This window comes from Aplidium turbinatum, chromosome 3 (assembly GCF_918807975.1).
Source record: "Aplidium turbinatum chromosome 3, kaAplTurb1.1, whole genome shotgun sequence".
Lineage (NCBI taxonomy): Eukaryota > Metazoa > Chordata > Ascidiacea > Aplousobranchia > Polyclinidae > Aplidium > Aplidium turbinatum.
The window spans coordinates 41,571,977-41,644,065 of NC_137474.1; the positions used below are offsets into that span (position 1 = coordinate 41,571,977).

General features: G+C 37.7%; 2 protein-coding genes across 2 annotated transcripts; one reads left to right on the forward strand and one right to left on the reverse strand.

Moving 5' to 3' along the window:
* Positions 1-1,793: 1,793 nt before the first annotated feature.
* On the forward strand, positions 1,794-6,956 carry LOC145767186 (uncharacterized). The gene is made up of 10 exons (XM_082578960.1): positions 1,794-1,931; positions 2,092-2,206; positions 2,467-2,650; positions 2,807-2,976; positions 3,377-3,769; positions 3,991-4,113; positions 4,287-4,382; positions 4,763-5,008; positions 5,152-5,401; positions 6,034-6,956. The coding sequence occupies exons 1-10, from the start codon at positions 1,831-1,833 to the stop codon at positions 6,321-6,323; spliced, it is 1,968 nt and encodes a 655-aa protein (XP_082435086.1). The 5' UTR covers positions 1,794-1,830; the 3' UTR covers positions 6,324-6,956.
* A 14,856-nt stretch (positions 6,957-21,812) lies between these two features.
* Positions 21,813-51,140, reverse strand: LOC145767383 (clathrin heavy chain 1-like). Its single transcript, XM_082579193.1, has 33 exons — positions 50,999-51,140; positions 50,032-50,239; positions 49,465-49,614; positions 49,233-49,305; positions 48,234-48,393; positions 47,306-47,470; positions 46,357-46,530; positions 45,767-45,964; positions 43,361-43,468; positions 42,750-42,938; positions 42,054-42,236; positions 39,860-39,997; positions 38,884-39,105; positions 38,278-38,401; positions 37,790-37,935; positions 37,164-37,307; positions 36,214-36,356; positions 35,726-35,960; positions 34,835-34,957; positions 33,914-34,059; positions 32,098-32,281; positions 30,478-30,670; positions 29,612-29,769; positions 28,631-28,795; positions 28,180-28,287; positions 27,539-27,706; positions 27,104-27,253; positions 26,445-26,636; positions 25,991-26,098; positions 24,983-25,096; positions 24,323-24,544; positions 23,485-23,560; positions 21,813-22,769 (listed from the first exon to the last, which is right to left on the reverse strand). Exons 1-33 carry the CDS (start codon positions 51,038-51,040, stop codon positions 22,606-22,608), a joined length of 5,073 nt encoding a protein of 1,690 aa, XP_082435319.1. The 5' UTR covers positions 51,041-51,140; the 3' UTR covers positions 21,813-22,605.
* Positions 51,141-72,089: the final 20,949 nt, after the last annotated feature.

The following is a 72,089-nucleotide window of genomic DNA, read 5'->3' on the forward strand; positions in this document are numbered from 1 at the left end:
GAATTAATGCGACTTGAAAATTGTAACTCTGCGATCACAATGTGACGAAATTAGAAGCAATTTCTAAGATTTCACGAAAACGTGTAACAATTCGAATCTCCAGTCTCAGTCACGACTTTTCGCTTTTGCAACTCTTTTCAATCGAGCTTTCATCACAATGACCAATCTTTGATGCCTTTTTCTTTTTCCTACTACTCTTTCACTCAACCAAAGCTCAGCCGATCGCTCAAATCAATTCTCTTTGACACATAATGCGCAGAAGACGTATTGGCAAGTGACATGAAATATATGCAGTATGTATAGGAAAAGGACAGACAAAAGTTTGTTGACTATTATTTTTATTTTACAATGGTGACCTACAGTTGTTTCAGAAGCAGGATGCTTGAGTATTTTTAACCGTACAATCGATTAGCAGTTTTCGTTTTTTTGATGATTTAAAAACGTTACTCGATATCAGATTTGCGTGCAACTGCAAAGAATTAGTACAAGAAAAATTGCGATGACTTTTCTATGCAATCTGCAATTTAATGCTTGAAAGGAAATTGTAGTTTGTCTTACAACATAGCGCGCAATGTTTTCAATATGTTTTACAAGTTATGTCCAAATGGTTAGCGGATGGTAGTGCTCAATAACAGTTTTTGACATATTAGAAAGACTGATCTGCTATTCAATGCAAGGATCTGTCGGTTATTCGATTTATTGCTCAAACAATTGACATGAGGATGTGGTTTGTGTTCTGATGAGAAGGCCATGAATCAAGAAAGGTGTTTATCATTCAAACTTGAATACAATCAGAAGCTCCAATCAAATATTAAGGTTATAGAGAAATTAAATTCAGATTGTATGTCGTATGTGTTCTTAGTAAAACATGGCCGCGTTCCTTTGAAATCGAGGAAACTTCAATGGGTCCACCATTGGCTTACATAATACTGAACGAACAAAGGCATGCAAGGAAAAATGTCATTTCTTTTTTCATGGAAACTCGGTCTATATAAGACAGTTGCAAGACATACAGCCAGTTCAACTGAGGCAAGACAATCAAACAGCACAGATCTAGCACCTTACTGTTAAATGATATGATCTTTTTTTGTTTCGGTTTAAAAGCTTCATAAAAACACGCTAGATATTTTAACCGGAAAAAGATTAAGTAAATTTGAAATTGAATCTGTCTCTGTATAGTTTCCTTCTGCACGAGCTTATGTCTTTATGAGGGGCGATTAGCGGTTTAGAACTTAAAATATTTTCGTTTTTGACTTCAGGTAAATATAAAAGCAGTGTTGGCAATGAGGTAGTTGTGTAGAACATAAAAAAGTTATTTTAGAAATTAGGGAGCCTGTGAAATTCTTGTCAGATTTACAGTATTGTGTTTAGAGTGTAAGCAAGCTTTACCGGATATTTCTACCTTGTAGCCAAGTGGTCACATTCTTAAATTGAAATTGCTATATTTATTTTCCAAGAAAATGGCAGAAGCTTTCCTGTCGTAACCAGCGTTAATATCTACAATTAATGTCACGCCCAAGTTAATTGAAAATTTTAAAGTCAAATATAGGCAGGGTTATGGCAGATTTTTCAAACCTTATATCTACATCACCAAGCATATAAAACCAATTAAATATTGCCGTCATACAATGGCCTGACTGCTGATATTAAAAGTATGTTGCATATTCTGTTATAATTGCAGCAAAAACTTTATTTCATGTAAGTCTAAGATAACTTTTAATAGTTTGTGAGGAAAAAATAAAACTTTTATTTCTTTTTGCGACATCTAACAACATACGATTTCCACAGAGCTGTTGTTTTAAATGAGAAATAAATATATTAAACTTCATAATGGAAAATTCAAGCGAAGACACAAATTCAGTTGAACAAGAAAACTTTGCTCCTGAATATCGAGACAGACTCAGAACTTGGCTCATCAAGATGATTAACAGGTACCTTAAACATGTCTAGTCATGGTTGTTTTAAAACGTGACAATGCAGATTTTTTTATTATCATGTTTGAAGTTTTAAAACTATGTGCTAAGATTCGTTTTTGATGATCACTTTTGATTTAAAATTTGTTTATAAACATCTTCCTCATGTTTATTAAAGTGGGAAAATTCCTGGATTATTTTGGGAAAATGATGAAAAGACTATTTTCCGGATGCCTTGGAAACATGCTGGAAGACAGGATTACAATTTGGAAGAAGACTCATTAATTTTTATGGTAGGAACTTGCTTTAAATGAGCACTAAAGAAATGTATGTCTCATTACAATAACCAAAATAGTTGCAAATTGCCCAAATTGAGATTTTGTTCATTGAAACGCTTCATTTTCATAATCAAAAATAGAGTTTTATTATTACTCATTGCTTTTATTATTATTATTTTTCATTTTATATTTTGTTTGGTTTTTCAACTTTTACTTATTTGTTACAAAAAATACCTTAAGTTAAAAATATGTTAAATATTTTTATTCTTCTAAAGGCATGGGCCAAGCACAGTGGGAGATACAGACAAGGAATTGACAAGCCAGAACCAATCGTTTGGAAGACCAGGCTGCGATGCGCTCTCAACAAGATGCCAGATATCAGAGAACTCCCCGACCGAAGCCGGCTCGACATCAGCGAACCATACAGAGTTTACCATCTGCTGCCTCCAGTGCATAAAGGTAAATCGGGCTTTCTTTTTGAAGACGATTTTTAAATGCTCAAATCCAAATAATAAAAACTGCCCCAATAATAACAAATAACTTAACTTTTTTCTTAATAGCAAAAAAAATAACCCTGTAGTCTATTTGTTTTTAAACAAACTTTTAACTTTCTAGCTTCCCAAATACGGCGGCGACTTTACAAACGAAGCCAAAGCCAAGACACAGACCATGCGAGGTCTTATTCTGACCAATCACAGCACTTGTCACTTTTAAACTCAACCAACCGTGACGCTGATACGTGGCAAGAAAGTTCTACTGGTCCCAAAAGAAGCAATTCCATGGAGGTAGGCTAATTCATGAATTTTTATGGATACAGGGGTAACAAAAGCTACTGTTCTTCAAAAAGTAGCTTTTTAAACTATAGCTTTGTTTGCTTGGCCTTGGACGTGTGACAATTAGCTAGTCATTCCAATTCCTTGGCCTTTAAATATCGCATTAAGAAATACTGCGTTAAAAATATTTGAAAGACCGATTTGCTTTTCCATTAATTTTGGTTTTATTGTATTTTTTGTTTAATTTGAACTTTGATACTCAAAGTTTACAGCAATTAACTGCAATTTAGTATGAAAATAATATTTAAAAGCGTTTATCCGTATAAGAGCAGTGATAGTTTAATACTCTGTATTTATTTAAATGTTTTTGATATTTTTATTTTTTCTCATTCTTTACCTTTATATTTTGCAGACTGCGCAGTCAAACGTGTCGCCTCAGACATCTCCCACTATTTCAACAGCCTCCCCAGCGTACTGGTTTGCCCCTTCAGTTAACATTCCTTTGAAGAGCACAGCTGCTCTTCCTGCTGGTCTTCCAATGCCACAAACCACCCCTTTCTCTTTGGATGCAATCAATCCCTTGTGGAAGCAGTTAGCTCAGACACGGTACCCTTTAGTGCCTTCTTTGCAAGCCCCTTTTGCGCCCCTATCTACATCCTCAATGACCTCTATTTTTCCCAACACTTCAGCCAATTTCGTTGCCTTGAAGCAATTTGGTTTAACCTCACCCCCATTAGTGGCCGATCAGGCCAAATTCACGGAGACTGCCATCACATCCGAGCATCAATATCGAGACCGGTTGGAGGTAAGTCGCATCAGCGTTATGTGGAGTTTGCATTTAATTAAAGTAAAAAAATGTAACTTTTAATGAAGCACACCATTTATTGATGAAGTTAAAAGCTATCTTTGCTTCAGTTTTTTGTCTGAAGTTTTGCTGAGAAATGAAAGACAATTAATAGTTTCACCACTTTTCAACTGCAGCATCTTTCTTGTAAAATGTTAAAAAAAAATTATTTATGTTTTTAGGCTTTGGCAAGAAAGATGACTGAAACCAGCAAGTATAATTTCTCTGATGAAAAGGCCTTGTGTCAGCGCTTAGCAAACATGGAAAAAATATCCTCTCAAGAATACACTCACATCCGAAGAAATGTAAGTTTCCATTTTGGTTACTAGTGTTCAGTTAAATTCAAGTCTAACAGTATTTCTTTGGATAAAATATAAATTATTATCTTACCCTTGCCTCTGTTTAATTTGGATTACAGCAATTTTGAAATTAAATTGTTGTTTGGTCAAAAGTTTGACAGTTTTCATTTACGTTTCAGTCTGCTGAACTGCAGCACAAAATGACAGAAAGCGACGCCAAAATCCGAAGCACCCAGCCTTTCATTGGCAGCAGCGCAGCAGACTACCTGTCAAAGGTAAGTTTTCCTTCTCATGAGATAATTTTAAATAGAAAGTCTGTTTTACATTAATTCTATCGAAAAAAAAGACCTTACAACCCATACAACGCAGTCGTAAACTGTACGTCATTGCACATTGATTTGCAGAGGTTGAATTAATGTAAAAATGAACATTTAGCAGCTGAAGGAAAGCTAGGATTGTAAAAAGATAATGGTAAAGCCTACCGATTAATTAGTTATTCTGATTGACCATTTGAAAACACAATACATAAAAAAGTAATAGGTTTGTCTGGTTTTGCATTTTGGATGGCCTCATAGCATATTTAGGTTGCAGCCAGTCGATACAAAATGTTGTTAAATCACGAATGTTAATCTAACTTATAACTTTTTTATTGTAGTTAAATCCTTTTGGGATCCAATTTTACGAATTTCAAAAGAAGATTGAAAACTTAGAGAAACATCTCGAAGAGTCCAGAACTGCGCATGCGCAAGAAAGAGAAGCTCGGCAAAAAATTGAAGCAGAATGCCAGAAAATCAAAATTATCTTGCAGCATTCTGAAGCTGATCTTCAAGATCGAGAAGTTTTTTGTCAACCTCAAGAAAATCTTCTTTGGAGAAAATTCAACAATGTTCACAATGAGAAGGTAAAGATGTCGATGTATGTTTGTAAAGTTGTTTGTTACGTGCTGAAAACATCACTTTTTTTAACTAATTTGATTGAGTAGGATTTATGATCCGTTAGCGCTAGTTAGTTGACATCATATTAAATTGTCTGTTTTTTTGTTAGGTATTAAAAAACGACAAATCTCAAGTGCTGGAAGTAAGGGAAGATCTTAGAAGTCGGAGAGGATCGGAGAAGAACACGAACAGTAGCGGACTACTACGCGTCCCCTCATACGACCCTTTCACACCACCTAGCGCTTTTGTATCCATGCGAAAGTCATCAGTTCAAATCCCAGACGAGGTGGTTGTCAAACGAGAAAAAAGAAGTGAAACGTTCCATCGAAAACGTTCTTCTTTGCCTCTAGATTTAACAGGTAAGCAGAAATATCTTATTTGAAATTTTTTAAAGATTTTAGTACAGTAAATAAAAAAAAGGTTTCCTTTTTGCTTATTGACCAGAATAGAATAACTAAAAGCATTTTTTGAAGTTTTGAATTGATCATTTTTGGATTAATTCTACCCGTGGCTTCAAGTTATTACCCACAACTAGCTGAAAACTACATATTTTGGCTTTCGAGATTTTCTACAAAATGGCGACGAACATTGAAATGAGGCAGCGATAATTTAAACTTATCTTGCAACGTGGTAGTTATTCACTCAGTTGAATGCTAATAAGCAAACGCTTAAGGACAAATGAGAAATAGTCACAAAGGTTAAGCAGATACATGATTTCATCTTCGTATAAACAATTCAAATAAATTTTTATCTACAACAACAATTGCTTGAGGTTATTCAGAAACGGCTATATATTTGAATGCAAGAATTGTTCGAATTAGGCTACGTATCGTAAACATGCTTTGAAGCAACACAAAATTGCTTGGTCGCGTTTTTTTTTTTTGTCTAAATTAAGTTTTTCAGAGAAGTTATTGATCTCGAACTTTTCCATTACCTGCTATTGAAGAGAATAATGAAAACAAAACTTTAATTATCTTATTTACCATTTCAGTATATTCCCCGCCAAAGCTGCAACGTCTCTCCGCTGACGATGACAGTGACGTTCCTTCTTTGCCGCCACATTGCGCGAGCTCCAGCTTCGTGAGGTCATCATCGCCGAACCTGACGTCATGCGACGAAAAGCGCGTCATCGCGTCTCCGCACTCAGCATCCAGTGAGTCTTCCGGCTCTTCGTCTCCTCAGAACAGCGGCGATTTTCAAAGAAGATCTGTGTCTCCTCCGCAGAGGACGAGCTCTCTCCTGCAGTCTCACCAGCATCAGGGTACCATCAAAGTCACGTGACTAAGCCAAAATGGTTTTGAGAACTGATCGTCAACTCATCCAGCATTGAGAACGTGCAAAAATTTTTAGTCTCAAATTTTTATCTTGTTACTTTTCGCGAAACACCATTTAAACCTGAACTTCAGTGCCTTGTTTTATTTTGCAAACAATAACAAACGACCCGATGCTTTTGCTAAAAACGACACTAAACAATGGTGAAAACTGCGCATTTGTTCATGTTCTGTTCTTGTTTGTTGGTGCAATTGTTAGCGTTGTTTTGATGTTTAATATTTTTTCGTTTGCTTTTTGTTCCAAATGTACATGCTTGACTTTACTAACTTTAAAATTCACTGCGTTTTTTTTGAAATATTAAATTTGAGGATGTTTGAACAAGTTGAAGTCACTTATGATTGTTTTGTTATAACGAAAAAAAAAAAAGAAAACGCATGCCGTTTTGGCAAAACAAACATAATTGTCTATAGTTACAATGATCCTAATTCTTACTTGCAATCGCTAAGAAAAAGTTAACAGAGCCGTTGCACTACATTTTCCTGGAAGTATTTGAAGTGCTTTGTCGTGGTGGATTGAGTCGTATTGTTGTTTTGCTTTGTGGGAAAACGCATAGATCAATTGTAAAGTAGCAAATAAAAATAAATCCACAATTTTGCTTCTGGGATTGTATTAAGCTGATCACGGTCTATTTAGCCTGTAAGTAGAAAAAAGGTTTGAAATCAATTTTGTTAGCAGAAGGAGGACTGCCGGCAAACCGCTCTATGTCAGAGGCACTTTCGTAAAGTTCATTTTGTGTTAAAACTTTAAAAAATGACCAAAAACCAATCAGTGCACCTCTTTATTGTCTTTTCGACCACAGCACCAGCCAAATATCGTTTCCAGCAAGAAACGAGTTACAATATTGTATGCACATCACATAGGCCTACTTAGTATGCCTACTAACTCTGACTTTAAAACCGATTAAATAGTTTGTGAAAATTATGATCTTTCACAATGCAGCAGATAATAATAATGTTATAGTTTTATCTATTGTCGCTCAACAACAGCTAAGGTTCTTTGGCGACAGGGTTCATTTTTAATTTTATATCCGATCTTACGATGTCATAACATTTTTACCCAACTTATTCTCACTGTGTTATGCAAGAGAGAACACAATCAGTACCGTTTTTAAAGTTTTCGGTTTGACCCGACCTGGAATCGATCTCAGATCCACCAGAGCCGAAGGCGAAACTACTCGGCCACTGAGCTGGCACTGCAGTAGATCGAGGACAAGATGAACAAATAGATGTTCAGCAGTTATTGTGATGTTTTTTTTATTTAAAATTTGTGGATGAGAAACTCTGAGTCCAGCGACTGATTTGTTATGTCTTCAGGCAACCGCTACTCACTAATTGAAACGTAACAATAACAACCAAGTCGATCGCCGCCTTGTCAAGTCCGCCGAGTGCACAAAACTCTTTTACATTGATTTAAGTTATGCAAACGTTGAATCAATGTAAGAAAGGGCAAAATTTGCCAGCTAAGTTGATTTGGTTCTTCAATTTTAACAGCAAGACAATATCACTTACTGCTGAACACCGGACAATGCTAGTACCCTCTCAAACAGCAAAATCCACCATTGTTACATTGACTCAACGTCTGCAGACGTTTAATAAATGTAAAAATGATGGATTTTGCTGTTTGAGTTTTGTACGTTTGATTGGTTTTGAGGTAGATTCAGATTTGTCAGTCGAGCCATAGCTTACAAGTTAAAATGGTAGATAAGGATTATGCAGTTCATTGGCCACAGCACTGAGTGTAAGTCCAGATAAGAAAGGTCTGGCATCACTGGTGTCGCCTCGACAACGATGAAAAAGTGAAAACGTTGATTGACTAAAATACTTTTACTGTTACAGAGCGCTAGTAAGTTACAATAGCATTACGATTATTATCAACCTCTCAGTACAAACTAGGAAAGTTTGAAGATACAAACCTTTAATCTCAAGAAGCACACATTAAGAATTCTACAAACAGCCTAGCTATTATGTTTTTTCAGTCATTTCTGGAGTAGTCTGGCACAATGTATCCTATCTGCTGCCCGGTAAGTTTCGAGTGTAGGGGTGTGTTGCTACATGATTCGAAAGCAGAGGTCTCCAACCATGAGTCTTTGGATCCTTTGAGGTCAGTAGAAAAAATTTAATGGGGTACACAAATGCATTGATTTTGAGTAAAAGTACTAAAATTTTAGCACTGACACCCACACTTTAGAATAATTTTGCAAACTCGACACCGAAAATCGCTTTTAAAAGTTTAAACAGACTTCGTAACATTTTTTAAAAGAGGGCTAGTGCAAAAAGTTTTGGAACTGCAGTTTAAAGTGAAGCATAATACCCCAATAATGCTGATATTTTGAGGTCTAACGCAGATATTTGCTCACTATGCCCTGTTTGACCATATTGTGGTTATTGGTCCAGTCCTTTCCGAAGCACATAGCCTCGTTATAACTTTTGTGTGTTGGCAGTGCATCGGAAAGACGTGGACCATTCATTTACTGTAGGTTTATGGCTCAATAACTGTACCGAGATTACAAAATCTGAAGAAAATGGAAACTTAATAATCCTTAAAGCTTTCTATGCCTTTCAGCATCACTATTACACTAAATATGCTGCTGCCTCATTGGAGTGCAGTCTACTGGACATCACATATACTTTATTTTTCCGTATTTTAGGTCAAGTCAGTGGCCAGAAAAGAATTGTTGAAGTCAATTTTGTTCAAGCGAAACGAAAGATTTTGAAGAAAAAATAGCTACAAATCAAAAAAGAATATAATCAACAAAAACTTAACATGGTCAATACCCAAGTAGTCTACTGGTTGATTAATTTAAACAAAAAAGCGGATTTTAAACATAAAACATTGACCATTTTATTTGCTTTAAATTGTAAAGTTTATCTTTAAAAACTTCGACTCGTTTCTATAACTCGAATGAGAGCCTTGACATTAGTTCCTTAGCGCACTCTAGGGCTCGTTTTGCATTCAATTTGAGCTTTTCTGAAAACACATCGAGTGAATATTTAAATCTTGTCACATTATCAGTACAGCACACTCACTTTACTCATATACGCTGAGACGGAACAAAAAGATTGTGTTTTATTAGGTTAAGTGGAATCTACTCTTCAAAAAATTGAGCCCTAATTTTATGGTTTCAACATAGGCCGATACTTGTTTCAAATTCTGATTTGTAGCCTACTCATGCTGTAAAAGACGAGCGCTTAAATCTAAGATTCACGGAATCGCTGAGCGCAGAGTGTGAAAATAGACATGATTAAATAATTCAACATTATTCTGCAAATTTTGTTTTGATGAAATGAGACGTAATCTTGGTTTCAATATTTTAAAAACAGTTTTTATTTGAATGCTAAAAAGAGCTCAAACTCTGAAAACAAAGCAATGATTTAGCAAAATTTTCAGCAGAATTCTACTGACTGTTGTCTTGCTTGTCATCGTACAAAAGTCTGAAACATACAGAAAAGAATGAAACAAAAATTTAATTTTAGAAAAGCGGTTGGAGATGAACTGAAAAAAGAACTTTCAGTAAAACAAAATTTTGTTTTAAAATATTTTTAAACATCCCTTGGCTTCTGCAAAAACATTTTACAAAAATGTCAAAAATGATAAGAAATTGACAAAATTCTCCAGTGTTGCATTACGCAACTGGTAGGGCACCACGAGTTTCTAGTTCGGTATTTGTTTTTGAAAAATGCGTCATTACAAATTGTCAAAAACAGGCAAACCTATGCAATACTATTTTTTTATTTTTTAAACAACACCTGGTACAGAAAGTTAATTTAAAATCTATTTCCAGCACCAAAGTACTATTGATTGACCCTGCAAAGCATTGAATGTAAAATTCTTTGACAGTTTCCTATCTGCATACAAAACCATGTCCAAGTCCGAGACATCTCCTTGCCACCTCAGCCTGGCTTAATTTGGTATTAAAAAATAATTAAGCATTTTTGTTGTGATCTCTAACTTTGCTGCCCGGACAGAAGAATTTTTACACGCGTACCAGCACATCTCATTAGCATCTAAGAAAAAATAAAAAATTTATTTGTAAATTTTGATGTGGAAAAGTTTGATAAAAATGCCGAAATCATAAATTTTAATTTTTTTCAACTAATTTCACCTGTGTCGCTGCTTTCATACAAATATTTACATTTAGGTACGAAGAGTTAACTATGTAATGTCAATCTAAAGAAGAAATTCAACGTTTTTAATTTGACTTTAATTTCAATCGAAATGAAATGTACAATTTGCTGCGAAATTCACATAAGCGACAATTTTGTCAAAACTGTTTAACCGGTACTCCATATTTGACATCCAAGAACCTTATCCTTCAAAAACATTACTACTGCTTCAACAAATAACAGACTGGTGCTCTCTTGAGACAAACTTTTCACTCAGTAACAGCTAGATGACATGCATGAGTGATTTCATATCTTTTGACCATACCTATCTGCTAATAAATCAGCTTAATTATCTGGACAGCGAAGAACAGTTTCAGAATATTGTATACTTTACGAGAAATTAAGATTACCAGAGATACTTTGCTGTTTTAGTCTTTGCATCAGATTTTATTATAGTATTGTTTTCAGGTTTAAAATTTCTATTATTTGACATAAATATCGTAACATTTCTGCAATAAAATGCTTGCAAAATTAAAAACGACTTGAAACTAAATTTGAACGTGATACAACTGCGAAGACAACGACTGGTAGTTTAAAACGACAAGCTGCTGCTTGGTCAGGCTAGAGAAATTTGCTTGCTTGCTGTATGAGGAAGGAGGGCTATGAAGATATTTGCTGACTGCGTAGTAATTTTGAAAGTGAAGGGTTTAAGCAAAAATCAATGCGCTATGCACCGACGCCAAAACATTTCCAATGACGAAAATTAAATTTGTTTGTTGTTATATCTTGTTAAACTACTTTTTATGAAATTATGAAATTGATTAGCTGTAGCCTAATGGAAATGATTGTTTGTCTGTAGTATCAGATGTAAAACACAATGACCGAAATATTACATTCGTAACCACTGAAAGAGTTGACACTTTTTGTGATTAAAATTAACGAGTTAATATTTAAACATCATACAGTAATTCGATTTAGTTTCATTGTATTGCAAAAAAAAAAAAATTTGATTGCAAAAATCTTAACCATTGTTATTTAAAAAACAATTTAAACAGAAAATAACCCAAATCTTGTACAGTAGATAACTTTGTGTTATTTTGAATTAACTTGAGGCATGAAATTCGTTGCACAGTGTTTCAAAAAAAAATTCTAACATGATTTTGATTTCGTTTGCAATGAACTTCTTTTTTCGAAATAACTCATTGAGGAACAATACTATTTCTTGTTCTCAGATTTAAATGGAAATTTAACCTGTAGCTAAGTTTAAAGAAGCAAATATATAACATTTCTTTTGGGTGCAAATTGATGAAGAAAATGAAGTGATAAAAGTTGCCTCAAATATGGGCCATAGGTGGCATATCAGTGACACCAAGATGTGGAGTGAAATAAGTTGAAAGTCACCTCTGCTCTTGTTCACTAAAAGGACTAAAATAATATAAAACTTAAGAAACAAAACTTGGTTTTCGAGCGTTAAAATGATATCATACTTTGTTTAAATATGTGTCTATTATTATACAGTACATAACCTAAAACTATTAATGATCAACGTCTACATTACCAGATCATGCTAACTCTTCCACATTGCTTATTTATTATGTTAGCACAGGGGTGACGAACCTTTTTGCGGTCGCGGGCCACTTTGTCAATTAGACAAGAGTTATCAGGCCACACAACTTTTTAATCGTGACGTCATAAATTGGAATCGACCAAAAATACAAGATGAAGTTGGTGAATAGTGTTTTCACAACTTTACCTTATAGCTTTCCTATTTTCTAACTTTAAACCTTGAAAGTTTGTGTTTAGGGCAAGAAAATAGCAAAGGAAAGGTGTGCCAGTGAATGCATAAAACAGCTTTGAGATGTCTTTTGTCTTTAAAATACATGAGCGTTTGTCAAATTGTTTTGCGGGCCGCACAAAATTTTTTGATGGGCCGCAGGTTCATCACCTCTGTGTTAGACCAATGGGCTACTTACATTCTTTATCAAAGATGAAACTGATATGCCACGAGTAAAGAATAGAGGAAAGGCTAATTTTGTTGCAGCTTCCCAGAGTATTGCATCAAGTATTTGTTCATCAGTATTTAAGTTTTCATGCAACAGTGATGAACACTTTTGTCATTGCAATGCATAAACTTGATTTTTGCTCCAAAAGTGTATTCGTAAACAGACTACCAGAAACGTATTAAATGATTACAAGTATTGTGGGCTGGTTGGTTTACTGGATCCTAAAGTTAATTTTAAATTTGTTTCAGCGCTTTGACATTGATCTCGTTTTCGATTTAGCTTGATGTTATTTTGCATCTTGAATTATACCAATGAAGTGATTTATCGAAAATGACAGGACGTAGCCGTGCTTTTTGTTATTCTTTTTTCAACGATTTTCGCTAATGTGGAGTGGCATTTTTTACTTTTTTATTTGACAAGAAAATAAAAGGAGTTGCTTGCAGTGATAAGTTTATTCCTGTTTTTTTCATAAACTCAAATCGGAGTTACTAGATCACGGTTTTACAATTGTTTTCCAGTCTAGTGTAATCAGTAAGGGCAACTCAAACGTCCTACAGCCTACAAGTTAAAAATTATTGAATAGAAACAGGTTATCAGTGCTTTGTATCATGTTTAAGTTGAATAACATTTTCGACTGCTTTAACAATCCTTTTAAGAGCATCGCAGAACTTTGACTTCCCCCTTATTAAATGTAAGAACAACTTTTTTATTGTTCCTGCTCTCTGGTCTCTTCATTGTAATACTGTAGGTGATAACAAACGGTTTGATTTTACCAAACACTGATGCTTTTGAAATCATCAATTTTATCAGTAGCTATAGCCTACTCTTGTGGTACCATTTGAACTTGTAAAACTACAAATTCTGCTTAGAAGTCATCACTCGCAATTAAGTTTATTAACATTTCCACAAAGCTTTGGTTCAAATGCAGTGAAGATGTAGGCTACGGACTATCCGATAAGGAACATCACAGAAAGCAACATATTCTGTAATTGACAAGATCTTGTTACCGTGTGTGACCGATTACATTATTTTTATTTACTGAGAATACCTCAACAATATTCACCTTAAACAAAACAAAGTTTTATGCGTTTGGTAAATGGGGTAAAATAGTTTGATCTAGTTACATTCCTGAGAGTAGTGGTAGATAAGTGATTAAGAAAGAGGAGTGCCAGAGCTGATGTTTTCATTTCGAATCTCTCCACGTCTATTTCATGATTGTGATGCGATATTGTGTAAGGGCAAGCTTGCTAGCAGCAGCAACACAAAATCAGTCTATCCTTGAGACAAAGTAAATCGTTTGTACCATCAATGTTTTGTTGTAAGCTACTGCGTTATCAATGTCATTCAAGTCCAAACCACGTCATCAAATGTTTTGATTTAAATATTAAAATTTACAAAAAGTGATATTACTTCAATTAGCCTATGAGAATATTTGCTAAGAAACAGCCTTTTTTAATCCTTATTTTAGACAGGTTTGTATGCATTTGCATGTTCAGCAGTGATTCTTACCCTTTATTGTTGTTGGTACCACTTTAAAATGACCAACCATTTGTCGATGTTCTTCTTGACTGGCTTAAAAGGGATAATCGGTTCACAAATGATGTGTAGCAGTTTCAGTAAACATTGTAGGCTGCTACAGGTCTACTGGGACAGCAGCTATTCAACCCCACAACACGGGTTGGATCTTGTGCCTACGACTTACAAAGAGAACACAAAAAGTTTTCCTCAATATAGCTTTCAACGAATCGAAAGTGTCGTGGCTAGATATCGCGATTAAATAACTGTCAAATGATGATGTCGTTTAAAAATGGTGATGCTTACCAACGTTTTTCCACATTCTGGATGATTATATTTTTAGCTATTCTAGAAGTGGGTGCAAAAACAGTTGATAATTTCAAAGCGGCGCTATCAAGCAAAAGCTTGAGAACTTGTTATATACTGTACAGTTGGCCGAAACGGTTTGAACCGAAGCAGTTCAATCGTTTCAAAATGGCAGCAATTTTGCTTTATTATATTTTTGCTTTATGTTTTGTTTTTAGGTTTGAAGAAGTAATTGTTTGCAAAATACAGTACACTATGAAAACAATGAAATTACGTTTTTGCATTTTGATTATGATATTCGGTTGTGACAAGCTGACTTAAAAAGAAATAACATTCAGACCAAAATAATCTGTATATTTATGCAACAGATCCATTAGAGGACTCAAAAGATTCGGAAAGCAATCCACTTTACAACAAATTTTTATGCTGAAAGTTTATATTTGCAACCTTTTCGTAAAGCGACTATTTTTGTTGTTGTTGTTGTTGTACATTTGCAAATATAAAAAAACAAAAGGGTTTAATAGTCATAAATAATTCAACATGTTGTTAATGATTACAGAAAAACTTAATGGTGCTTGGCTTGTCATATGAAATCAAGTATTAAGTCAATAAAATTAACCATTAAGTCATATAAAATTAAGTATTAACTGTCTGCTAATTTCTGTGTTTATGTTTTGATTTGCATGTTATAGAAAATGGGCTGAGACAATGAGCTGAACAAGAAAAGCTGAAAAAAGATTGGACTTCAACGGTGAGTAAAATCAGTCAATTGAATTGCCACTGAACCACAGACATTATGAAATAATTGATTAATCAGTAAAAATGTAGTTAAAATGATAATGCAATTCTGCCTATAAACTGTTTCATTTGCAATAAGTATCCATAAATCATGACTTTTGTATAAGCTAAAGTCATTGCTACTGATGAAATTACAATTTTTAATTCTGTATAGCAAGTTTTGAAGAACATGTTGCATTTTAACAGTTTTCCTTATAAACACCTGCCGAAAAGTATTTTAATTTCCTATCTCAATTTTCTAACTGTTTCTCATACTGGATATGCCAAATTGTATTTTGTGATCAACATTAAACGTTTTATGAAAAATTCAATTCAAAACTTAAAGTAGAGAACATTTCAAACTGATAAGTGACAAGTTAATTGACCCACTAAAGGATTTTTATGTACAAAGTTACTTGTTTCTAAAAGACTATTTAAAAAGTTTCATGTGTTCTAATTGAAGAAAACTAAAACTCAATGTTTGATTTCAGAACTGTCCGAGAACGAGCAGTGAAGGCCTTTCAAACAATTATTCAACAGTCGCCAGTCAAGACGAAGAACTGAAAAAAAACATGGGAGTTGTTCTTGTACAAAAATGTAAGGTAGCCTACATACATCATTGCAACAATACGGGTGTTAATGTTACTTTTCCTGGTGCTTGCTAATAACGCTACTTCATTGCCGTGATAAACTTTAATATTTTTAATGACAGAAAAAGTTTAAAAAGTTTATTCGTAATAAAGGAAGAGCAACATTTTAAAAGAGTTAACATAAATTACTGGGGCACTGGAATAGGTTTTGCTCTGATCAAAAAGTTTGGCTATAATCCTTTAAAGGTTTATGAATTCAAAGTGTATACCATGTTTTTAAAAAATAAACGTATTCTCATACAACTTTTGATAGGCATGAAGATTACAACTTGGTGTGATATGAACCCATATAGCAAATCAACTTCACATTGATTCAACGTCTGCAGACGTTGAATCAATGTAAAATATGTTTGATTTACTGTCTAGAAAGCTTGTGAGATTTTATATTGGTTTACAAAATTTCGAAAAAGAAACCAAATCAGGAAAAATATTTTGTTGTAAAAAAAAAGTAACAAAAGTAATTAAACTAAGGCAAGTAAAAAAGACCATATGAAAGATTGAAATGCATTTAAAGAATTCCCAATTTTACGTATTTGTTAATTTCGTTAAAACTGTTTTTCAAAAAGATATCATGAAAATCACTATGAATAATTAAAACTGTTTAAATTATTTGGTAGGCTACTGATTGTTATTACTGTCGAAAAATCAAACCCTGTATGAAAACTTTAAAAGAAAAAATTATATTCTTTACAGAAATTGTATATTTAATAAACTGAAACATATGCAGTATTATTTTTAAATGCGATAGATAGATTTACATCCTAGTTTTGAGGCTATTTCGTGTGTAACTAGATTCTACAACTCAGCCGACTAATTCTGTTTCAAAATGGCGACATAACTCGGTTTAGCTCGGTTAGCTGTTGGTTTTGTTATCCCATAAGCTTGAGATGGTAACCAGTAAATTGTCTCGCTCAGTTCAAAGAAAATTTGTATGTAAATGAGGGATTCACAAAACAAGTCAATTTTCGGACTGACTCGTAAAAAATTTCCGTGCATATTCATGAGATCTAGTGCCAAGCCATAAACACCTCACAGTTTGTTCTGTTTAGAGTTTCATGAACCAATATTTCGGCACTTAAATTGAATTTAACGATTCAGCAAAATTACCACTAATTATGTAGCTGTGTTAGTTGATGCCCTTGCTAACGAATGAATTAGCATAATTGACCAGGTAGATCAATCATCGGTTGTGCAGTGAGAATTACGAATTGAACGTATAGGCCGTTTGTGGTTATGAAACAGAATATTTAATTAAACTTAAAAAAGGAAATGATTAAAGAGCTACTTTAGAAGTTTTAATGTTCTGTCTTCTCAACAGTTGATGGACTTTATTGTCTTAATCATTTTCACAGGACGATATTTAATATAAATATATTGCAATACCACTATATCTTTAACCATCTAGGTAAAGGTAAAGGGGGGTCCCATACTTGATTCAAGTGTCGGGTATGAGAAGATAAGGTTCTCATTGTACTGAGCCTTCGGCACTAAGGAGAGTAGGGTGGCCAGTTCCTTTCTCTCGGCCGCCTTTACTTCAGCAACTACGCCCACCCAATTTATTACACCCTGGGTAGAGGTGAGCGGTGTTTTTCAACAACCAGCTGAAGCCGGGAGTCGAACCAGGTTTGCATAATTGGAAAGCCAACGCCTTATCCGTTGCGCCATCCCACCACGTTAACCATCTAAGGAAGATAAAACTATTTAGACTTTAGAGACTGATGTCACATTCGAATAAAGTTATAAAAAGTATAATTATTCTTTAGTTCTAAAAATTAAAGATAGAAATATTCCTTCCTCCTGGCACAGTAAAGTGTTTGTAGACTCAATTGCTATTGACGGTTATTTCGAAAATTTTCTTTTTACACTGAAGATGAGCAAGTTCAGGATTTGAAACATTTCCTGAAAATGAATTCAATTTCTTCATTTTCGATTGTGTACTTTCAAAAAAGGCGATTTGTTATCGAAGTACGGCAGCTGTTATTGCTTTCGTTCAACGGGAACGTTCAGCACTTCAGCATTAATGGACCCACAACAAAGAGGAGTTTTGATGAAAGTTCCACATACTTCAACATAAATATGGAATACTGAGTAAATATTAAATAGTTATTGTTCACCCTAACTTACTATATAAGTATGCATACAGCTTATTGCTTATCACACACTTCCCAAGATCACCTTATTTGAAAAGCTTTCCACCGGCCACCGCAATGTTGGTGCCCCCAGAAAGCGCTTCTAAGACACCCTAAAAAAGTCAATGAAATTATGCAACTTAGACACTCGACATTGGATTAACTTTGCAGAAGATAAAGATGCGTGGAAGCTCACTGTGCATGAGACCGTCTCCAAGTGTGAAGAAACGAGTATCACCACCCAAGAGGAAAAGCGTCGCAATAGACAAAACCTTCCGAATTTTCGATCATCACCTGTGGCAGGCTTTACATGTTATCGTTGCGGTTGCGCTTGTCTGTCACGCATTGGACGTTTCAGCCATAAGAGAGCTTACAAATGACGTGATTTTTAAGCTGCTATCTTCGTTCCGAAGTACTGCCATATATACACTAGATTACTTGATAAATAACTAACAAACTTTCACAAGTGTAGATTAAACGATCTGTTTCAACCTAATGCTGCCGATCCCTTATAATCTTTCCACAGATTAAAAAGAAAGAACTAATTTAGACTCATAGCCTAGCCTAAGCTAAGTCTCATTGGTAGTCATGGGTTTTAATATGTGAGTTTCAGATGGAAGTGCTTGAACAAAAACTGATAAACGTGGCTTTCTTAAGATAGAAATCAGTTAAAAATTAATGAAATTGGTTTGGTTTTGAATCTTCATCCTCGGACTGACAAAGCCTTAAAAAGTTATTCCTGATAGTTTCGCATGCTTGTAGAGGCTGTTGACGCAGGGCCGGTTACCGAGATTGACAGAGTAAAGTTTCCGATTGTTGAAGTGCTGTTGCCAGGAAATTATTCCATCCATTAGGTGCCGCTGAATGCCATCAGACGGAAAGCAGTCCTTGGAATGCGTTGCTTACGTGCACACCCTGATAGTCGAACCAGCGCCGATTGATCAAAGCTTCTTCGTTCACGAAGCCACGCGCTAACCAACTGAGCTATCGTGGCGGACAAAATCAGAACAGTAGCGGAATTTTTTTTTATATATACAGGGTGGTCGCTAGAAAAGCAGAAAATTTGTCAAACTGTTATTTATTTTTACAAAGAATAACTTTTACAAAGTTTTTTGAAGGCATATGGTATATTACACTTATAGATGTTCAAAATGTCGTCCTTGTACTTCAGAGCATTGTCTTAACCTAGAAATCCAAGCTTAAAAAAACAACGTAAAAGAACCTAGAACCTAAAAGAAATAAAAACATGTTAAAATAGAAATGAGTGAGCACACATTTTATTCATCATTTAATTTGATCTTCAAATTTTCTGCTTTTCTAGTGACCACCCTGTATAAGCTCAACAAGTGTGTTTGAGCTACAGGCTGGAAAGGCAATGACGCAAACATTTATATTTCGAAAAGCTCTAGCGTGTTCGATTGACGTCAAGAACCGCAAATATCGAAGTTTAAACAAAAGTTTTTTTTTGTGCAAAATTTAAGCGAATTTGTTCTAAGAGTAAATGATCTCGACTAGTTTGAACTGGTGAAGCTGGTTTGAACCAGATCTCACAATGCCAGCTAAATGAGTTTTCGTTTCAGGCTAAGCCTAGCTTGTTCCAAAAGATTAATTTACGATTTCAGACTGATATAGAAGATGTTTATGAAAACTCATCATATACCATTGAATAACGGGGATGTTGCGTTACTGTCTATTTTGTCACTAAAAAAAAGCTTTAAAACACTGGTTTGGGTTATTGGGTTGCATCTCTAAATGTGGCTACAACAGAAGGCTATTAAATCAAAATTGTTTAGTGCAATTTGTCGGCGTAAAAAAATTCTGCTACTGCCAGTGCAGTGGTGGAGTCAGGGGGGGGGGGGGGAGATTGGGGTGGTCACCACACTTAAAACACAGAAAAGTAACTTTATTTACAGAGTATTTGCAAGATCGGATTAATATAGACCTACCTACACATCATTGTGTTTTGCTGAAATTCCCCCCTCTCCCCTACGCCTACTTACTGGATCCGCCCCTGTGCCAATGTTCACATCATGTGCTCTATTTTTATAGGGGTGTGACTTTTTGGCCTGAGATAACGATCAACCTAACAACGCTTTATTTAAGCTGATGTCATTTTTTTTTCGAGGAACTGGCTGTGTTTTAGAAGGTCTAATATTTACATGCAACTTATTTACAAGAAAGCTAATATTTTTCACCTTTTTATTTTTTATCTTCGTACTTTCGCGGATAGGCTTTAATTCAGCTTTAGAAATTAGTAAACAAGCACTGCATGTTTGTGGGCAGTTCTTGTTGTATGCATATAAGTTTCATAATCTCTTTCCCTCGCCATATCTGTTGAATCTGTTTGTGAAAGTCTTGTATTTCTTTTAAAAGCTGCGGCTTTGTCAACCGTCTTTTGAAAAAGTCCCAGAAATTATATTATAAAATTTGAAGAACCACACACCGATGACTTTCCTTCAGTTCCGTAACGTGGACTGATGCGGTGTTTCTGACAATTTAAATATTTCTTGCCAACAAGTCACCTTGTTTTTCTGCGTGATTTAAGTTGACTGACAAAGCTAATAACATTTTACGTGATAAAAACGAATCTATTTTTTTTAAGAAACTTAGAGTAGGGTATATGAGAGATAAAAGAATTATAAAACAAGCTGCGTTAGTTACAAGCTATTTATAATCTAATCTGCGCCCGGCTTTACGAATTTATCAAAAGTAGGCTATTCATAACAAGTTAAACCCACTCACAAAGCCAACCCATGATGTTTTTTTTATGTATACAGGTTATGGAAGACCCAGCCAGAATACAGTCTTTTTTACATTGATTCAACGTCGCAGCAGGACAAATGCAAGTCTTGAGAATTGGTTGTCCAATGACTCATTAGCGCCACCTGCTGGTAAGTTGAAATTACGCGTGAAGCTGACCAGATGTTCCTTGAGAGGTAGCCTATTCAACAACTAAGTTTACTCTTTTCATCAAAGTGTTAGAAACTGTTCAAACAAACAGCACTCTCGAAGAGTGCTTGTATCATTATTATATCTGACGTCACAAAAAACTGGTGATGCTTGCCAGCAAGTTGTATAAAAAAAAACAAGCAACTCACCAGGTTGGAGTTTTTTTTTATTCTTTTATAGGTCGGTGGAAGTCTATAATGTGCAATAGACGGACGGAGCACAAAGCCAGTCAAGAGTCGTACGATACCTGCACCATCTTGAATGAATTTATATACAGTAGCCTACAACTTATCACAATAGAAAATGTTGTTGCGGTGACACTGACAAAGCCTGCGTCAGTGGTTCAAAGCCTTTTAGCTTGTCAAGATTTTCTCATGTCTAAAGAAAAATTCCAAATACCACAATCTTGCGTAACAGCAATTTTTACTTGATTATGATTTTCGTTTGGGCTGTAATCACAGGTAGGAGCAAAGCCCCTAAAATGTGTAGCCTATTGTCTAACTCTTGCTAAGGTGTTGCGACCGTGCCATATTTTAAACTGATAGTCCTGTTTTGGTATCATGCACGTTATAACGTCCGCGTTTTGTCGCTTCTACCTTTTCTTGACCTCTGCTACGTGTGATATATATTGTTTTTTCGTTGTGATGGTCAGAAATAAAAAAAAACTGAACTGAAATGCTATCACACTTGCGAGTGTTCTGCCCTAGCCTGACAACGGCCCTTATTTCCGTTTGAAGTTGCGTGTGCAAAACTACTGTTTGCCGCTTCATTGCTGACACTGACAGTGTTTCCTGTGTCATTTTTGTGAAAAACATTGCAGCAGAGCGGTGATACTTTTGAGACAGATCAGCCACATTACCAACCTTGGTATCCGGACCTTTATGACGCCATTTCCTACGTCATCGGAGGAACTGATATCTGAAACACCCTCAAGCTTTCGATTTTGATTCAAAAGAAGCTTTTCCCTTAAACCATGTGCGGAAAACAAATACACTGCGGGTCAATACACGATGGAATAGTTTATGATCACTGAAATATACTTAATTTCCAACTTGAAAAAGCAGCTATTTTTACGTCGATTCGACATCTCGAAATCAATTTAAAAAAACACTTTTACAAGACGGGTCGACGTTGTGTAATAATTCCATCCAGTATATTTACAAACGCTCCCCTCGCGGTCGGCGAAAGATTATATGATTTATAAACATAACATGACATTAGATGGAGATACAGAGCAACAAATTACACAAAAATTCAAATGGCAACACTGCCAATTAAGTCTCAGCAAAACAGATCTTTTACTTGATAAGGTAAAAATGTGAACATCTCATTGTTAGCTCATAGTAGGTTGCATGGTGATACAGCATAATGAAAACGTAAACCTTCTAAAATAAATTAAGCCAAATTTTTTTGAGCAACATAAATACCGGACACAAAAGCAAACTAACTTTATTGTTATACAGGCTGCAATTCATATGCATACGATTGAAATAGGTTTACAGAAACCCAGATAGCAAAATCGGTCATTTTTACGTTGATTCAACGTCTGAAGACGCTAAACCAATATAAAAATGACCGATTTTGCTGTCTGAGAACACACCACGTCAATTTATGTGGTGGTTTTGGCAAAATTTTCTTGAATCAGTTCAAATATATGCCAATTGTGTCTTCATAATAAATTGATCTACAACAACGATAGTATAAAGAAAAGCAAATATATTTACACAATCTTGCACTTTCGAGTCGTTTGCACGACGTAACTTAACGTTAATTCGATGATACACTGGTTGTAAACTTGATCACATCCCCATGTATCCCTGGCCTGGCATCATGCCGGGGGCCGCGCCTGGCATCCCCATTTGCTGAGGGGGCATTTGTGGGGGCATTTGCGGAGCCATTCCAGGGGCCACAAAACCTGGTTGAGGGTAGCTAGGTCCGGCGGTAATCATCAATTGAGGATTATCTGCAAACAATCAGTTGCCATGAGAACAAATCAACAGTTCACAATAAAGTTGAACGAACTTTTGCAAACAAATTCTATTACCAGCCGACCGAGAAAATGTTTAATTCTGGAAACGTAAGAATATATTTCTCAGCCAACAAAACTTTCAACTTTCTTAACACCGCTTCAAAGTCAGAAGAGGCTACATTGAAACGATGTAAAAAGGGCAACTTTAGGTTGTGCAACTGTGCAACCACGGGCCTACATGTATCTGATCCATGCGAACATGTGAGTGACATCTGGTGCAATCCTCCTAACAGGGGCGGATCTAGCAAGTAGTCATAGGGGTGGGGTTTTAACAAAACACAATGATGTGCAGTTCCACATTAATATGTCCTTGCAAATGCATCATGAATTGAATACAGTTGCTTTTCTGTGATTTAGGGGGGTGCGATCACCCCCGTGGATCCGCCACTGCCCTAACTTAAACTAGAATTTAACGAATGATCGCTTTAATGATTGACAGTTGACGGTTTTAAATGTGCTTGCTGGCTGCACCACATCAGGAAACATGAGCGCAGGTATAACGGAATCAATGGTTTGGGATTGCCTCATAACAATTTTTATGTCATAATAATCGTACTACAAACGATGTGTAGCAAACAAATTTGTTGATAGTTGGGCATACCTTGCTAGGGAAGATTAAGCAATGAACTGTAAGAGAGACATGACTCACCATAGACAATGGGATTGTTTTCTGTTTGTTCTTCCTCCTGCTTGCGGACGTTCTCCGACGTCTCCAACTTGTCCAACTGGAACGTAACAAACAATTATAACGTAACAATTAAACAACTGGAACGTAACAAACAATTATAACGTAACAATTAAACAACTGGAACGTAACAAACAATTATAACGTAACAATTAAACAACTGAAACGTAACAAACAATTATAACGTAACAATTAAACAACTGGAACGTAACAAACAATTATAACGTAACAATTAAACAACTGGAACGTAACAAACAATTATAACGTAACAATTAAACAACTGAAACGTAACAAACAATTATAACGTAACAATTAAACAACTGGAACGTAACAAACAATTATAACGTAACAATTAAACAACTGGAACGTAACAAACAATTATAACGTAACAATTAAACAACTGGAACGTAACAAACAATTATAACGTAACAATTAAACAACTGGAACGTAACAAACAATTATAACGTAACAATTAAACAACTGGAACGTAACAAACAATTATAACGTAACAATTAAACAACTGGAACGTAACAAACAATTGAAATTAAGTCAGTTGATGTCAGTCTATCAAAAATCGCCCGCTATAGGTGTATTGTTTGGGCTCATCGATTATTTTCAACTTTAAACGTTCCATTGATACAATTTTAAACTATGTTAGGCCACTGAGTGCAGCGTAGCATTTGGCAAAACTACTAAATACCTTGTATAGAATACATTATACAGCAGTTGTCTGGTACACGAGATGCAAATGTTGGGCTTTCAGTTAACTTTAATTGACAAAACGAATAAGGTCTTGGCTTACCCTCGTTACATATTCCCGCATGGTCTGTATAAGGAAAGGCATAGCATAGTCTACGATGCCGTAACGCCAAGCTTGCTCCAGCACTACGTCCGGCCGTAAAAGGTCGTAGCACGTGTACAGACATGCACTGAAGCATTCGAATCTCTTCCGGTCCAAAAACCACTCAAGCAAATCTTCTGCCAACTCCGTGTCACGTGACTCGCCGGCGTACGTCATAGCATCCTGGAAAAAGATGCACGATTAAATATTTTTCAGACCAATAAGCAGCCAGGCTATTACCCAGATGCCACAAGTCGCCGTTTTGCATCAATTTAACGTCATCATACGTTGGTACAACGTTTTCAAACCTAAAAAACTTTACTTTTATTTTACATAGATGTATGGAACCTTAATCCTTAACCCTCTGTTATACCGTAATTGCCATACATCAAAGTGGCGGGTGATAATGTTCTAATGATGTTTCTACATCCATCCAGTCAAAACGATGACCGGCATACTGAAGCTGTCATATAACTTCAACGTGAAGACCCCACTCAGTCAACGCATCAGTTATTTTTAGCTGTCACAGAACTGATTTTCTGACGGAGTAAAGACAAGAGTGGCACAGAATGCTTGGTCGTGCACTAGCTTCAGAAAAGAACATCTGAAATTGCCACACACCTTGTAAAGAAGGTCTTTCTTGCATAGTTCAACGGATTGTCGCCATCGATTGTTCCCCTTGTACAGGTAGGCGGCTATACGACGGAACTCAATCAATTCGTGTTTCTCCAACCTCTGCGGTGATAAAACAAGATTTTAATTCATCCAAAACTGAATGAATAACCTTTGCTTATGGTGGCGGAAATAACGAGTTTCAAACTTGCATTGATTTCAAAGTTATTCTCAGTAGACGTTGTAGTTTTGTTAATGTGCATTGTAATTACTTTGGTTGGTCAGCATTACTTTCAGTTCACATATAGATTTGATGCGTTTATGCACGATCCAAAATCCAATTGTTTAAAACCAATAAGTTACTATAGTAATAAGTTTTGAATAATAATGAAGCGACAGTTGATCAAACAACAGTCTACGAAACTTTGGGAGATGATCCCCAATAATCAAAACAACCCCCATTGGTATTTCTCTTGAAATGCTCCTTGATGAAAGTGAGTGGCATGAAAGTGAGTGGCGGTTTACACCCTACCATCACCGGGTATCAACCCAGATCACCGGGTATCAACCCAGATTACCAGGTATCAACCCAGATCACCGGGTATCAACCCAGATCACCGGGTATCAACCCAGATCAACAAGTATCAACCCAAATCACCGGGTATCAACCCAGATCACCGGGTATCAACCCAGATCAACGGGTATCAACCCAGATCCCCGGGTATCAACCAGATCACCGAGTATCAACCCAGATCAACGAGTATCAACCCAAATCAACGAGTATCAACCCAAATCACCGGGTATCAACCCAGATCCCCGAGTATCAACCAGATTACCGGGTATCAACCCAGATCCACGGGTATCAACCAGATCACCGGGTATCAACCCAGATCACCGGGTATCAACCAGATCACCGAGTATCAACCCAGATTCCCGGGTATCAACCCAGGGTGCAGGATAGGAAGCTGATGACCCACCCACTACATTGCATAGCCGGAGGAACTAGTCGGGACATACCTGAGCAAGGACGATAGTGTCAAAGTTGTCATAAGCATCAATGGATGTCCTCAGTCCGGCGTAATCCTCTTCTTCAATCAGGAGATCATTCAGAGCTTCATTAATGGCCTGAAGAAGCGAAGGTTTAAATGATTTTTGTCTCGGAATATTTTGTCAGGAAAATAAACCCGTATTTTTCTGCTTCGTCAAATTGGCAGAGAACGTTATTATTTTCTTGCTAGAACAGCAATCAGCATTACCATAATATTGCTTTGAATGGACTTTATGAGTTATTGTTTTACATCAAAACCTTAAAGCAACATAATAGCAAGTACAAGACATGCTACGGCTACAAACTATATTCCATTTTGTGTAATTTATCATTCTCAAGACACAGATCCCGGACAGCAAATCTGTGTCTGGGATACAATTGAGCCTTAACAAGCAGCCACGAAACTTCACGTCCACAAACTACCTTGTTATTGTGGCTCTGCACTGAACGGAGGTATGGCTTCACCAGTGGCAGCCGATAGACCTTGCGGAAGAAAGCAACCGCTCTGGTGTGGTCCATGCGCGGAGTCAAGATGTTGAGCAAATCGTTGATCAGCATCGGTTTGTAGTCCAAGTAGAATTGCAGGGATTTGTAATACAGCTCAATGTTGGCGACCTGCAGTTGATAAAAGGTTCAGCGTGATGTGTAAAAATCGCAATAGAAACACCGGCTATATGTCTTCCTGTGTATTTTATGATCTTTTGTTCACCCTGGCAATCAAACAGCCTCGGTAAACAGATGTTAGTTACGATACAAGGTAGGTCGTATTTACGGGGTTTTAATGTTATTATCTATCGAATGTCTAAAAAATAACCTTTTAAGTTCAAAACTTTTGTTGCCTCACAACTGAAAGCGACAAAGACTTTGGGCTTGTTCAAACATCACATAGCAGCATTTTCGTGGTTTCCCCAACCCAAGGTATAACGTACGGTAACCCTGAGAGCCTCGTGTAATACTTGAACACACTTTCTAAGCATGAAAGAGGAATCGAGATTCACTTAAAATGGACCGCTCCGAAATAACACATCAATACAATATTGACATTGTGACGAAAGCAATGATCATATACAAGCACAATTGACCTTTGTGATGATGTCCTTGTATTGGCTTTCTTTCCAAGCGTCAGTAGGATGAGCCATCATTGTTACGATCGCATTGTCATACTCCTCGTATTTGTCGTACAAGAAGACCAGCTCCGCCCACAGATGGGCCTGCTCTGCCGCTCGAAGCACCTGGACAGGAAAAGGAATGTCTACACTTATCGGTGTCGTGAAAATTAGTGCAAAATGGACCTTATTCTAGATTCATGAAGAAGTCAATCACACTGGCGGATGAAACGTTAGAAATAAACTTGCTATCGGTTTCTAAATTTTGTGTAGAGCACCTGTTCACCAAACGTCTGCTTAGTCTATACTCTAACTTAAAAAGACACTGAATAGAATCTTCTTACATATAGAAGGGCAGAGGTCTTCAAGTTTAAATTAAATGCTCGGCAAGTGACCTGGAATTTCTCTCACCTTTGGAATGTTGACGCGAGACCAAAAAAGTTCCAGATGTTCTCTCATCTTCTGTGGCTTGTATTTTGAATAGAGGATCGCCAACTCTGTGAACATTCCCATGTGGGCTCGCTCCAGTCCAAGAGCTGCCTCCAACATGGTGATCAACTCCTCAAAGTATCCACGATCCTTAAAACAAACACAAAAATAATTCAATAACAATTTGAATCATTAACAATCTCCTAGATGATAGAATGAAGTCTTAAAAGTGGAAGATTCCTCACGGAAGAATATAATCAAAGATAAATTTGATCACAGGTGAATATTTTCTTATATGCATATTTTCACAGGTCTACATCTTCAAAAAATACATCATAACACGTGGATCTCCTCACAGGAGAATCCTCAGATGTGTGTTCTTATAGGAGGATGTTATCAGAGGTGTCCTTGTCGGAGGATATCATCAGAAGTGTATTCTTGTAGGAGGAAATCACCAAAGAAGTGTCCTTTTAGAACGACATTATCTTTTATATCCTTTTAGAACGACATTATCAGAGGTAAATCTAAGACAGCAGTCTTCAACCCACAAACAACATGTGACGAAAGAGAAACACTATTCTTCAGCATGATTTAAATAAGTTGTTATCGTAGAAACGTCATACCTGGTAGTAGTTGATAAGTTCCTCCAGTTCATCCGCATGGACCACAATGTGGAGGCCACATATCTGCGCTAGCCTGAACTCCTCGCCGTCAACGCAAGCGAAGCAAACCTGTATGCAAGAGATGGACGGATTGAAATCTACAACAAAATAACCGACTATATTTGCTCACACAAACAGCGCTCGAAATTTCTGCACCACAAAATGCTTATGACAAAAAATGACAGTGATAATAACCACGTCAGCTTCCTCAAGCCAATTCCTTATCTTTTATACGCATGTTGTTGCCAAACATCAATCCCAGGTAGCAGCATCCAATTTACATTGATTCTATCTACAAATGTTAAATCAATGTAAAAGGATGGATTTTATTACATAAAGTAGACTATCTCTGTTAATGTCCACTTGACGTTTTCTAACAACAAATTCATGCAAACAAAATGCAACCGGTCACCTCTTTCCATGTCCGAGTTGAGTTTGCCTTCCTAGCCGAGTCCACGGCAGTCTGGTACTCCCCAAGATGCACCACGGTGGAGGCGAGCCTTGCGAAGTTGGAGATGTTGTTGAAGAGAACCTTAGCCGCTTCGTACATTTGCTGATCGAAGCAACGATCTCCGACCTGAAACAAGTGAAGTTTGATCTTGAAACGAATGTGAAAGCGCAACGGCATATATTTGTAACAAAAAGTAATTCTCAACCATTCGATTTTCGTATGCGTTCTTTTCAGAATTCTAAGAGCAAACAGAGACTTATTTCATAAATTTTTTGAACTACACGAACATTCGCTACTTTTTGTCGTATCCAGGTTTACGCCGCTGACTGAAGATTTAGAATGAACGGGAAAGCAAGAAAACCAATTTTCGTGTCCAACTTCAGGCATGCCTTTAAGTGTTTGTATCGCCAGTAGCCTATGCAGCCGACACTTCGCTGGTGTTGTACAGAGAATCGCTTTCATGGCGAAAATGAACCCAATTTAAAGACTGCCTCATGATATCTCACCGGCTCGGTGGCCGCCTCTGAATTGTTTGGCGTGGGTTCAACACCCTGTCGAGTCACACAAAAAAAACTTTTAAAAATGGCAATGAATTTATTTCGGCTGGGTATTCAACAGAGCAGTGGGTTTATCTCCTCCAGTGATGTCCTGAACACTTATACGATGCTCAATACTTATATCTCGTCTATACATTATAATCGAAGTGCTTAAAATAAACTTGTTTTGAAGAAAAGATCAGCTTGTTTTAGCACAACTGGTTTAGCAAAAGTATTTTTCAATGAAGATCAATGAACGGTTTTTTGAGCGTAATAATTTCCATCACAAAAACATCCTGTCTTCCCAACAAAAGATTAACTCACGTTTCGCAATTGTAACTAAATACCTCCTCAGTCCTTATTGCTGATACAATTAATGACATTAAAGCAAACTAAGCATCCTCACCTGTTGGATGTTGGCGTTGTTCGGTCCACTGATGAATTCCTCCATGTCTGCCAACCTGTTCGTCTTTGCAAAGGCGTACACAAGCTCCGTCTCCACGTAGGACTCTCTGGCCTTCTTCCTGGCCATGAGGAGGTAACGAACCAAGTCCTCCCAGTTTCCTTCGGTTATAGAGGAATTGTTAGTACTGAAAAGTCGACAGTCATAGCCGGAAAAATTGCCATTTCTAACCCATTTCAAAGTCCAGTAATGTTAAGATAAGAGAGGTAAGTTTTGCTGCAAAATAAATGAATTTGCATGATGGAACGGAAAATTACCTAGTACCTAAACATTAAATAAACGTCTATCCACGCTGAAACAACATGGAAAAGAATTAATTTTCTGAGTGGGTATAAACGGCTGCATAATCGAGTGGGAGGACGTCTGATTTACGCTCGTAAGGACCTCGACCCGACACCACACGGGAGCACTGAGCCGTGTCTTGGCAAGATATTTAATGGCAAGACAGTTGAGGATAATTTGGGCCCGGTAGCAATGAGATCTTTCGGACCCCAAATCAATACACTTCTAAGAAAAACGCAATAAATTCAAAGAATACGAGGTTTTTTAAGTTTCTGGGTTCCTTAAAAAGGTGACGGGCCCCTAATATCATCTCGGATCCCAGCCCAAAAGTACCCCCTGCCGAAATCCCCCTGTCAATGCAAGATACTTAATGGCGTATCATAAATGGCAATGCTTAATGCTACAAAACCTATGCTCTCGTCAACTTGAACTAAATCTTTATTTAAACCTTGACAAGTCAAAAGCACTAAGTTAGATGCGTGGTATCAACATTGGATAAAAGTTGCATCATTTCATAATGAACCCACCTGATTTGTTGGAGGCCTCAACAACCTCCATGTATGAGCTTGGATCATCTGCTTTGATGTAGGAGTCGATAGCCTCCTTCACCATCCCAGCATTGAGCTGAGCACGCGCCAGTTGGGACCAGACTGTTGGCTCATTGCATCTCTCGGCAAACTCGTAAGCCCGGTCTAAGTTATTAACATGCTCGATCAAGACCTGGAATGAATGGGGATAATGAACATTATGATGAGAAAATGAAATATCTTCTGACTGACTGTTTACTTTCAGCTTAACTGAAGATGATCTAGCTGTTAGCTAATCGAAATCGATTTTTAGCTGTTTATGATGAACTGACTCGTGCGAAAATAAATTCGTTTGGATTATGATCAGTTTGCCAACTGGATAATTTTGGTCGAAAATTTTCCTCAGACTAAGAAAGCCTGTAGCGAAGGTTAGTCGCCGACCAGTTTTTCGTACTTGACTCTGATTTCATTAACCAGTCTTCAATAAAAAAACACCATTTCAAATTCACAGATGCTGCAGAGTTACATTAGTTGGCCGTATTGGCTACGTCTTCGTACGTTAAATCAAAGTAAAACATCAAGCTCATCGAGCGCCCAGCCAGATGATTCAACAAAAAAGGCCTGAGTTGCTGGATGGAGAGAAGTTGCTCGGGATAAACCGATTAAAAATTATCGTTTTCTTGCTTGATATTGAGATTACGTTTTGTTTAAAGGTCAATTTTTATGCAAAGTTGAACAGCAACCCTGTTTCCCGCTTAAATCGGACACGTGTTAAAAACAGTTGTTTTGCTGATAGAGGAAACAGTCTTTGCAACCGTGAAAACAGCTGCTATAGTCAGACGACAGCTTTCCGTTTCTCGATTTGTACCCTGCAGCCATCAAATTCAGTAAATCGCACATTGTTTCTGCATTCAACAAAATTTAACATCGAAACAATGACAATCTAAAAATTTCACCGGCAGGATACTACTTCAGTGCGGCTACTTGGAAGCCAACCAACCGTGAACAAGATTGCGCAAGGAACGGAAGTTCAACCACTCAACCGTGACAACAGCACACGTCATAACCCACCTGCTTCAGGAACTGAAAACTTCTGAGTTGATTTGAAATAAATTGCGAATCGAGACAGATATAATTTGCTCGTTTTTGCTTCGTGCCTATTATAAAAACTTTTCCTTTCTTTCGTTGATAATAATGATTAATTTGAGAAATACCGGCATAATTAATATGTCTACTTTTGTTCAGCATAAATCATTGAAATGTTTCGGACAAACAAAAATAGAATAATAAAGCTTTTTAGACAGACAATAGACTTTGTTTTGCCTGTCTATGGTTTTACAAAATAGAAGCTGAACAACAAAAAACGGGAAAAAAATGATAAAACTTGAAGTTAAACAATCGCATTACTTGGTGGGTCTACAACTACATTTTGGGTCCACACTTAGAATGTTGTGCAGGTTGAAAAGGCGTAAGAGATACTAGAAGCAAATGCAGCACATATAGGTGGTGAAACAAGCACGAAGCACATGTCCAGGTAACAAATTCAGTCCGTTTTAGATTTTGCAGACGTTGAATCAATGCAAAAATGACGAATTTTGCAGTCTGGGAAACCCAACCCACCGAAATGGCTGACGTGTTGACATCGAACTTGTTGAAAATGGCGAACGCTTCTTCGAACAGTTCGTTCTGGATAGCGATGTTGGCGATGTCTGGAGCGTCGTAATTGTCAAGCTGGTTGATGTAGTCCATCACCCGGGTGCTGTCCGCCTTGATGGCAGTCAGGATGAGGAGGTTCTGGAGGTTTCTGTGCGACATCAGGAGTTACAACCCAGAGAACAAAAGTTGTCTTCTTTGCATTAGATGAAAATAGACGTTGAAGCGATGTAAAAAAAGCAACTTTAGTTTTGCTGAATGGGGTAGAAACGACACGAAATACGACTCAAAGTCGAGATTTGCAGTCAAGATATAACGTATAATCGCATATGCATAACATCGAGAAAAAAGATTAACCATTAAAACTCTGTATTGCATTGCGCTGAGAACATGCATTATTGAGTAACTCAACTCTAAATCGAAATACGGACACTAACTAATAGCAGGGTTGTCCAAAGCCTGGCCCGCGGGCCGCATGCGGCCCGCGACCTCCTTCAATGCGGCCCGCCGCCTCTTCTAGAAAACTTTTAAAAATTACCGTATATCCTCGCATATAAGCCGACCCTAGAAAAACAACCTTAAAATGGTAAATTTATAAAAATCCGCATATAAGTTTTATGTTTAATTTGTAATGAAATGATATCTGTTATGAAAGAGTACAATGTACAACGACACTACAGCACTCTTCATGTCACTGGCTATGATAAATACACTGGTGAGGCGCGGCGAGCCCTACTCAATGATCTCAAATCAAACCTGCGTAAGCGTCAAGAAAACATGTTTCAATTAGTGAAGCCTTCGTCTTCTACAACCATTGCTTCTTATGATGTATCACTTTTGATGGCTAAATCCAAAAAACTTCAATGTATTCAATGCTCCGCTGACTATAACTATATTAGAAGCCGATGACGATTTGCAGCTTGAATTGTGTGACTTGCAAAGTGACCAGTTTTTATTAAGCAAAGCTACACTGCCAATCACTCAATTTTGGCCTCTTCTTTCTGAAGAGCATTATCCTAATTTACGCCGTTTTGGATTGCACTTGCTGTCAATGTTTAGCAGTACCTACCTTTGTGAAGCAGCATTTTCCGCAATGAAGTCGATTAAATCCAAAGAGAGGAATCTACTTAAACAAACATCTCTCGAAGCCTGCCTTCGTTTAGCCTTAACCTCAGTTGACATTGACACAAAGGAGCTGGCTTCCAAAATGCAGGCACACCCATCTCACTGAATTTTAAGTAAACTGTACCGTTTTACGTACTTCCTTAAATATTTTTTACGAATAAATTTATGGTTTATTCTTATTCATACTTGTCAGTTATTTTTAAGGTTTCCTGGTCTACTGACGTTGCTTAAAATTTCCAAAACTCTCTTATTCGTAGTATTCACATCTTAGCTTCTTTAATCTATTCCCCAATATGTTTTTATGATAAATATAAAGATTCATTTACACATGTACGTGTTTTACTTTACATCTGGTACGGTGAGACAGTGTATAAGAGGAAAAATGTCAACTGCGGCCCGCGATCTAATTTCCTTGCCGAATGCGTCCCGCGTCCCATAAAGTTTGGACAACCCTGAATTACTAATGCAACAAATAGTTATTAACCACAACACCCCAGACAGCAAAATCCGTCGTTTTTAGTTAAATCAATTGAAAAACGACGGATTTTGCTGGTCTTATGACGTACGAAGACCGTAGTTGAGAATTCAACGCACTTTTCGTACATAGCATTGAGCTCTTTTGTTTTTAATGTGTTCAACTGATCATCCATGCAGTTACCTGTGATCAGAGAACATAGAGTTGTCCAGAACAATCTTTTCTAACAACTCTATCAGTTCGTTGGGCAGGTCAGCCGACATGAAAGCCTTCACTGCAACGGATATCTCATCGGGGTCTTGAGCTTCGCCGAGAGCAGTTTGTACGACCTTAAATGACAATAACCGTTCATTTCGCATCCACTGTGGCATCGCACCACATAGCGACAATGCGACATACAATGCAATAACTCTCCAAAAATAAAGAAAAGTTTTAGACTAGCCATACAATTAGCGAAGAATACAATTGCAAAGAATTTACAATTGCGAAGAGAATACTATAAGGCAGAGGTTCTTAACCAGAGGTGTACGCATCACTAAGGGGTGCTAGACTTGTTCCCCGGGAGTGCGTGGATGCTGAATCGTTGGGGTTAGTTGTAAAATGACCTAACAAGATATGCTTGTTTACGGAGCTTTTAACAAACTTTAGGCGAGTTCTACTTTTCCGCCATCCTAGGAGTGCGTTGTAGGGCTGGTGATTTCAAGGTGACATGTAGTAGTAGTCCAGTTTTAATCCGGTGATGTCCCCGTTACTAAGGGTGGCCGGATTCACCTCCAAGTGCCACAATCGCCCTCACACCCTGCCTCCACATCGATCTGTCTAAAGCGTCCTGTCTTGTCAAGTCCACCATGCTGCTTCCCTCCTTAACTTGCCTCTTCCACATTTTCTTGGGTCTTCCTTGTTTCCTTGCGATCCTCCATTCACAACTCTGGCGCTCTTCTCAAAACATTATCTTCTCCCTTCTCAAAACATGCCCATACCACCTCACTCCGCAAGGAAAAAAAGAGGGTGGGATTACAGATGCAGGTTAAAAATGTATGCTTGTCAACTCGAAAAGTTACATGGTGTAAAATGTACATTACAAATTAGCACAGATTAAGCCACCTGATCTATGAGCTGCCTTCTATATTGGTTGGTATCGTCTAGAACCTTCCCCCAGAGTTCCACGTCCTTCCTCCGGACCAAGTATCTCGCTTCGGATTTGAAGAGCGAATTTTCATTGCACAGCTACACAACAAGAAACGTTGGTTAAACAAAAGATCTCACAACCCCAATTGTGACGAGATCGTCAGTGACAATGAAAGTTATCTGCAAATATTGATCCGGTAAGGTTTTTGCAAAATGTAATCTTTCGTTTTTAAAAGTTTCTATTAGCACACCAATAAACCGGAAAAAGTCCGGAATAAACCGGAAAACGTTGCATAAACTTAAAAGGTTTAAAACGCACATGAATGGTTGCTTCGGTAGCAAGATACATGTCAGTACCTCGCCCGGCAACAAAACTTGGCACGCAAATACAAAAAGTAAAACAATACGAATAGATAAATAGATTATAATAAGATATTGCAGCTTGGTGGACAAAATTAAAAACGATGTTTGTAGTGAGTTACGATGTGGTGTGAATGTGTGGCCATTATTATAGGGGTAGAGTGAAAAATAACGGACATAGCGGAAACATTAAACAAACACTTTTCCATATTAAAACAACAGATTAAAAACACTTTTGCCTCCTTTTCTGGAGTAAGTGTGGTATTCCAATAACTAATTAACAACACTTTTGAATTTAATCTTCATCTATGTTATAACTTCCATTCAAAAGGATCGCTAAGTTGGGACATTTCAAGAAGTATTTTAAATTCCTACAAGTTTGTTTTTCACCGTATGATCACGCTCTACTTTACATCTTATTCAAATAGAGTACAAACGCCAAGCCTGAACTAAAAACCAAGCGAAACGTGCGTTGGGAGCTGGAGACTCTCACATGATTTTCCTCACCTGGATGAGCTCATCGTCACACTGACCACGCTCGTAGCAGACGCAGGCCATATGGGGGTCCCGCTTCTCACAGTACTTCCCCACCACCTTGCTGTCGTAATAGGGGTTCTCACGGAGGAAGCGTTCCGGGTTGTTGTTGGAGTCGATGTAGATCTTCGCAAGTGCATTGTGGGTAGCTGGCTCCTCCGATCCTTCGTGGACGCGGGACTCCAGCCATGGAAGAAGGAGCTTCAGTCTGTGTGAGATTAGAATAATAATGATAATAACTCATGATATTACTATTACAATAATAATAATATAAAATAAATAATGAAACAAAAAATATACAAGAGACTGAAATAATAACGACTTGATCAAAAGAATAAAAAAATATTCTTCTATTATTTGCTTGCGCAAATCCATCTAAGACCTCAACTAAGAAATGAAAGATTGCCTTGTGGCACAAAATAAAAGTAACAGCTGATATTTCAGTTTTTGGGACAAGTTACCTATTTCTCTTTTCAACTTCTTCGACTAACTCATCAGTTGAAAACTGTCCACGAACCACCTGGATGAGGTTCTTGATGGTATCCTCTTGACAATCAACATCTAGGAGTCCTCCAACGACAACCGGGAGCCGAGATGGGTTCACCTGCAATGAGAAAGATCTCATCTACAGTGTTCTAAACTAGGAAGAAACTTACATCCAGAGATGAAGACACAATTGCCGAAAGATGAAAGTCCGGGAAGAAGCAAAAATAGTCTCCATTTTTATTGCGCATAATCTTTCATATTATCTCCAGTCACATCATCTACGCCAGGGGTTGGCAACCCTTTTAACACAAGGGCCAGTTAGGAAAATGTAATGCTTACAGGAGTTTATCTTATTGAAATTTTGTACAAGAATGTCATCCTCCTGCAATGAATTCAATTCAAGCTGGATGTCTACAGGCGCAAATCTTATTTCACAGGTACAGGGGAGTGAAAAGACGGTCATATCACTTCCTAAGCTTCAAAATTGTGTAAATCGAGATGAAAATAGCCTTAAATTAAATAGCCTTATTTGGGGAAAAATAGCTGGACGAAGATGAAGGGCCGCACAAAAAATGGAAAAGAGCCGCACGTTGTCCACCCCTGGTCTAAGCTTACAAATTTCGACAAATGTCACTTCGATGAGTTATGCCCCATGGCAGTAAATGATCTACCAGCTTGCTGAAGACGATGTTGAACCAACGTACAAATGGCAATCATTAATGACTGGGATCAAGTTTTTATATGATCACCTACAAGAACTTCATAATACTAGCTATACCTAAATTTATTTTATCTAATGTACAGTGTACAATACTGTACATCCAGAACTTTGTTAAGCAAATTTAAAAAAAACTAACCCATTGGCCAGATCACACATACCAGCAACAGCTACGTAAAGGGCACACGGTGTGGAAGCAGTTCTTACCTTCTGAACATAGATCTCAATGTACTTTGGAGTGTCGTTGCGGTAGAGATATAAGACCAAGTCGTGGACAAAGTCAAATCGGTCGCAGACGATGATCAGGGGCAGCTGATCAGTCAACTTGGCTTCTTTCAAGAAGCTTTTCACCTGAAAAAAAAAACGTACAAAAGCATGAAAAACTGCACGAATACCGAGACTATTGAGCCAAATCTGGGGCTTTTCTTTCCCCACTAAGTGCAATAACATAACAGCATCGGTGAATAACTTCAGATGAGGCTCTGAGACCATTATTTTACCGCTCTCCCGCAGAGCTGCACTGAAAAGTTACCAGAGAGTGTACACTGTACAGCAACAAAGTTTTTCAGGAAATGCATTATATAAGGTAATATATATCGCCAATCAACCGTGACAAGGGTTCGGCAGAGGTATCCAGCTCCAAGGCCTTACTAGCATTATACAATTTGGGTAGAGAGGTAACTCTTTTAAACCATATCCTCTGTTTACTACTTTAAACCTCTGTTTACTAGCATTACGCTGACTAAATGGTGTTGCCCACTGCTATAGACAGAAATAAACAAGAATAGCTTGGAGATGAAGTGGGTGTTTTTTTAAGCAGATTAGCACATCACCTTGTCTGGATCATAGCAATTGCTTTCCCGGCATATACGTTCCACCTCTTTAATCTGACCGGTCTTGCAAGCGGCTTGTATGTACTTGAAGTGCACGTCAGGCTCTTGACTGAAGTTGACGATTGACCCGAGAAAGTAGAACAAACCTGCGAGAACGTGAACAGAAGGTAGAGCGTGGCGTTGTTTGCAGTTGCTGATACATGAAGGATTTTGATTGCTTATTTTCAAATAAACATTCTAACCAAACTCACCATAGCACATGTAGCAAATGTTTTAGCTATGCAGTACAAACGTTGTTTAACGGACTTCCAAACTTCTCACAATTCTACTTTTTTAATTGCAATTGCAAAAGAGAAAGGGAAAAACAGACTTTGGAATTATTTTCACAAGATTCTGGATACAATTCTATAATAGGGTATCGAACCCGCATCTACAGATTCAAAAACTAAAAGTACAATTGAAACGGTTTAAGCTCAGCCTTCAAGTACCTTCAAAGCTCTTGAAGGATTCGAAGAGCTCGATGAGCTTGTCTGTGGTCAACTGCTCATGGTACTTGGTCGCCACTTGGACGCACAGCTGGAGATTCTGACGGATGTTTGCTGTCAGCATGGCCTGGAATGATCAAGGACATTTAAAGTTAACTTGTTGTGGAATAACGGCGCTAATGCAAATGTTTGTGGGCTGTTGAATCACCCACTTTCCAAGCAAATTCGCTGTAACATGAAAACTAGTAGCTTTAAAACGAATCGTCCGCAATAAAAATTATTAGGCTATGCTTTTTATTCAACTTGAAATTACCGTAGTACTTTTAGCATAGATTAAAAACGCCAGTTTATTTGACCAGATCGATAAAACATTTTGTCTATCTAACTCCAACACAGGTTATTGAAAGTAATAGCAACTTGTTACAACGTTTCGTCAATTAGTCTGGCGCTCTTCATCAAGGAGCGTGACATCACAAAGGAAACAAAAATAATTTATTTTGTCGTGACCATACTTACGCAATTAGTATTATAATGCTTTTAGCCAAATATTACAGCTATAAATTTAACTTTAACCCATCAAGACACTAATCTAGGTACACAACCGCTCACCTTCAGACATTCCAAAGAGTCTTCAACGGAAAGGCTACCGAAGTATGTGACCAGCCACTCTGGGTTCAGCAGGTGAGTATGGATGATGGCCCGTTTGATGTCGTACAAGTCAACAAAATGCTCTAGGGCGCGCTGGAGCAAGCCCGCCTTCTCACACAGCTGTGCAATGTGGGCGCGGTCGTAGTGGGTGAACATCTGGTTCCCCAAAATGGCGTCTGCAACCTGGTGCATGAAAGAAAACAATTGAACTAAAATATGCGCAGTATGTGGAGTGTGGAAGAGTTCTTTCTGGCAGTCAGCACAAGGCTGAGTACTCGCTAGAACAGTACTTGTCAGAACAGTACTCGCCAGAACAGTACTCGCTATCGCCGTCAATTCTTGCTACTGTACAATCAACAGACGAGAAACAAAAATAATGCTACAGCTTACACTGAGTCACGCCAACACTAACAGTGTAATTATAAAGCTCACGTATACCGTAGCTACATGTATATTATGAAGGGTTTCACACAAAGGTTCTTAACTGGGTGAAGATACCTTTGGGGGTAAATTTCATACATCGAGAAAAAAAACTGACAACATTAACTGCATGATAGATAGGCTACTCATATTTTGCTCAAAAAAGATGAAACAAAAGTAAAAAGATTGATAACCACGAAGCTAACAGATCTAGGAATTTAAGTTAACAACTTAGGAGTGGTTTTCGTACATCTTTTTACCACAGTTTCATCTTTCATGAACAACAAGGTGTTGTAAAAATGAACATAGTTCGATTTGCAATATACTGAAAAGGGGTCAATGTGTTAGAAACATCCTGTAAGTCTAAATATGTGTCAGAAAATGGCTTAACAAAGTAGTAACAGCGCATGTACGTGTATGGTTATTGGTTATTCATATACGAAGTGAGGTCATACGCAATTTGGTCACAAACTAAAATATATTCAAGCGAAACACATCATTCACACAGGTTTTCCACCTGTGGAGCGTGCATCAGATTCATTTCCAATAATCGAGTCTGTAGGGCGCCCTCTGCTGGACGGTTGTTCTTCAGCGCATCAAGCAAGAAAGCCGTGCATTGCTGGATTAGGTTTTGTTCCATGAAAACGTCCACTATCTGTTGAAGTAATGATTATACTGTCAGTAGCAGAAACAACATTCTCTCCCACATTTAGACTTATACCCGATGACAACAATAAGAAAAACAGAAGATATGTCTTCATATCTATGGAATTGGCAATGAGTCAAGAGATAATGCCTGGTAGTTGTGGAGTTTAAAGTGGACAGAAACACAAGAAATAAGGAACGCTTGTGTCCACCTACAAGCATGTCGCTAAATGTCTCCGCGCATATAACTAAACTATGTGCCTTCTACGGGGTTGAATCAACGTCCCTTCAAGCAACGGACGGACAATCGTCTCACTACTGAAATTGGAGAAATGAAGTGAGAGACTTGTGTACCAAGGAATATTTACACGTCGATGCAAGAACAAAAGTGAGAGTTGGATCAAATTATTCAAACGAGTTTTCTGTGAAGGTTGGTGTACACCAGGGATCAGTTTTGTCACCTCTGATATTTGCTATTGTGGTTGACGTTGTAACTGAAGGAGTGAGGGAGGGCTTATTGAGTGAAATTTTGTATGCAGACGACCTGGTCTTGACAAGTAATAGTATGGAGGGAATGGAGAGAAAGTTTGAGAAATGGAAAGAAGCATTTGAAACCAAGGGTATGAAGGTGAATCTTGAAAAAACAAAAGTGATGGTGAGTGGAGCAGAAGGAACAGTTGTTGAGAGCAAAGTAGATCCCTGTGGAATATGTGGCAAGAGAGTGATGAGAAATTCAATGCAATGCAAGGAATGTGGAAAGTGGGTACATGCAAGATGTGCTAATGTCAAGAGAGCCGCAACAAGATTGGCGAAGTGTTTTGTTTGTGGGAAATGCAGTAAAGGAAGGAATGAAGTGGAAGGCCATGATGATGAGTTCTTCCATGGCATCGAAACAGTGACAGACTTCTGTTATCTGGGTGATCGGATAAATGAAAGTGGTGGATGTGAAGCAGCGGTGACAACAAGGGCAAGATTGGGCTGGGCAAAGTTCAGGGAATGTGGGGAAATGTTGCATGGCAGAAAATTTTCACTAAGGATGAAAGGAAAAGTATATCGGAGCTGTGTGCGGCCTGCAATGCTATATGGTAGCGAGACATGGGTATTGAGAGAGAGTGAACTGGCAATCCTGAGAAGAAAGGAAAGGTCAATGGTGAGAGCAATGTGTGGGGTGAAAACGAGAAGGGAAAAAAGGACTGAAGAATTGTTGGATATGCTAGAGATGAGAGAGATCATAGACCAACTGGCAAGGGCAAATGGAGTAAGATGGTATGGACATGTGATAAGGAGGGAGGAAGGAAGTTTTCTTAGAAAGGCACTAGATCTAAAGGTGGATGGGAAGAGGAAACGCGGTCGTCCAAGAAGAACGTGGAAACAACAAGTGAAGGATGAGTTTAAAAAAGTCGGACTGAAGGAGGAAGATGCAAGGGACAGGGTGAAATGGAGAAAAGGGATTAAGACAATTGCTGCGCGGAAACAATCGGCCACCCCCACTAGTGGGGAACAAACCGACGATGGATTATGATGATGATAGTAAATAGAAAAAGTATGACGCCAACAAGATTAATCGAACTCCACCGTATTGGTGGAACAAGAATAAAACATTGAAATCTGTAAATATTTATTGAGTTCCATTAAGGATAGGGGATCTCCTGACTAACAAACAGCAGGCCAGCGATTCTCCATCAAGTATCAATTCAGTATTTTATAACATTGAAATTTTTCGCACCAGGATTAAAACCACGTCTACGATGCAGACAGCACAAGATAACCTACACAGTATCATTATTACAAAATGAGAGTACGGCAGTTCAGCGATCAGTTAATTGGCAAGATGTAACTGTAAAACGGGCAACACTAGTATAATATCACTAGCAATAAAAATAATATTCCAAAAGAAAGCATACAAGTTGTTTGACCAGATAAACTCTCTCTCTCTCTCTGTTTTGCTTCAAAGAAGCCTGGTCTTTATCCCGAAGCATCAAGGTCGACCAGTTGTCTGCAGTGACTCCCCTATCCCTCTCTATCAGTTAAACAACCGTGAAGAATGTTTGGCTAAGATAACTCACCTGAGCAACATCCGCCAGTGGCTCATCATCTTGCACCAGCATCATCGCAAACTGCTTCCCAGTCTCCGGGTTGACTCTCATCACGTTCCGCAGGAGGAAGATGTAGTCCGGAGTGTGTCCGACTTTCTTGGCGTACAAAACTATCTTCTGAAACTGTCCAGTCTCCGCAAAGCACATGATCACCTGACACAAAAGTGATGTAAGTTGACATCAAGAAGCAAAATAATGCACACAAGTCTACTTCAGACATACATAGCATAATTGGCTTGAAAGCTTTATCGAGATATTAGTGAGCCCGCCGTTTTAGAACAAGCTGAAGATCAAAATTCCTTTAGAACCGAGAAAATTTGTTTTGAAAGGCAGTCTTTTGTGAAATTCAATGTTTGTGCATAACTATCACAGGTGGTATCATCAACTAGTGTTTATGTTGCCATAAGCCGCAGTATGACAGACTAGCATGTTGAACCTAACTTTTAAGCAACAAATTAAAAATAAAGTTGACTTAAGTACAACCTATCAAATTAAAAGTTAACCTTAAACCTCAAATTTCACGAGAACCTTTCACAAAGTGATACCAGCCGCAATACAGCAACAAAAATATCGAATCGGTTTATAGTTGAAAAAGTTTAAAAATAGGAATTCGAATCGTCAACAGACGCAAAGAAGTTACATAGCATCAGCATAAAGCTGACTGACCTTGTTTGGTACGTTGGCTCGCAAATAGATGGACAAAGCCAGTGTGGAGTCGACCGGTTTGACCAAGTCACCGAGCTCTTCAGAGCATTCCAACTTCTCATCCTTCAACCATTTCTCCATCAACTGTTTTCTTCCCTGCTGCAGCACGGGCCTGCAGAGTTCCAGTGATTCAAACTTGTTCAATTTTCCCTGCGCGAAACAAGAAAATGATTACGTAGATATGTAAAACAGCATTTGTAAACACTTGGAAGAGTTATTTTACAATTGTTGACAGATACTGATACAGCAGTTGAACAGAGCACCATCATTCCATCAGTAACGATAAAACGATGTCAGCTGCATAATTGTGAGAGCCCTTGTATGAAAGGGCACCGGCTCGATGCTGCTAAAGAGCACACGGCTAAGTTTTTGGCAAGACACGTAATAACATGCTTAAAACAGGAAGATCGGCTTCCTTGCCTTTACGTCATCGAAACTAAAAGCTTCAACCATGGGGCGTAAGCTTAGATAAGACAAAAAAAATGTTGTTAAATTTTGTGTGAATCAGTGATATAGCATTGAAAATAAGCCACTCTCAGCACAAAGTGTGTCAACAGTCAACATATTACAACCTGGTCCAATAGAATTCCAAAGTATTGAAGCAGTGGCGGTGAGCTCTGGCCCGGCTGCATTGGAACGGAAAGAAACTTCTGGATTGTCTGAGAAGTTCGGAGAATTCCCTGACAAAAATACAAAATTAGTTAAAGCAGCGGTTGACCAAGAATGGAAAGATTACCTAATGCGGTACTGGTGTCACTCTTTCGTGTAAATAATTCTTGGATGTGCTAAGAAATACAAGAGACGACATTTCAGCTCGACGTTCAAATAATAAAGCGTCCAGCTTTTTGCCCGTGGGAAAGACAATTCTGTACAAAACGACAACAGTTTTTCACTTTGAGTGGCCAACACTTCTCGATGTGATGAAAAAGTCCGCCACCGCCTACTTCAACAAGGCTTAGTTCACTTCAATCAATAACTCACATTTAACATCACTGTGTAGGTGAAGACCGTGTGGAGGGAAATGTGTGGGTGATTAGGCGATAATACTATGCAGGTTGCTATCGCTAATTTAAAACAAGCAATCTCAGCTTCTATAGCAACTTCGATACAAACAACTAAATATGAAACTTTAAGACCTTATCCCAACAGCAAAAAAAATACCGCGTTAATTCAGGTTTAGCGAACCAAATTTTTCAGTTGTGAGAGAATCTACAGACGAATGGAAATTAAGGTTGGGAACTTCGCTTTCGACACAATCGTGAAATCGTAAAAACTATTTTGCAAAGCCTCTTAAAACTATGTTAATGAATAAAACGTAACAATGAAGCGCCAGCACAAAAGTCATAATGGCACCGCAACTCTCAGTAAATAGAGTTGAATGATTAACTTGGAGAGTCGGTACAGCTGACCACAAATGACGTAATAGTTTAGCGGCATTTCATTGGACAAAGTCTGATTAAGAAACGGAACTCAGTAAAAGACTGTTCGGCAGTCATAAACCTTTCAACATCAGAGAGAATGAACTGCACAGTTTTGAAGTGAAAGCAGTCCCAAACGTACTGCATTTAAGCACTACAAATCAAAAATTACCATTAAATTTTAGCTCTGCATGTACGAAATGACCCGTTTCAGTGAGTCCGATTCGGTGAGTCCGATCCCTATTCGGTAATTTTTTCAAATTTTTTTTAAATTATTGGGTACCGTAGCCTAATTATCATTGCCGTTTTAGGGTTAGAGGTTAGGAACTCACCGAACAGTAGCAGACCCCTGCATGTAGTATTGTAGTATACTACTCAAAAAAAAAGGAAAATCTTTATTATAACGGAATGTGTATGTACACTACAGTGCACATTCTCGAATTGTTGGATTGTGTTTTCGCCATTAATATTTCATTAAACAAACCATCAAAATCTACTCCAAAATCTCATCGGCTAAGTGCCAGCACGTCAATAAAAGGAAATCTTTCATTGCGCTCAACTTCAGACGTACATTTTATTATTTTACTTCCAAAGATTTACCATGAAGCGCACAAAACCTGCTTTGCTTTAAACATGTCGTGTAAAGTTAAACATTAAACTTATTTTCCAAAGTCTTTCATCAAGCTTTTGGCGAGATATGTCACTAGGCATTTCAATCCTAAGACAGATTTTGTAAGTTGAAAAGTTGTATATACTGTATACACTTTTGATTAAAGCTGCAAGACCAATCAACAGGGTTGATCTCTAAGCGGTTTAAACCTGATTTTAACCGGTGAAAACTAGTTAACTAGTTATGTGCTACCGAGTCCTTCGAGGAAAAGATGGTACGGTGAATACTGACCAATACTGACCCACCGTTTGACTGGTGAATAAAGCATTTGAATATACTGGAGAGACTTGTTAATTCCAATTGTTCAATTGAGGTGTTCTACATAAAGTAGATAGGCATAAGGCATCACAACTTGTTAATTTTCCGGTAATCCTTTCTTGGCTTGACGTGTACTTTGCTTCAAAGAACGAATCATAAATTATCCTGTCTTTAATTTTTAAGGCATCTGAGAATATGCATTCCCATTGTTTTATTTCAACTGGATAAAATCTGATGGCAAATGTCTTTCATAAAAAAAAATTGTTGGAATAAATTCTTGTACTTCAGTTGGCTGTGCAAATTGTTCATCGTTCTACCAAGCATTTTTTTAGTTCATCAGAAACTTATTTTTAGAATTTGAATTTTCTCAATAATTAAAATAACCAACTGATTGAAATATCAAAAATAAACAGAGAAATTGAATATTTTTTGTTCCAAATCCAGCGTTTAGGTTTTATTGTTGAAACATGGGGGGTAATATTTTTAATTCAATTGAAAAGCAACTTGATTCATACACTAAAGGGGTTTTGACCAGTAATAGGTGGTCAAAACTGCCCGGTTTAAACCAGGTTTTAACCGGGCGGTTTAAACTGCCCCGGTTTAAACCGATCAACCCTGCCAATCAAACCAACCTTAGGTGCGTTGGCAGCCACTTTGGCAGCCTCTGCGTAGTTTCCTTGAGCAAAGAGAGTGTTGAATTTGCGGGAGAACAACTCCTCGGCACCCGCTAAGTTGTTACGAACGGCAAACCGTAGAGCAAGATCGGGGTTTTGCAGATTGTTTGTGATGTACGGGACGACGTTGCCCTCATCCACGGACACAGATAGAACCTTCAATGCATAAGTAAAATAACTAAAGTTTCATACATTGCTCACATCCATTTATAACAGAACTCCTTTCTGAAAAGGAAGTTTAAACTCCACCATTGCTTTATGCACCTATTTAAGAAATTTTACAATTATTGTTAAAATTTCAAGAGTTTTTGCTATTTTTTTTGGAAACCATTTCTGGAACCTAACCATTTTCTAGGCAACGCAACATCTATAAGTTGGTTCAACCACTTTTTATGTTATCACTTACTAAGCAATACATATACCTACACAGTCCTACATGTGGCACAGTGCACCATCTCCTCAATGTAGAGTGGAGTAAATTTTCTTGTTTTCCAAAAAAAAGGTTAAACTTGACGTGATTCTGCACGATCTAAGTATTCAACACATACCTGGCCCTTTCTATTGACACCAATGAGACCGCCCGATGCTTCATGTGGCGCAGTGACGAAGATGGTGTCGGCGCTGATTCGATTCATAAAGATACAAACGGCGGTTTCAAGATCATACATATGAATGTATCCATACTTTGTCACCACGAATACAACGTGTTGTGTTGGGGATACCTGCATATGATGTGTGCAAATGTATTTACGCACCACAAATAGAAAATCACCACGCTAAGTTGCTTTATATAGTAATAAGGTGTTCTGTCTTGTGTACGTTTACTGCACTGAGGAGACCTCAAGGTCAAAAAACAGTGCCGCTATGATGAGTGCAATGTAAAAACCACAACACCGTGTTTGTGTGAAGGTAGCCACACAATGTAACTACGCGTTTCACACACTATGCAGTATGACACTGCTGTAAAAGCTACAAAAATATACCGCTGTAAGCGAGTTTTTAGGCTCAGTCGAGTATTTGGCTTCAGGAACAAGAATTAATTAAAATTCTGAAGAATCCAATACTTTTGTATTAGATGTCAGCAAAAATAACGCCAGGGCATGGTGACCGAAAACGATTAAAACTTGGAGGTTGTATGTTCGTGCTTTGGCAACATGTAGTTTGCACTGTGCAGTCAATGAATCGAAATTGGCGAAACTGGAATAATTGGTTCAAAAAATTTTAGTCGTGCAAACGCAAGTATGTATGTAATCTTTGGCAGGAAGTCATTAATCTTATTGCTTGATTTCATGCTGAAAGCTGCTACAAATGGCTTTTCATGTCAATTCAACAACTGACCAAATGCATAATGGGAACGTGTTGCCCACTTGACATCAGAAAGAATGCCACCATGGTAGACAATTTCTGACCCATATCTTGTTTTCAACCGTTGTTATGTTTTTGTTTCAGCTGGCTTAAGGTTTCACACAGATCACAACTATAAGAGATCAAGCACACCTGCATTGCAACGGGAAAATCATTTGAAGCTTCAGGTGGGAAAAAGACGTCTACCGCTTTCTTGGCGAACGGTTGGTTGCCAGCAGCAGGCGTGCCAACCTCAATGATGTGGAGCTTGCCGCCCTGCGCGCCTCGGACAGCGAAACAGAACAATGTCGACTCTTCCTAAAAAAACAACATTTCCTTGGTTAATACCAACCTCATTTAAAGGAACCCAGACAGCAAAATCAACGTCTGCAGACATTGAATCAATGTAAAAATGACGGCTTTTGCTGTCTGGGAAATAAAACAATTCAAACGTATGAACAGGTTGTTAAAATTAGGTACCGGGCGGTACGCCAAGTCAGTTTGTAGATACATCTCCTCTTTGTCTTACAATGTAAAAAGTTACTTTGACAATTCAGTGACTTCATTAACTTGATGGTGTGTAAGCCTGGATACGACAAAAAAACAATTAACTTGATGTTTCAACTGTATATTGTATACAGATACATAGGCTACTCCTCTAGTCAATGCGACTGCTATGATGCGACCTAGGTTTGTATAGCGTTACGAGCAACGCATATTTGTAATGGATGCAAATTGCAGCCCTACATAAAACGCATTCTATGTAATCATTAAATATTTCCGTAGTTAATAGCTAAACAATTCGGCTTTCAATGTTACTCAAAAAATCACGAAGTGAACGTATTACTAATAAATTAGCTAAGTATATATTGCCTTTCTACCACTCCACAGTCCACATATTATAACATAGACGAGGTTTTTCATTACAGAGGTGAAAGTTGATCGGTGAATACCTTAGGATCAAAACTATCCAATAAATGTGGAACGGCATCGAACGAACAGACTAAAGATCTAGAATGAGTGAGTGATTTTTTTCCATACCCAGATTTTCACAAATGGGGTTATTTGTGCATAAAATCACCTTATTCCCTTCGAGCTTGAGTTGTGCAAACGAGGCCGCATGACCTTCAATTGGCTGCGATACGCGTCGCTCGACAGAATAGAGTTGCATGGCGCCCACGACACGGTTTGCTTGAGCTGATATTCCAATGAGCAAAAGCCACTTCTGTTTCGCGTCAGTTCTAGAAACACAGTTGTGGTGGATATATGGTTCCTCAAAGTCGAGAAACAGAAACACCACAAACCACAGCGAGAAAATCCACCGCTTTTCACATTGACTCAACAAAACCTAAAGACTTCAAATGACCTTTAAAAAAACTCGAAACCTTGAAAAACAATGATTTTTGTATTGAAATGCCATCCGTGGCTTAGTACCATTTAAGCAAGCTTAGATCATGCGTGGATGAAAAGGGAACTAGTGGCTTTGCCTTAAAAATCTGGCTTTTTACTTTCAGCTTGAATAAGCACAGTTTTCAGTTTATTTAGCATCTATGCAGGTAAAAATTGTTTGGACGCACTAAAATGCTTCTTCATAGTTTTTTTTTGGGTACATCAGCAACACAATGCTGAAAACCGTAAAAAAATAGGCCTAAAATACATACATGCTTTACATATAAAAAATAAGATTTTTATTTTTAATGAATGTATTATACAGCAAAAATAACAAATGGCTGTCTCTCCTTTTGAAACGTAACACTTACTCATTGGTATTCAACTGCGAAAACTAACGCTGGTAGTAGTAATATAATATAGCCACTGTCAACACCATATAAACAAAATATTTGAATACTGTAGCGATGTAGCCTAATCATTAGTCAAGGAAAAATATGTTTAAAACATGGATTTCAAAACTGAACAGTAAATTGTTTGATAGGTCCAGTTTTGTATTTTTCCACATGTTAAATGGAGCATCCTAAATAGAAAAATACCGTTGTGTATTTTTCTTTGGAAAAGACATGTTTTTGTTGCATGCAGAGTGCAAGATATAAGTTTTGCAGCATGTGCACTAATTTCACTGTACCTGTAGTTAATTATCTGGCAGTTAGCAAGACTAGTATGCTTGTCAAACATCTTCACAGGCTGCTGAGAATCACCTGAAAAATGTTGGGAAAGTAACCCTATTGAAACAAAATCTGTATCCTGTTAAATATCACCATGCAGATACATTTCAAACACTATATATCTGCTTAAATCACAAACTTACATTAAAGACGAAATCAAGCAAACATAATAACATTGAGTAATTTGGATACCTTCCATGCTCCAATGATACACTGATGTTTCTGTGACAAGGCCAACCATATTAGTTGAAATCCATTTCCAAAACACGACATCTTCGGTCATTGTATGAGCTTTTAATTTTGATTTCATTTCCATGTTAAAAATTTGAAGGGTACGTCCAGCTAAAAGTAACCACAGCAATTAATGGCATTGTATTGAGAAAAATATATGTTCTCTGTTGAGTGGTGTAATATCCTATTTACCATTCTTGTGTCTGATGATAAGCAGCGATGCTCACTTTCAGAAGTATCCATAGCAGTATCAGTCAATCATTGTGAAAGTTCACTTTTGTTAGTCACCAAAAACGTTTAATTTTTACAATGAAAAGATTGTTATTTTGTGTTTGAACAAATACATTATATATACATTATATCATACTATGTGTTTCTTTTCTTTAAACTGTTTTAAAAATGCTCTAAGTCTAAAGCTTCATTTAAGAAAAATAATAAAAATGTAAACTTGTTACCTTAAAATTTGAAATTACCAAATGGAAAAAGTGTGTGAACAAAATACAACATCTATTGATCTGCAAAACACACCTTTGAGTGCAATAACTTTGCTTGCAGGGTTCATAATAGCAGATTCGGCTGAAATCGGTCGGCGGATTGGGTTAGCAGAATCAGCAAGGTCTATGATCACTACTTGAGCTTGGTCTGCAACTTTTTCACGTACACAAATGTACTTATCTGATTCCATGGTTAAAGTTGAAAATCCAATATTAGCAGCATTAATTCCAATATTTTGGAGCTGAAATAAATAGTACTTTTCTTTAAATTGGATTAGAGAACTACATATTTCTGTATGACATAGCATAAAAGTTAAAAAGTGATCATTTCAACTTTTTGCAGCTACCGTACTACACGAGATGTTACATTAATATTTGTTATGGCCATTCCCATTTGCTTAGCAAAACCTTAGGGTGGTGTCAAATGAACATATGGTAGCATGAAAAAAATGTGTCAGGTTCATTAATTGTGACAAAGCAATTATATATGTAAAACAGTTGATACAGTAAAATAGTAACAGTAAAAAAATAAACCAAGTATATTATAGTGATTATAACATTCACCTTTATTGTACAAATGACTTTGATCAGTACCAGTACCTTATCAGTTTTAATTATTTTGCATAAAGGTGAAACCCATGCCTGGTATGTAGCCCATATTGCAAAAAACTATCCCTGTTTTATAGTTTCTTGGCAACACAGCCAAATCAAATACAGCATATATCACAGAAGGGGACTATTATAGCGTAAGAGTTGTAAATCTCAAACCCTTGCAAGTCACAAAATAACACAATGATTACTTATCGCTGCATTACTTATATAGTAAGGCGTTTCTGTCTAGTGTACGATTTACTGATACTGAGGACTGAGGAGACCTTAAGGTCGAAACAGTGACATTCTGTCTGCAGTTAATTACACACTGATATTAGATAGTTAAATTAAATGCATAAAACTTGGCAATTAGATAGGAGATTAAACAGATTCATCCATAACCTATATACCTGAAGGTGCTCCTGGAACTTGATTGGTAAGTTTTGAGTCATGATGAAAGGTTTTCTTTCTCAAACGTCAGTAACAACTATCTATGGATCAAGACAGCGCTACCATGTAAGTCTTCATCAACCAATTAACGAAAAAAACTACTAAAATCATAAAAAGGAATCATCATTACTAGGGCAACCAATTTTTTGACCTTAAAACTTGAAATTTTGACTTTATAATTTACAAATTTTGACCTAATTTTGACCAATAACTTTCTGCGTTTGTAACCCAGATGCGAAATACAAAGCATATTAGAAATCAAACCGTTAGGTAAGGATATCTTCTTTTTCTAATGAAATATAAAAAAAAATGTGGAAGACTCAACACCACAGCTAACGAACAGGTAATGAAAGTAACTCGAAAAACTGCAAAAGATAAATATGGAGTGTCTTTAAATATCCCGAAATTACTGAGAAGGTTCTGCAGTATTATACTTCAACACCAAGTAATGTTTCGCATTATCGCCTTTGAAGTTCCTGTCTTCTTCTGTCATTCCCCTTTAGGTGTTGAGGTCAACTCAGAAGTGTAATTATCTGATTAAGCAGTGTATTGCAAACTTTAGAAGAATTTGGTTGTGTAACCTTAGGCATATTTATTGGCTAGCTAAAGACAAATTTGAGAACATCAGGAAGCTAAAACTCAATAGCCTACTATGTGTATAATGGTTTGAGCCATAGGCGCCGACTTTTATTTTTGCACGGGGTGGCGAATAGCACAATATGGCAACCTAAACACATTCAAACTGCATGTTTTTGTTTGATTTTTACTAAGCGTGTTTCGTAGATGCAATTGTCTTTTCACACCTGATTTGTAGCTCGATAATTTACAAAGCAACTTTAAAACAAAGCACAGGAGGTATGTTGTGAATTTTATTGTTACGTTGCTGCTCTGACACTTAACATTTGGCAAAGTATTTTTGCGAACAGCAGCTCTGTCAATCCAACTGTTAATCAACTGGTCAAGTTGTAACCGTGAAGCTTCAGCTAGATAAACATTTAAAATTAGGACGTGGTTCAATCGCTGTTGCGTCATGGTAGATCGCAAGTAGGTTAAAAATTTTAAAAAAAGATTTTTGAGGGAGACAATGGAAAGATCGTATTTTATTGATTAATAAATCCCATTGTAAACCTAACAAATGTAACAATGACTTATGCCAAGTAACAAATAAAACGATCGCAACAACAAGGAAAAAACTCGTAGCCACGTGTTGCGTAATCTTCACGTAGCTTGCTTGTTACGCGAGTATCATGCTTGTGACAAAAACAATCATTTTCTTTGCAATACTGTATTGGTTCACCTCTTGCTTTACGTTGACTTAAAGCGAAAACCAATGATCAAAAAAGATTTAAATGTCCGTTCAAATTACATTTATTTGCAGTACCGTAAGTAATGTAACCTAAACGGGTGGCTGCCACCCCGCCACAGTGGTTACGAGGTGGCGTGGCCACCCCGTAACCCCGTAAGTCGGCGCCAGTGGTTTGAGCATTCACCTAGCCAAGAGCAAAGACCACGTTACCTGCCTTCCACGCCTATTGTCAGTAGTGGGCGAAACAAGATTATTACCTCAGAAATTGTAACAAATGGATTATTACGGCAAAATAGCAACAAGAAATCAGTATCTGTGTAGGTTTAATAAAATATCAATAGATAGAAGAAAAACTACGTTGAAAGAAAATTTTGACCTAACCATGAAATTTGACTTTTTTTTTACTTAATAACTTTGAAACCTCTCATCGTGTCAGCCTGAAATTTAGTTTATGGACGTTTTATAAACATTGAACAAGGCAGAAAAATTTTGACTTTATTGACTTTTGGTTGCCCTAATCATTACTTATTATTGTGTGGTACATCAAGTAGATAATAACACTCATGTTTTGTTGTATCGATTGTGACAATATAATATGAAGAGCCCAGTTCCAAAACCGCTTAGACGCCACTTTTACCAAAATTGAGTTTAGAGTGTCATTAGGTAGAGTATTACCATAGGTACCTACTATCCATTCCTTTTTTCCAAAACCTTCTCTTTCTGCTTCTAATTCGACACTAAAAATTGTGTTTTCTTCCAAAACCACTTATGCGCATAAACGTTTTTCGTGGTTTTGTCGAAATCTCCGAAAGTGGATGTAAGCGGTTTTGGAAACAAGCCGTTCATACACAGTTATACACATACAGACAAAGTCGGTCAATTGTATCAGCCATTTGCCAGGCGTTTTGATAAGATTACCTGATTGATACGTTTAATAAATCTGCTCAAGAAAAGAGGTTTATTGTTGGAAATATGCATGTGCTAACTCGATTTTATTGACTCTCGCAACTGGGGTCTGCTACTATGGTACCCGGTCATTTGGTCGACAGGACGTTTGGTCGACAGACATTTGGTCGACAGGACGTTTGGTCGACAGGACGTTAGGTCGACAGAACGATTTATTTTAGGGTTAGGGTTAGTTAACTAACCATAACCCTAATCTAACCCTGACTCTAACCCTAACCCTAACCCAAAAATGAATCGTTCTGTCGACCTAACGTCCTGTCGACCAAATGTCTTGTCGACCAAACGTCCTGTCGACCAAATGTCTGTCGACCAAACGACCGTGCACCGCTACTATTCGGCGAGTCCAATTCGCGTAGTCCGATTCGGCGAGTGCCCTATTCGGCGATTTTTTGAAATTTCTTTTTAAAATTATCGGGTACCGTAGCCTAATTATCATTGCCGCTTTTACATCGTTTTAACGACGCTAAACGTTAAAACCCTAACCTCTAACCCCAACCACTAACCCTAAAACGGCAATGATAATTAGGTTATGGTACCCGATAATTTTAAAAAAATTCAAAAAATTGCCAAATAGGGAACTCGCCGAAAAGGGCTCTCGCCGAAAAGGGCTCTCGCCGAATAGGGCACTCGCCGAATTGGACTCGCCGAATCGGATTCGCCGAAACGGGCCATTCCGTCGCAACTGTGTGGTTTAATCTTACAACTGTTTGCAAGCCTAATTAAAACCAAAATGCACTGTGTTGTGTAACAAAGCACCAGTAAACTCCTCCGAGTGATTGAACAAATGCATTTTTGCCAGTGCGCTGTTGTACAATGTACAATCAATGCATTTTCCAGCAAATTGCAGCAATTGGACTTCTTTTATCTTTAACGATCTCTGTGAGACGAAGTTGATCACATGTGTCTTTTTTTCAAGCATGCTATTTTTAGATCTGTTGCGGTGTAATTATTTCCTTTGTCCGTTCTTTCACCTTAACAAAGTCCAGCTATGCAAAAATTAGATGTTTGTGGCACGATGTCTTGTGCATTAGATCACAGCATGGGATTACAGTTGCTTGTTTTTCTTTTAATGGCACGCATCTGTCTGATTATCTTATTTTCTTCGCTTTGCTTTTGCATATGACAGACAGTTATGTGATAAAAAAGGGACATTCTCCATTCGCTTATCGGTAAATGTTTGAACGAATGAAATATGCAAGCGAGAAGCAAATCTTGATAGGCTACACTTATCTGACATATTCCTTTATATGGGATACATTAAGCCAGTAGTTTTACTTAACATCACATAGGATTTGGTTTGAAATTTTAGATTTTAATACCATGAAACGATTGATACGTTTAAGCAGTATGTGTTTCAAACCGATTTCGTCTGTAGTACAAAACACTTGTGGATGCAGAATAACAGACAGCTGAAAGTAGTTAAATTCTGCAAAGACATTGAATCTGCGGTTTTGTATGTTATAATGTGTCTTCCAAAGACAATAGACATATGTCTCAAATATTGTCCTACTGTACTGGCGTCACATTAACATTCTTACTGCATGCTGTCAACAAGACAAAGCCTATAAAAGTTACGTTACAGTATGGTATGCAGATAAAATGCTGAACTTTGTGATAGATGCATCAAATCAGCAGATTTATGTTTTTTTAATACATTAACCCTAGGACTTTGTCTTGGGTATTAACCTTTAAACACAAGATTTTTTGCAAGCATTTTATTTAGCTTGAGTCATGTATATAATACAAACTTTTTATGACATTGCATCATGGAAAAGAACCATATCTCAGAATATGTACATGCACTGTTTTGACAGTTTCATTTACTCTGCTTTCTCTGTTTATATATGACACTATTGAAACAAAACTATTTGACTTGACTTGCTTGCTAAAAACTTTGACGTCCCATAGATGCATTTTTATTCAGCTAAAAATGTGCATATTTAGTAAAAAATATAAGTTTGAGTAGGACTGTTTAGTTTACAAAAAATCTCACTGTTAATTATTATATATAAAAAAACATTTGAAACTGTGTGAACCTTTCAAGAATTATACAGCTTTGACTCCCTTCAAATGAAGGTTTAAGTAGGCTATTAAGGCATGTGTGCTCACTGCTCAGTAGGCTAATTTCATTAAACAAGAATTATATACAGTAGGCTACCCTACCTACACTAGCCTACCATATGCAATGTGGTGGCATAGCCATTTCATTTATTTTAACTTGCGTAAAAATACAGTGTAATAGATAGTAAAACTCTTGTTGCTAAACATATCGCTTCCTCAATAATCAGGTTTAGTGCTTGTATACATATAGCCTAGTTTACTGGGAGCCTAAAACAGTCATTACGGTACTGTAGCAGATAGGTACCATACCGGTACATAATTTGAATGACTAGGTAGCTAAGCCTACTTTATATTTGCAAATAATGTAGGAAATTGTAAACTGTAAAATAAAAATAAAAATTTAAGCTTGGAAAAATACCCATTTTTTTGTTTTAACAAATTTTCTTGTAACAAGCCAGCGGAAAACTAAATTACACCTCAACTGGTGGGTGTGTCCTTGATTCAAAATATTTTCTGAGGTGAAAACGAAGTTCATTCTATTTCGAACCTGTGCCAGAAAAAGAAACGTACTGAGGACTTGTTTTCCCTTAAAAACGTTGCCATTTTTTTGCTTCAGCTTAAATATGTGTAGGTAATTAATATTTTGCTAAGAAAAGAACAACTTGCCAGCAGGCAACCCACAAGATTTCAACTTTCGAGATTTGGCTGCACAAGCGTCACGACCCGGTATATGACGTAATCATTTCTGTAGTGTGATACGTTTTTTATGATTTGTTGTTTGAAATTGGTTTGTAGATATTTCGAATATACTTTTTAAAAAATGTGAAAATTTGTTTCTAAAAGTTGATAACGACGATCACTAAAAATAATCTTAATTTCATGATCTTAATCAATTTTAAGTGGTGATCAACTGATCATGTGACTGGAGATCTTAATTTTCAGTTTACTCAAGCAAAGCAAACACATAATTTGAAAGGACTCAATAAAAGTGCTCATTGACTTGTCTTTTTATATTTTGAGGAAAACTTTCAAGTGTTTTTTGTTTTAGATTGTTTTGATATTTATATTTTGCAACAATAACAAATTAAGTTATAACTTTTTGAAGCACATTCAAATAAATTCAAATTTCATTGCTGCATTGATTTTCACATTGATATTTCAAACATGTACCTATGTTCCTGTTACTGACAAATAAATAAAACATTGATTGATTGATTGATTGATTATGCTTCAATTTTAGTCTAAATGCTGAAAACAAAGACACTTCTTCCACGTTTCGGTAGATTTAAAGCTGATATGAAGAAACGCCACCCCTTTTTCTTTTCCTCAGCACATTTAGCAACAAAGTTGGCACAATTTTTCGATGAAAAGCTGAGTCAGCACAACAAAGAATTTGCAAAGGAAAGTTGAGTGAGTAATGTCGCATGAGAAAAAATATGTAGCTTAGTTTAGGCCTACACAAATTTAAAAGCAGTAGTGTACAGGGGCGTTAACAGGGGGGTCTAGATGGTACTTTTGGACCCGGGCCCGGAATATTTAAGGGGCCCGGATTTAAAAAAATTTTCCGCGACTTCAAACATTATCAAGATTATCAGTGGCCGAGTGGTTAGCGCGTTGGGCTCGCAGTCGAGAGCCTGCATGTTCGACTCCAGCTACCCGCACTTGCTGTTCTTTCTCTGGGCAAGAAACTTTACGATAATTGCCTCTACCCAGTGATCGATTTCGAGTAATGGGTAGTACCAAATTTAAGTCATAAGCAGAGTAGACAACCGGAAACAGACATTGCCGTCGGCTGCAGCGTGGGTCAGGTGTACGTCGGAAGGCCTACACCGATGCATAGCGCTCAAGTCCGCTTTTCTGCAATGCAGGATAAAGATAAACAAACAAACAAACAATAATCAAATCTAAAAGAATTACCATCAGAGGTTAAAACAGCCATTTCAGCCGTCAATTGGTAAAGTACCGAGCCCCTTCTGGGTACCGGGTCCACTTCAGCTTTTTGGTGGTAAAATAGTCACTTCAGCCATCAAACAGAAAAATAAAAATTTAGTCTAGTTGGCCTATAGTAATTTCCCTAACCACGAATATTACAGAAACGCGAATTTCAAAATAAACAGGCTAATATTTGTTCAAACCCAAAAACTGAAATGGCACAGGTAAGAAGATTGCTATTCCTATTTCTGCACTAAAAATTAGACCAAAATCGCTTTTCAGATTGCAGCAATCAGCAAATGTTTGACCTAGGCCCAAACACCTTTCCCAAATCAAATTGAAAACTTTCTGACTGTCTGCAGTGCTGTAAATTCTCTTCTGGTGAGCCTAGAATGACCAGCGAAACATCAATGGAACCGGGAAGTAATAGCCTACTCTCAGGCGCGGATCTGGGAGTTTTTTTTGGGGGGGGAGCAGAAAATTTGAAAATGAATTAAAAAGTAATAAAAAGATAAAACAGATATGCACAATCAGTGGCGTAGTCAGGAATTTGGGGGGTTTTGACGGCCGGCGGGCGCAGCCCGACGGCGTGTTCGCCAAAAGCGACACCCAGCGGCGGGGGGTCCTCCCCGAGAAAATTTTGAAAAATTACTTTGAATTTGGTGCATTCTGAGAGCATTTTCAACAAATGTCGTCAAGTTATAGCCTACCTACTGTATTTTGTGAGTCGTGCAAGGCCTATGGTGCGTTGCGCTTGAAATGGCTTTGCCCGTGGTAGGATTTCTTTGTGGGGTTTTCTTTGCCTGCCTTGCTCTTCTTGCTATGAGCTAAACGCATCAAGACGTGTTCCCCTTAAGACCATCAGCACTCTTGAAAACGCACCATGGCCGATCTTCATAGCAACTGTCCATACAAATTTATTTTTTTTTTGTTTATTAACATATTCTTTTTTTTATTTTCTTATATCTTAAATTTTTCTGAAGGTGTTGCGACCGTGCCAAATTTTTTTTTTCAACTCAATAACTTACTTCGGTCACAAGCACGTTTTTAACGTTTTGTCGCTTCTACCTTTTTCTCGACCTTTGCTATGTTGACGTGTATTGTTTTGATATGATGGTCAGAAAGAAAAAACAACTGAACTGAACTGAACTGAAAATATGGGTAGGCTATAAATATTCCTGTAAAATGGTGCTGTCCAGTGGCATAGCAAAAGGATAAGATCATGTTTTCTTCGCCATTTTTTCGGTAATAAAGCTAAGTCTCTATGTTTTCTTGTTGCTAATTCCTGGCTGAGATGTTTGAATACTTGGTATTGGCAAAACTGGCTCTTTTAATGCAATTTCGCTTAAAATTAGGCAAACTTTGTTTCAGAGACATAGAGACTGAAAGCATCATTCTCAATATCGTGACGTCACACGCGTGCCAAAGGGGGGTTGTAAGTCCGCTGTGGGACTAATATCAGCTGTATAGAAGCATATCAAACCATTCAACAATTTTTCACAAAATTTCGGGGGGGGGGCCTCCCATAGATCCGCGCCTGCCTACTCTAGCACCATGTGAGAAATAAAAGTTCAAAAAAGCAACCGCTAGTTAGAGATAGTAAGTTTTGCGGTTCAAGAAATTTTAAGATTGCGCAAGGTTTGTCAAATGACAATGCTTTAACGACATCAATAAAAGTTTTTACGGTACACAACCTTTATATTCATAGCATTGTCGATGCAGGGGGCCCGAAAATAAATTGGTACCGGGCCCGAGAAATCCTGTCAACGGCCCTGGTGGTGTAGTAGGCTACCGTAACCCACACTGGGCCTACTAGCCTAAGTAACCTACGTCCATGCAAACTACATAAGCTTGTAACATGTACCATGTTTTTAACCAACAAATTTAAATTGTGAGAACATTTAGCCGAAACCACGTCGAAACTTATGAGAATTGTAATTTGTAGATGCACTTTAACTCTGCAAATTCATGACCTAAATTTTGCTCTCACGGAATTTAAGTCACGCATCCTGTTAACAAATGCCACTCTCACAGAATTTAGCTAACCCATCCATATTTCTAAAGCGACATAACTGTGTAACCGTTTCGCTTTCATAACTCCCACCATATTATTACTGATAAAAAGCACTATAGGCCTATTATGAAATAAGCGGAGAGTTGAAAAACACTCAGAGACAGACTTTCAAAGAGAACAGGCTGAACGACTCTAAAACGAGAAGGTAAATTTCACGACGGGAGAATGTCGCGTTCCTGACACTGGTCGATAAACTAAATTGCTAAGAATTAGACACTTTGACAGGATAATTATTTCTCAATTTCTTGAATATGAGTTTATAATTTTGACCTAACAATAAATAAGTTACATTTAACATTTAATTTAACATGTTTAGTTTTGTTAAAAAGGAGCAAAGAATTCAATTGACTGACAAAAGCAGCGGTTGAGAATTATGTGGCAGGAACTAGTGGTGCGGTACTGATGAGCCCAGCCTCATGGGCGAAACACGTGTCTATCGCTGAGTTCCTGCTACACTCGACTGCCGAGAAACACATGTTTAGTTTTTGTAGGCAATCTCATACCGCTAGACAGAAAGCCTAAATTACCCTTTTTGTAGTTAGAGACTCAGAGCATCTCAATAAGCTAAAGACTCTCATTAAGCAAAAGACAGTCCAATAATTGAAAAAGCCTACAAGCCTATCACCCAATACAATTTGTTATTGGTGGGTTGGTTTGCATTTTTAACCTTGGGCAGCGAAACCCTTGTTATTCCTGGCAGTTTCACATTTGTCTGTGAACTATTCCATCCATTAAATGCCGCAAACAATCAAGCAACGTAGATCATGATAAAAACACCTTGTGGGAAAGAAAACAGTTTTAACATAACACGTGGAAGCGATAAAGTCTAATATTTTATTGGTTGTTGCGACAGTTGATTGAACATCGCCAATTATGAAAACTTTTTATTGACACTATTTTACACCCAACTGGTGTGAAATATGTTAGCCTATTGCAGGGCTATTGTTAATCATTACCATTAGGTTGTTGTTGCAAGATAATGTGAATAAAACAAGAGACGTTTAACAATATGAAGCAGAAAAATCATTATGACCATAAAATCAAGCTTAACGATAATAACATCTATAATCTGAATCCAGGAAAAATATAGCCTACATTCCACAATCAACAGTAGATAAACATTCGGCTTTGCGTACGAACTTCCAACAAAACCTAGCAGCAGTGAATGGGAATCGAATAATTTACAAGTAGCCTAACAACGTTACCAAATAAACGGAAACTTTGCTTTTTCTATCTTGATGACCATACATCTACGTCCATGTAGCGTAAAGAGGAGTGGTCAAGAGAATACTTCTGGGCCGGGGTCGAGCATAAATAACGGTCTGCAACCTTTACAAGGATCCCATGAGGTTGTAGAAACCACTGGGTATTGTTGTGATATACAGGGTGGCCCAACGAAGTGTGGACTAAATTTCATATTAAATTTTCATATTAGGCTACACCCATGGCAAAGACTTTACATGAGATCACTGAAACGCAGTGCCATGAGACAATCACTTGCCAAGATTTTTAAGGTTTAGGAAGAGATTGTGACTTGTGAGTTGTTCTGATGTAGGCTATAGGGGAAACCCAAGGAGAGTTGAGCCGCAAGGACGGTTGATGTACCTCCAAAAATACAATTTCAAGTATTGAGATCTAATAAATGGGTTCCTCTATGTAACATAATTATGTAACATTACTGTGATTTTGACTGAATCAATTTTGTAAACTATTCGTCACAGCGGAAAACCATAATATCTCCGTGGGAAAGTTGTAAGATAAAATTTCCGAATCCTTTCGTCTGTATTCGATGACACCTAGTGAAACACACTTCTGAAGCCTCTTCACGAATTGTATTTCAAGACACAGGACAGCTACACGGGTTGTTACAAAGGGACAGAGGTGGGCAAAAAGTAGCGCCTCTCCCGCTACCGCTACTTTGGAAAAAAAGTAGCGGCGCTACTGCAGACGTTACTCCAACTAAAAAGTAGCGCCGCTACCGCTATTTTCACCAAAAAAGTAGCGGCGTTACAAAAGTAGCGCGCTATTGCCCACCTCTGCAAAGGGATAGCGCAACACGTATACACTACGGACTAAAAAACTTGACACCACAAGACAGATTTCTGGGATAAAGGACGGAAATTTCGTCTAGTTGGTGCGCACAGAGCAAAGCAATTTAATATTCGACCAACCTTTTCAAGCGACGACCTAAAAATGACGAAACTGATGCAATATTTCAACAACCAGTAACTGGCATCTATGACGTAGCGGTCCATATAGTGTTGTGTAATTTCACAGGTGGTAAAAAAGGAATGATGCAACATTTCATCATTCTCAGATATGCTCTATGACGAAGACGCCAAGTTAATTAAACTTTAACGGTTGAACGGTTTTATGTGACGTTTGATTTGGGGAACGATTGTTCGTAACACCTATGCAGTGATGTACGCAGGGGCGCCGGAAGCGGGGGGCAGGGGGCGGATGCCCCCCCTGCCCTCAATTTTTCTGCAGATGGGGGGGCAGGGAGGGCAATGGTGCCCTTTTAAAGTCATGTAAGCAACTGCACATTTTGCAATATAACAAGTTCTGCTATTCGCTTTTAGGCTAATTATATCTTTCATTTTTGCCTCAAAATAATATTTACGGCAGAAAATTTTGCAACACAGTAGCCTACAGGCCTTAAAACTCGTTTTTTTTCGGGAGGTCCTTCTCGGCGGCCAAATCTGTGTGCTTTGAGGCCAAAATACAAAATAAAAATAACGATAGCACAAGTAAATAGAATTAAACTTGCAACAATGCTAAAATGATTACTTAGCGTTGTTGAAGTCTGGGTCTGGGCGACGTCCTACAATAGAATCGTTGCACCACGTAATAACTGCTTTATCGGGATTGTAATCCAGTACTGCGGGACCATCTAACGACACTCGCACGAGTGTCTCCATTGTGGCTGATTTTAAAGAAGTTCGCCACTCCCCTAGAATTCTTTTTAGCAACGAAAAACAACGCTCGACATGATTGTGTTGACGATGACGGCAAGGTAATAAAATAAGTATTTCAATGATGTGAAGGACATTACTAAAAGAAGCATAATTTTTGCAAAATATGATCAAAAAATGTTTTCCCCTTGGACGTCAACTAACCTAGTTCTCCTTTTTAACAACGATTCAATGTCCGACAACATCGAATCGACATAAAAACGACAATATTGCCAGCCGATGTAAATTAGCACTTTGGATTAAGACTTTGTTAAAATAAACGTCGAGAATTACAAACAAGACTTACAGCGCTGGTGATCGCAGATGGATATATTCCATCAATAACAAATATTCCCGCACAATGCAACAGTGGCGATTATGACTCGCTGACCTAATTTTGCGTCACTCTTTTATACTACATATTTTCGACAGTTAATCCACGATCATTCTATTGCAAAATTAAATAATTGGTTAGAAGAGACCGGCGGCCAAACTTGGCCGATTGAGGAGGTAGCACCGGCGGTCATTCAAGCACTACTTAGCGGCCATGGCCGCAGGCTGCTTTAAGGCTTGACAGTAGGTTACATCATTATGACATAGCATGATGCCCTTCTTTGTATACTGGACACTTGTGGGCTATCATTACTCAATACATAGTGAGCTGATAGATTAGCATTATCGCTATATCTTATCTTAAATCTTGACAAAAAATTTGCTTTTTAATAAAACAAAGTGCCCTTTTTTCGTAATCTTGCCCCCCCAGTCAAAAATCGTTCCGGCGCCCCTGGATGTACGCGTATACAAAAAATATTGACTCGTCAGCGTAAACGCAAACGTTCGAAAAAACCATACGCCGTATGCGTCAACGTAACTTGTAAAAAAAGTTGGCGGCGTCAGCGCATACACTAGCGTATAGGCCCAAACTCTTTTTGTTTGCTAGGTGCCAAACATTCACACGGTATAATATAAACCACTCGAAACAAACAAGTTTTTATTTTGAATTTCCACGAAGAAACGCAAGCATCTGAAAGTGTTCATCTGACATATTGCTGCGTTTTGGTTTCAATATGTCTTTGCCCATTGAAAACATTCTTTCAACTGTGGCGCTGGAATAGGGTTGCAAAATTCCCGGGAATTTTCAGAGGCGAAACTTTCCATGGAAATTTTGGGAATTAACGGGAATTTTGGGGAATTTTGGGGAATTTTGGGAAACTTTCAAAACAATCTTAATTTGATGTTGAAACAGGAAAATAACTAAAATACTTACTTCACAGTGTAGATTCAAACGATTTGTTATAGCCTGATGCTGCGGGTTCTTTTTGGCAATATCAAATTACACTAGCTTTCGGAACACAGTTCCCTGGTCATGTGCTATGACGAATGGTGTTGAAGCCAGTGAGTGATTCTTTAAAGTGGCTTCAACACCATTCGTCATAGCACATGACCAGGGAACTGTGTTCCGAAAGCTAGTGTAATTTGATATTGCCAAAAAGAACCCGCAGCATCAGGCTATAACAGATCATTTGAATCTACACTGTGAAGTAAGCAACGATCATGCTGCTAAAAGCGAAACTCATTCAACTAAAATACGTAAGATTTAAGAACATACAAACACATGGTTTAGTTTAATAACTCCAAAACTGAATCATCACCAATCTGTTTTTTTTTACAAAGAAAAACAATACTGAGTCAGTTACAAAGTCGTTGGTCTAGTTGCTGCCGGTTAGCATCTCCTCCGGCACGGCTTCTTCAGGTGATGTACTAATGACTGTTCTGGCAGCGTCATCGACTTCAGAGTCAACTTCAACTTGAGTTGACTTGTCTTCACAAGGCTCAAACAATGCCAAGTTTGACCTGGCTGATACTAGCTTTTCCGTCCTTTCATTTGCGAGCCTATTGCGGACCTTGGTGGGAGTGTTCCCAAACATGATCAGTATTTTTTTTAAATATTGAAAAAGGATGCATAAGCCTCATTCTTTTAATGTTTATAATTAGGGCAACCAAAAGTCAATAAAGTCAAAATTTTTCTGCCTTGTTCAAAGTTTATAAAACGTTCACAAACTAAATTTTAGGCTGACACGAAGAGAGGTTTCAAAGTTATTAAGTAAAAAAAAAGTCAAATTTTATGGTTAGGTCAAAATTTTCTTTTAACATAGTTTTTCTGCTCTCTTTTGATATTTTATTAAAGCTACACAAATACTGATTTTTTTGTTGCAATTTATGTTGCTATTTTGACGTAATAATTGATTTGTTGCAATTTCTGGGTTAATAATCTTGTTTCGCCCACTACTGACGATTGAATATTAGCCAACTGCCCTGCTGTTGATGAGTTGGTTGCCAGGGTTAATGCAGTGACCATTAAAAACAGGTCAAGAAGAGCTAGTTTTACTTCCATTGGCCAACTTCCACAGCCAAATGTAACTAGATGGGTTACTTGGTTGAAAGCCGCTTACTATTATTCAAGAAGTCTACCAGAAGTAAAAAATATTGTGGAAGGATTCCATGATGGTGGTGTCTTGCTGCGGCATGCTTAAGATGCTGTGAAAGCTCCCAATTTAGTTACTCACCTTGTAGAAATAGAGGAGCAGTTGTACAGTACACTGTTTGATATAATTCAGAAGATGGAAGACAGCCATTACACCATTCAAGAAGCTTACCAGAAAATGAGGTCCTTCAACTTTGGTGTTGATGGCTGCCAAATTGGAAAATATATTCAAGCAAGAATCTCAAGGAATGACATCAAGTACATAGTGAAAATGGAACGAGATGATATTTCACCACATTTATATATAGCCTGCTGAGGAACTCCCAAGCAACTTCTGTATCAGTAGAGAGGAGCTTCTCTATTTTAGGAAAAATTTTGGCGAGAGACAGGAACTTCAAAGGCGATACTGTGAAACATTACTTGATGTTGAAGTATAATACTGCAGAACCCTCTCAGTCATTGCGGGATATTTAAAGACATTCCATATTTATCTTTTGCAGTTTTTCGAGTGACTTTCATTAGCTTACCTGTTCGTTAGCTGTGGTGTCGTTGAGTCTTCCACATTTTTATTTCATAAGAAAAAGAAGATATCCTTACCTAACGGTTTGATTTCTAATGTGCTTTGTATTTCACATTTGAGTTGCAAACGCAGAAAATTATTGGTCAAAATTAGGTCAAAATTAGTAAATTATAAAGTCAAAATTTCAAGTTTTTAGGTCAAAAAATTGGTTGCCCTATTTATAATAATTAAAGAAAATAAGAAATGCTTAAGATAGGTCTTTGATATTTTTTTCTAAATATTTAACAAATGTTTTAAACATAATAAATGCCAAATAAGAATTTCCAATATTCCCAATATTCCCGGGTCCTTCAAAATTCCCGGAAAGTTTCCAGGAAAGTTTCCAAAATTCCCGGAAACTTTCCACCCCTTTACAACCCTACGCTGGAAGGTATTGGGGTGTTGCAGCAAAAAAAAAGACATTAGTAACCACACATCATTAGCCAATCTTTAAAACATTGTGTTTTATTTCTTTTGCCTTCAATCGCACTTTTTTTCTGTTGGTCGTCACCGCTTCGAATTTTTGTGTTTATTGTTGGAAGTTTTTACGTAATTTAACGTGGAAAGTAACCGCTCACACATCATTGGCCAATTTTTTTAAAATATTGCATGTTTTATTTTTTCTTGCCTTCAATCGCACTGCAGTATATAACCTGGTGAAATTTTATTTTGTATGTTATTCGCTCTGAGGATGCGCATTGTCATGGTGCGCGAAACGTCAGTGAAGCAATAAACCATCTTGTTTGTTGTTGATTTTACTTTCAATTTCATCAGATGAACGTAGCAACTAGTGCTAGAAACGATAATTGTCCTGATGAACACCCAAACTTTTCAGTATTTAAACAAACAGACACTCAACGAGTGCAACCTATTTCGTCTCCTGAACATTTCGTACCCTGAAAAGATTGAGAAAAAAACAACAACAGAGCCGAAGTCGCTGATCGGAGTTGCCGCAAACATTTCAAAATCTCTCTCGATCTTTTCAGGGGATGAAATAGGTCGAAATTTGATTTTGTTACACGATTTCAGGGTACGAAATCGGAGTACGAATTTTTCAGGGGACGAAATAGGTTGCATCCAGACTCAACATAGAGACATAGCTTTATTTCCGAAAAATGCCAAAGAAAGCATGGTCTTATCCTTTTGCTATGCCACCAGACAGCACCATTTTACAGTAATATTCATACCCAATTTTTTGTTGAACATGCTCTCAGAATGCCCCAAATTCAAAGTAATTTTTTTAAATTTTCTCGGGGAGGCCCCCCAGACTCCCCACCGCTGGGTGTCGCCTTCGGCGATCACGCCGCCACCACCTCTCCTCCCCTTTTAAAATACCTAGATGGCTCAACTCTTAATGATAACAGTTATTTACTGTTATTGTTGATTTTGATTATTTTAATATTTGTCTGCCCGTTAGCTCAGTGTTTACGCGTCCGGCTCAAAATCACGCGGCGATGGTTCGACTGGTTCGAGGTGTGAGCTTGAGCAACGCATTTCAGGACTGTGGTGCCACCTAGTGAATGAAATAATTCCCCGGCAACAACACTTCAACAATCGGAAAACTTCACTCTGTCAATCTCAGTAAACGGCCCTGCGCCAAGAGCCCCTACAAGTATGCGAAACTGCCAGGAATAACCTATCAAGGCTTTGTCAGTCCGAGGATAAAGATTCAAAAACCAAACCATGTTAAACAATTTTCAAGGAGGCACTTCCTCTCCTACACAAGCCGACCTCTCGAAGTGACCGCAAACTGCTGGAAAAGCGCTTTGGTTGCGATTAGAAATGCATTAAAACCACTGTTAAGGCCGAAAAACTATTGAGACCATCATTGATGCTGGCAGATAATGTTCTTACCGCAGCCATTTTGAATTAGAAGGTAAAAAAATAAATCTAACAAGTGACAATGTAGCCTAACACTGTGTGCTGAATAATTTTGGATAATTTAGCCTACTTCTAATAACATTGGTAAAGGATTGATTTAAGTTTAACTGTTTGGGTCTATATGTTTATTTTAAAACTTTTTAGTAAATGTGACTAAGCGAGCAAAGCAAATTAATGAGAAAAATTGCATGGTTTTTCTTTAATGGAGGGACGTAACCAAGTGCAGTCAACCTTGAATATGCATTTTCGCTCGTTTTGATAAAATCCAAAAAAAGATCCAGCGATTAAAAGATGAACATCTTGAGAAATCGTTTGGATCTCTGGAGTAGCATAGGCTACCAGTTTATTAAGCTATTAGATAGTAGAATAGGCTACCTACAGACATAGGCAATATACAATATAGCGTACCGTAGCCTAACCCTAGATGTATTTTGAAATAGGCCTTGGTTTTATTTTAACGACGTAGGCTATAAACCTGACAATATTCGCCTTACAAAGATTTTATATCTGGCTGCATCACAAAAGTTGCAATCAAAAATAGATCAACGAGTAAAAATATCACAGTTTTCAACAATTAGTGCCAAACGACAAACAGAATTTATCACAGTTTTAAACAATTAGTGCCAATTCAGAAGCACAACCCACAGACACTGACAATGCTGGTAGGAATAAAAAATAGACTTTTAGTCTCGTGAGTTTATTTATGGGCTAACGTGACAGAAAGTAGTCAATTGTTTCGACTAAACACAATCGGCTACGTAGGCTACTCTAGATGTGCTTGTATGCACTTTGCCATCAGCAGCGCGTGTTTCTATCTGCGTAGCTATATTTGTCAGATAGATTCAAGTCATGTGCTTGTGTGAATGCAAAGACCTTGAAAACGTAAAAGTTATCCTACTTTCGTTCCAATCGTATCGTTCCATCATGCAATTATAGAACAATGTGCAGCATGCTTCCAACAGCAGTGGTTACCAGCCAGACAGGGCTGTGTTAACCGCCTTCCCAAAGCCCCCGCTGGGTGGTAGGCCTACCACCTCCTTCAAGAAGCTCATTTATTTTGTTTTGTCAAGTGTGTTTTGGTTATTTGAAAAATAAAGGAAATGCTGCACAAAAGCTCGATGTTTATCAGGAGCGTATCTTCAATGGAAGGAAGCAAGAGAAGCATTGCTTCCTCTGTCAACATTGAAAAAAGAGAAGATTATATTTTTAAGCAAAACGATTTCGTAATTTCTTTACCTGAATACGAATTAAATAAGCTTCTAACTCATGTCCCCGCATGATATCAGCTCGATTTTAATTTTAAAAAAGTTGGAAGCTTACGGAAGCAGAGATTGGTATGGCACCCCTTGCTCTCGTTTTTGCTATACGAAGAAACAAGTAAAAAACCAAGGAAAAAAGCAGCGCAAGGTTTAGGCCAGTGGTTCCCAACCTTTTTTGGTGTTGGGGGCGAGTTTCAAACTTCAGAGTACGTATGGAGCCGCATGAAAACACTCAAGCAATTATAACGAAAATTTTAAAGCATGAAAGCATGTACCAACGAATAATAACACTAACAAGAAAAATAACACAGATCAATTTAATGTCCAACTTGGCATTGGCTTTGAGCCAAGTTTGTCAAAGCGAGGCGCAATTGCAGAGGATGCAGCAGCTGCTTGAGGTGGTCATCGGTCAACCGATTGCGATATTTAGTTTTGATTCTGATCATTTTGCTGAAAAGTGCTTCACATACGTAAGTTGATCCAAATACAGAGGCGTTTTTCTGGGCATTGGTTTTCAAGTTGGGATACTTTCCCTCTGGAACTCGACTTCAAAATTCAAGTAGGTCTTCACTTTGAAATAATTGTTTGAGCTCGATATCTGACTGCATGTCTAGCAACTCCAACTGAAAATTATCAGGAGCAGTAGCCACATTAACTGCAATAGGATTTTCAAACATGTTCATCATTGGCAAAATAAATTCATTCCGTTGATGCGGCGGTTGAACTCATCAATCAAGTTACTGATAAGTCTGCTGTATGCTTCAAATGATCCATTGGTTCGATGGTCAGATAGCGTTGGGAAATGTGTTGTAACACCACCTGCAAGCTGCGTTTTCCTTCAGATTTATTACTAACCTTGAACATATTTGCTTATTCCGTGCCGACTTAAGAGATTCCAACTTTATTTTCCTTGATTCTCCTTGGTAGCAATCATATTTTGTAGAATGAGTTTTGTATTGCCTCTCAATGTTAAAAGATTTTACACTACTTATCACCACAAGACATAGAAGGCAATGCGCTTTGTTGTCTACCTCAATTTGAAAAAACTTTTCTTCCCAATAAGCGCTTTGAAAGACCCGATTCTCCTGCTAAACAGTACGTGCTTTTTTTGAAAGCTGCTCTGACATAATTTTTGGCTGAATATACTAAAACTTAAGCGAATGGCTGATTATAATTATACTATCACAGTTTTATAGCGGCAATAACTTACTGCTTTTCTCAGTCTGTTTTATAGGACCTACCAAAATTTTTACACGTTTTGAGGTGTGTTGAGCATCACACTATATCAACCCAATTATTTCTCTTAATGGTTTATGATTCACAATAAGTAGATAATGGGCCATTCACAACAGACAACAGTATAAAGTAGGCTACAAGGTGTAAGATGAAAAGTTCACTGACAGTGCAACCTCTACGACACCACGACAATGCAGTTTGTTAACAATTTTGATTTCGTAAACAATTTTGACAAGTCAAAAAATAATCGCCTAATTATTACAAATAGAGTTTTTATATTTTTTGCCGGATTTTTAGGGGTCAATGAGAGCCGCAAAAAGGCTAGCTTGGAGCCGCATGCGGCTCTAAGAGCCGCGGTTGGGAATCACTGGTTTAGGCACTCGATTTACGTTTCTTTTAACTAATCTGTGGAACCAATTGCAGAATCGCTCTCTGTTGGGTTTTTGTGTAGTTTTTGAGTTTTTGTGTAATTGAGTTTTTAGTGGTTTTCAATTTTAGCCGCAGTTTTTGCCCGTTTGTGTGTAAGAGCTACCTTAAGTTAATAGCTGTTTATCTGCAAATAAATTTCATACAAATAGTAGTTCAGTTCAGTTGTTTTTTATTTCTGACCATCATATCAAAAAAACAATAAGTTACATGTCAACATAACAAAGGTCGAGAAAAAGGTAGAAGCGACAAAACGCGAACGTTAAAACGTGCTTGTGACCGAAGTAAGTTATTAAGTTGAGAAATTTGGCACGGTCGCAACACCTTCAGAAAAATTTAAGATATAAAGGGGAAAAAAAAAACTGTTACAAAAAAATAAACAACATATATTTAGGCAGTGGTGTACTTTGACGCCGTCAATTTGACGGCGTCATATGACGGCGTCAACTTTTTGTTGACGCTGAGGCTAGCGCCGTCAATTTATTTTTCAGTTGACGGAAGTGATAGCACCGTCAACTATTTTGCCGATTTTAAGCGTCAAGCGGTAAGCGTCATTTTTTGTTTTTATGGAAAATCTCGTTTCACAATAAAAGTTTCACAATATATTCTGACCAGCGCGACTCATCCGAATTACCGGCTTTGGCGTTGGTTGGAATGGCTCCCTGGAATACACGCGTAAGAAGTTCGCCAAATGGTGATCACCCATGTATTGAGAACGAGGGATCAGAGACAGAAAGCGAAAAATCCATGAATGGAATTGCGGACGTTGAATATACTTTATTTCAAGAGCTCTATGCCCCTGAAAAGAGCGATGTTGGTGCAGTGGACCTCGTTAAAAGATTTATACATGCTAAACTATCACAATACACAGGGGCGCCGGAAGCGGGGGGGCATGGGGGGCGGATGCCCCCCCTGCCCTCAATTTTTTTGCAAATGGAGGGGCAGGGGGGGGCAATGGTGCCCTTTTAATGTCATGTAAGCTACTGCACATTTTGCAATATAACAATTTATGCTATTTGCTTTTATAATCTAATTATAATCTTTCATTTTTGCCTCAAAATAATATTCACGGCACAAAATTTTGCAACACAGTAGGCCTACAGGCCTTAAAACTCGTTTTTTTTTTCGGCAGCCATCGTGGCTTATCGGGAGCTCCTCGGCGCCAAATCTGCGTGCTTAGAGGCCAAAATACAAAATAACGATAGCACAAGTAAATAGAATTAAACTTGCAACAACGCTAAAACGATCACTAGCGTTGTTGAATTCTGGGCCTGGGCGACGTCATACAATAGAATCGTTGCACCACGCAATAACTGCTTTATCGGGATTGTAATTCAGTACTGCGGACCATCTAACGACACTCGCACGAGTGTCTCCAATGTGGCTGATTTTAAAGAAGTTCGCCACTCCCCTAGAATTCTGTTTAGCAACGAAAAACAACGTTCGACATGTGTTGACGATGACGGCAAGGTAATAAAATAAGTAAAGGCGCTCGCTTTCCAATCATGCAATCCTGGTTCGACTCCCGGCTTAAGCTGGTTGTTGAAAAACACCGCTCACCTCTACCCAGGGTGCAATAAATTGGGTGGGCGTAGTTGCTGAAGTAAAGGCGGCCGAGCGAAAGGAACTGGCCACCCTACTCTCGTTAGTGCCGAAGGCTTGGTCTAATGAGAACCTTATCTTCTCGTTCCCCGATGCTTGGATCAAGTATGGGACTCACCTTTACCTTTTACAAAAGGACATTACTAAAAGAAGCATAATTTTTGCAAAATATGATCAAAAAATGTTTTCCCCTCGGATGTCAACTAACCTAGTTCTCCTTTTTAACAACGATTCAATGTCCGACAACATCGAATCGACATAAAAACAACAAGATTGCCACTTGCCAGCCGATGTAAATTAGCACTTCGGA

Coding starts and splice junctions, on each gene's coding strand:
- LOC145767186 (XM_082578960.1), top strand. CDS start 1,831: ATGGAAAATTCAAGCGAAGACACAAATTCAGTTGAACAAGAAAACTTT. Junction 3,770..3,990: donor AATATCGAGACCGGTTGGAG/GTAAGTCGCATC, acceptor TTATGTTTTTAG/GCTTTGGCAAGAAAGATGAC. Junction 5,009..5,151: donor ACAATGTTCACAATGAGAAG/GTAAAGATGTCG, acceptor TTTTTTTGTTAG/GTATTAAAAAACGACAAATC.
- LOC145767383 (XM_082579193.1), bottom strand. CDS start 51,040: ATGACTCAAAACTTACCAATCAAGTTCCAGGAGCACCTTCAG. Junction 39,998..42,053: donor CACTGGCGGATGTTGCTCAG/GTGAGTTATCTT, acceptor TTACTTCAACAG/ATAGTGGACGTTTTCATGGA. Junction 34,060..34,834: donor GAAGGCAGCTCATAGATCAG/GTGGCTTAATCT, acceptor TTGTCATTTAAG/GTCGTACAAACTGCTCTCGG.